We start from the raw sequence: 72,089 nt of genomic DNA, 5'->3' as shown, positions 1-72,089 counted from the left end.
TCATAATTTTTTTTAAAAAATTTAATATTAAAGATTATAAAATGCTTATTTTAAAATAATTAAAAAATGCTTATTTTGGAAATTATTGGGTTATGACAGTCAAATTTGTGTTTTTTTTAAATAGTATTCTTTTTTTATTTGTTCTTTTCTTTAACAGCTTAAAAAAAAAATTTATTTACACATACCATATTTTAAATGGATAAAAAAATTACATATATTACAACTATTTCTATCCGGAATCAACCTTCAGGCCCTCGCCAAGCCAAAGATCCGGGATGATGGAGAGGTCGTTAGGGGATGTCGCTTAACTTACTCCGGATGCCGGGTCATTCAGGGGTGAAGTAATGCTTAGGGCGGAAGGTTTGCTCAAAAAGAATATTCGTAGTTTAAGAAACATGGATAAGAGAGACATGCACAAACAAAGAAGTACTTCTTTATTGCATTATGTGAGGGGGGATGAGATACAAAGGATGAGGGGGATTTTTCTTATGGTGTGGGAAGTTGTTCCTCTCATCTTACAAACTAAGGAGCCTTATATATGGTCCAAGACTTAACCCTTAAGTCATGGTATTCATGACATGACATATACCAAACGACTATCATATATTAGATATGACACATACCAAACTTACCTATTCCTAACAAGACATTTACCAAACCCACTTATTACAAGCATGTCATTCAATAGTAAAACTATTGTTGCTACAGTTGCAAATATATTTTACATACTAAAAAAACAAAGACCTACTCCTTTACATAATAAAAACAAACAATACTGCTCTATTCCACCAAAAGATGAGCAATAGTTATATCTTCATTTGGATGGAATGTAGAGTCTTATGAGTCATTTGGTGAATGACCACGAGGAACATCCAAAGGAATATCTTTATCTTGATTTTCAATTATTGGGAGATAGCTTGAAGAATAGTCTCCCATGTGTTGGAGTGAGATGGTTGCATTTTTGTCCTTGAAGTGTTGCACTGCTGAAGGATTATTATATTTGAGGTTTGCAAATGGAATATCTATAGGAAGTACCTCTTTTCTGGAATAGACTTTCATGGTAAAATCCTCCATTGATAAGGGGATAATAATAAGATTGTCTGATGTTGATGAAGGTGAATGCTCGTCATAAGGAAAGTTGTTCGATAACTGGAGTAGTAAATAATTGCATTTCTTCTGTGAATACTTCAGTTGGAATGTGCAGTTGATAAGGAACGGACTTCATGAATAATTCCACAGTAATTTGGTGTCGTGCATCTTCCAAATATCCTTCTTCATAGCCTGGTGGAATTGATTTGATTGAGAGATTTATAACTGCAGGCAACTTTAGCTTCTTCAATATTTTTTATAATAGATATGAGAGTTTCCAATACTTATGTAGGAACTTGATCTGTTTTGGCCTTCTGAGTACTAGTCTGCTGATCATGCCATATTGTAGTAATCTTTCAACACTGAATGATATTCCTTTTATGTCTTGGTCAATCCAGAAAGATAGATCAAAGGATGCTTAGACAATGAAGAAGCTTTTTTTACATTGACAGTCTTGATGGCGATGTGCTGAGTCTTGATATAGATCAACGGAGAGTGTCATACCATGAGGATGTATGTTGTCTTTAGCCATTTCTCAGAGAAGCATTTGAGTCTGGACAAAATCTTCATATGTTGTTTTAAGGACTTTTTGTAGAATAATTTGTTGTACATCTTGGATAATTGGGGAAACCTTTCAAGAGTTTCTTCTTTTTGTTTTTGATTCTGGATCATGTGCTGGGACATTTCTTTGTAATCCTTAGTTATCTTTTGGAGTCTTTTGTGGAGTTCTTCTATTTCTTTTGATTGTACGGTCTTGGGCAATAAAATGTTTAACAGCTGGTGGAGAATAAACTTTTGTTTGAGATTGATGTGATGTAGGGCTATATGGGATAATATGGTTTATTTGTATTTTGGTCCTGAAAGTACTAAGAGTTTTCATGGTTTGGAGAAATTGGGTATTATTTCTGTTATTCCAAAGATTGTCGAGAAGAGTTTGTTATTGGTGGTTTAGAAGATCATACTTATTTTCCAGTTTTTTAATTGGTCTTTTTCTTCTTCTGATCTATTTTCTATAATTCTTAATTTTTCTACTTCATTAAACCATATATATTTTTGATTTTTGATTTTATCTTTTAAGTTATATTGATTTAATTCCTCTAAAGGATAATATCTTATTTTGATTAATTCAATTTTATAATATTCTGTTGTTTCAAGTAGATGTTTCATTTTTTGAGAATTTTAATCTATATTCTGGTAGCTTTAATAATTCTTCTTTAGTCCAGATTTTAAATGATGTTATCGGTTTTCTTACCTTTTGATTTTTTCCTAATTGAATATTTTTACTTGATTGCATAAGTGGTCTATTTCAATTTTATGATTTTCGTTTTCTCTTATGCTTTTTTTTACATAATCTAAATTGGATAATATAGTTTCTAATTTTAATAATTTTGTTTCCAGATTGTTTAATTTTTTAATAATTAAATCCATTTTTGCATCCATTTTGCTTTTATGATTCTGTTAAGATTAGACTTTCTATTATTTCTTCAATAATTTGTATTGTCACTTTTAATACTTTAGTTATTATTTTTATCTCTTGATAAATATTCTTTTTATTTTTCATTTTAAAATATTTAGATTTTTTAATATTATCATGATATTTATCAGGATGAATATTATTATAATACATATTACTTGTATTATAATTATTTTCTCTATTATTTTTTTAAGAATTTGGTTCATTAATGTCTTAATTTGATTTGATGATTTATGATTTCGTTATTTTTGATATTGATATTTTTTATTTGATATTTTGTTGTTGATTTAATTTTTTCTTGTTGATTGAATATTTTTATTCTGATGAAGATAAATTTTTGATTTAATTTGTTTTTATATTAAAACTGAAATAAGATTTGCAGAAAATATAATTTAGTTCTACTTTGCAGTAAAAAAAAATTTACTTTTACTTTGTAATAACTTGAAATAAGTATTCTTATGCAATAACAAGATCCACAACATGTAATGCGATAGAAGTTAAAACTCGATAAATACATCTATTTGATCCATAATTATTGAAAGTAAAAACTTGTTTTTGGTTTTTGTTGGTTTTTAATTTTTTTATGGGTTTTTTTAAAATTAAACTTCTTTTTCAGCATGACATGCTCCGTAAACATTGATCAACTTACTGTCTTAGAGTGTACTAACGTTTCTACGTACTGCAGATCTTAGGCCACCCTTGTAGAGTCTCCAGGTTCAAAGCTCGAGTGTTCCACTTTGCATAATTACTTAGAAGAGTAATTTTTAGCAAATCAAATAATTATCTTTTAATATGTGAGAATTCATCTTGTCCAACTTTAAGAGTTCAGACTTACCTCCACACTCTTTTTCCCTTAAACGGATCTCCTGTCCTTCAGACGGGTACTTCTTGGTGTTCTCCAGTTTGTCTTACTCATTTTTAAGCTTAAAATATTTTTCAAAGATCTGTACAAAACTCATTTTTTAGATAATGGTTCATGGATCAAATAAAATCTATACTACCAAAATAAAACCTACTATCTGCATGTTGGGGACCTTGTTAAGGGTTTTACCCCTGCATGGTAAACATTACCTTGAGGTTTTCAATGAAGGTTATTGTAACTCTGATACCACTAGATCACACGGCGCAGCTCACGCTTTGAGGGGCGTGGATGTGAATGTTAAGGATCTTGCTCGAAAACTAATCCGGGGTCATCCAGAGGGTGAAATGTGATTAGGACGAGCTTTTGCTCAGAGAGTCTAACATTTGATAAGAGAGGATGGATAGAGAGATGTATAAACAAAAGACTTTTTCATTACATTAGACTTCAATGTGTGGATGTTGAGTCTCTAAGTATGTTCTCTCCTTACAACCCAAAAGGGCCTTATATAGGCTCCAAGTTCTATATATTTGTTACAAGACATATACCAAACTCACCTATAGCTAAGAAGACACTTAACAAACTTAGCTATAGCTAACAAAACATATACCTAATTGTCGTGTGGTTGAGACGATTAGATATATGTCTTGTTAGTATAGTTAAGTTTGACTGAGAATGTCTTCGATGGTACGATTAAGTTTGGTATATGTCTTATAACATATAGTTAGGACTTGAAGCTTATATAAAACCCCCTTGGGTTGTAAAGAGAAAATACATTTAGAGACTCAACATACAAACATTCTTAAAGTCTCATCCCTTACCTTGTATCCACCATCCAAGTCTAATGCAATAAAGAAGTCTTTCTTTATTTATATATCTCTTTCTATCCATCCTTCTCTCTTATCAAATGTTACTTTAAACTCTCTTGAGCAGAAAGCATGCTAGCATTACTTCCCTCGGATGACTCTGAGAAATCGAGCGACATCCCTAACGTCGCATCCCACTCCCCAGAGACTGGCGCACCATGTGATCTAGCCTCTTGATAAAAGGAGGATCAAAAAGTACGCTAGACCACCTTGACAAACGATTGTAAAAAAATTTCAAAGTTTCATCATGCAATTGTTTTGATTAATACATTCCTAAATGAAAAAAAATGCAAAAATTATACCAACGCATAAACAGAAACAGACTAGCTATCAAAATTGGCATAGTGTTTGCATTTCTCCACATTTTCAAATGTATTAATCAAGTTTTCACTTTCAAATTACTCCCAAAGAAGATCTAGCTTATTCTTTGAGAACTATATATATGGAATTATGGTAGCAGAGAAAATGACAAAAAGGACTAGGATTTGTAACCAAAGAAAATTACCAATACACTCAAAATTCATATGAAAACGGTAACTCTTAACAATTTCCCTTTCACAAATCTCCTCACTACTTCCTTCATTTTCAAGCTTTTAAACTATTAACTTTTTATAGTTAACAAAATTATAAATATTGCATATATCCTATATCTAATTTCTACTTTTAAAAAAAAATGTTTATTAAATATATTTTTTTATTAAAATAAAAAACAGTTTCCAAATTTGAAACAACACAATACATTTGTTTATTAGATATATACATTTGCTGGAAATTAAATAACTTAACAAGAACACAAATCATTAAAAAAACCGCAAATGTTAAATAAGGGGAAATTATAAGGAATATAAACAAAAGGCATATATATGATCCAACCTCCCAACCCTTAAGATCATTGAAATTAAGGCTCACTTCAGGACGAGTAAGGTTAGATCTAGAATGAATTCTATCACTATTGCAAACCAAGAAATTGCCTCAAAACATCAAACATGGTTTTGGGACAGAGTGAGTTTGCTTTCTAAATTCAATCAATCAATACATCAGATGAAATCCAATTGCTGTAAAAATAGTAATCAATAGGATGATGTACCAGTTGAAAAGGGCCTGGAAAATCATAGAAAAAATCAGATCCAGGCGAGTTGAGACCGGATTTCCTATTGCAAGATTCAATAGATGAGATTGATTGGATCTATGCATTCCCAGATCCAAACAAGAAGCTGATCTTGCCTTCCCTTGAGGCTTGATAGAAAAAAATCTAAGTAAACAAAAATACAAAGAGAAAAAGAAAAAAACGGAGGAAAAACTAACCAAAAGAAACAAGAAAAGGAATGAAAGAACAGTATCAGAAGAGGAGTATTTATAAAGGAATGCGTTGGGTTTAGGGTTTCAATACTCCGGATGAGATTACGAAAAACACCCTGACTGTTAACCGTCAGATCAACAAAATCCAACGGCTCATACCTCTTCCACTTAAATTTACTGAGGTTTGTCTTGTACTATGACTTAAAAATTTATTTATTCCTTGGTCTAATTGTTTCAAAATGCAACTCGTTTTCTAAAACTGACCCAAAAGCTTAGAATTAGCAAAAACACCACAAAAGTGTTTTGAAAAATTATATAAAGTTAAAAGTTTTACTCTTTAATAATTTTTTAAATAGTACATGTATTTCGTTTGGTTAATGAAAGGGGGTATTGAAATAAATTTCTTAAATTTCATGGGAATAATACAGAAAAATAATAATAATATACAATCTATAATAATTTTTTGCTAATTCTAAGCTTGTGGGTCAATAATTCTTATTAGATAAATGACAACTCATTCAGAAGGAAATCCATTTGGGAACTAAACAATTCAAACTAATCAAAGGCTAAATCAGGATTCCAAATCATAACTACAATTGAAAACTAAACACAATGTTTAGCATAGACAAGCCCATGAAGTCACATTCCTAGTGGCGCCATCTTTTTCAATGTGATTTTGCCCAGAACCCCAACTTTGAATCATATATATATATATATATAGATGGAATAATGGTAGCAAAGGAAATGCCAAAAAGGCCTAGGATTTCTAAGGAAAGAAAATTTCAGTCAATTGGTAATTTCAAACAAATTGTACAACAATTGAAAAATGGAGACGGGAAAGGTGGTGGAGCTCTGCTCCCACGGTGACGGCGCTTCGCTATCGTCTCATTGGCGTGAGACAACGCAAAGATCCGATGGTTGCATGGCTTCTTCTGGGCGGAAAGTTGACGTTGGTCCGAGGTTTGGTGGCCCGAGACAACGTGTTGCCGAACGGTGGTTGGCTTGTCCTGAGTTGGAGTAGGATTTGGGGACTGATGTGGCGGAAGGCTATGGCAGAGGTTAACGGTGGTTGGCTTGTGATAAGGTTTCAATGGGGCATCAGCTTTCGAGCTCCTTTTATTCAAAAAAAAGGTTTCAATGGGGAGAGAGAAAAGTGAGAATCATGTGACTTTCATTTGAAGCCGGGACAAAAGGTGGGGTGGGTGTAGTGGACTCATATGGGCCTGGCCCATGGGAGTTGGGGGATGGTTTAAATGTCCCCCTCTTATTATGTAAAGCGGGCCAACTGTCGGGCCATCACCATGTGAGCAGAGACATTAGGGTTGGCCCGGCCTCTGAACCATAGAGAAGGGCAGCAATGAAGGGTTGTTCCATTTACCGTTGGCTGGGCTGGATTCTGGGCCGATTTCTGATAATGGGCTTTCGAAGGTTTCTACTTTCAACATAAATTTTGGTGATGAGAGCATTCTGCCAACTTTGTCTCCACCGGTGGGCTTTCTGTGGAAGTTCTTGTCAGGAGTTTGGGCTCTAATCCTAAAAAGTGCACAAGAGAATTAGGAAAATGCTTGTAGGTCCTTGGAAAGGACGGAGGAGGAGAGGGTGGACAACTAGGCGGTTGATCTTGACTCGCATGATGACGAGTTGGATTTTGACGACTCGGTCTTTGAGTTTGAATGGAACCTCAAGGAACTTATGCCGGGGTTACAGGAGGATAACGCTTCAGTGCACTTGGGAAAATTGGAGCAGCATAAGGTGACAAGGCGTAGTGAAAGGCAGAAGAAGCCGTCCTCAAAGTGAAATGAAGATGCTTGTTTTTTGGCGGAACCTCCGAGGTCGACCAAAAAGAATTAGCAAGAGGGGGTACTACAAAAGCTATGGCAGAAGGTCCCCGGTGAAGTTTGCAGACTCTATTTCCACCATCAGGCGCAGTTTGGACTTTTTAAGTCAGCTCTTTTAGGAGATTGGTGGTGCTACGATGCCCGAGGAGGAGCATGACCAGATCACGGGCTAGTTTCTTATTGTGTGTTGGGTTTTGAGGAGACCCGTTGTTCCTAGTTTGTTCTTTTGTTGTTTTTCATGTTCCCACTTGGTTTTATTTTTGTTTGTTGTCTTTTTTAATTGAAGTGGTTTATCCATCTTTTTTAGTCCCGATACTTTCAATGCACCCACAACAAGAGTTAAAGCACAAGGATCAAATATTTAATTCTCAATCCCCACACAATGTCACCAAAAGTCTCACCCATGAAAGAGAAGAAATAATAATAATAATAATAATAATAATAATAATAATAATAATAATAAACATGACTAATTTTCTTTGGGTGGATTCATCCTTTTCAATGAATATACCATTCTTGTAAATCTAATCAGATTTTCTAACTCATAGTTACATCAGTAATAGAAAAATGGCGACAGTACTGGTGATATTTGTAATACAACCACAACAATCATTTTAAACACAATCCTAATATATAATAATCTCACCGTGTGTCCAGCAACAAGAGTCAAGCACAAGTATCATATATTTAATTTCAATCACCACACAACATCACCATAATTCTCACAGAAGAAAGAGAAGAAAAAATTATAATAAACAAGACTAAATTTCTTTGTGTGTGGATTCATCCTTTTCAATGAATATATCTAGTCAGTTCTCTTGTAAATTTTCTAATAAGTTCAATCCAATTCTAACCAAAAATTGCAATATCATAACTTGTCTTCATATGAAGTCACAACATTCTCGCTAAACATATAGCCAATATCGAAAGTTTCGACAAGCATTATGTAACAAAACACTACAAGAAGATGTTGAATTACAAACCGTAATTTAGAAACAGACTTATTTTATTACTAATTTGCAATAGATTAGTAACGTGATTATCAATCCGTTTTAATTTTACAAAATGTAATTTACATCCATTTCAACATTTGAAAACGTAAATGTCATCCGTTGGTAATCCGCTTTATATTTTTACAAACGCTCATAATTTCGCTTTGTAACTTTACCAATGGATTTGTAATAGGTTTATAAGTTAGTAACGGATTACAAAATCTATTTCTAATATTATCAACGGAAGATAATTCCATTTGAAAATTAGAAACGGAAACAAAACTTCCATTGCTAAATTGAAAAATATTTGTTAAAAAAATTAATATGGAGATACTTATTTATAAGATTAGGATTTAATGAATTTTAGTTCAAAATTTTAAAAATTTGATTATTTTTTGAAAAAAAATAATTGCTTGGAAATAATTTAATCAATTATAAATTTTCTTAACCATGCAACATTTCAAATATATAAATTTTAAAAATATAATAATTATTTGAATATATAATTTTGTAAGATTATTAACTTCTTTTTATATATATATATATATATATATATATATATATATATATATATATATATATATATATATATATATATCTGTTTAGGATAAAAATTATTTTGGAAATTTTTTAAATGGCTTATATACATAAACAACAATAATTTTCTTTAAAGAATTAATACATATATATAGTTAAAATATATATAATAAATTAAATATATAAACATTCAAAAGAAGTTTTTCAAAAAACTTAAGATATTTACATTTTTCGAATATATTGACTATTTCAAGATAAAAATGAATTTTTTAAAAAAATAAAAATATTTATAAGTAATTAGAAAGCGGATACAAGGATCCATTTCTAATTTTACAAATCGATCTTGTTTGTAATATTACAAACCAATATGGAGATATGTTTGTCCGTTTGCAATTTTACAAATGGCTTTGGATAAATATTTTGATTTTTTATTATATTATTTTTGGAAAAAAATATTTCTTAATAAATTTGTAATTTATAATAATAAATTAAAAAATAGATAAAATTTATACAATATATTAACTCCTTTTTAATATAATGAATTTTGGAAACAAAATATTTATATAAAAAGTACTTAGAAAATTCTTTAAAGAACTTTAAATTATATTTGGTGTTGTATGTTATGATTTTATAAATATATCTTTTTATTTGACAATTATTTGGAATTTTTTAAATGGCTTACATATATAAATATAGTGTAATAATTTTTCGTTAAAAGTGAATATATTTATAAAAATTAAGATAGATATAATAATAAATTAAACACATAAAGCGGTATACTAATTATTTTTTTAATAATTATAATATATAGAATTAATAAATATATTCACTATTGTAGATTGACTAAATTTTAAAAAAAATAAAAAAAATATTAATTTTAATAAAATTAGATCGCAAACGGATCTTGGATCTATTTATAAAAATTGCAAACATATCCAAGATCTGTTTGTAAAAATTGCAAACGGATTTTGAATCCGTTTGTGAAATTGCAAATGAAATTTAAATCTGTTTCAAATTTTGAAACGTAAATGTGATTAGTTGCTAATCTGTTTTTATATTTAGATATGTACATTACCTATGTAATCCATTTGTAAGTTAGTAATGGATTACAAATTTGTTTCTAATATTAGCAACGGAACATAATTTTGTTTGTAAATTAGAAATGAAACAAACTTCGGTTGCTAATTTTCATTTAATAATTTATTCAAATAAGATGTCTTGGACAAATGATAAATAGCTATGTATATGTATATGTATAATATTTGTTTAAAAAATATATTATGGAGATACTTATTTATAGGATTAGAATTTAATGAATATTAGATATAATTTTTATAGATTATTAACTCCTTTTATAAGTATATCTTTTTAGGATAAAATTATTTTGAAATTTTTTAAATGACTTAGATATATAAGCAAAATATTTATATGAAAAATACTTAGAAAATTTATTAAAGAAATTAAAATTATAATTGGTGGTGTATGTTATGATTTTAGAAATATATTTTTTATTTAAAAATTATTTGAAATTTTTTAAATGACTTATATATATATAAATATGTGTAATAATTTTTTTAAAAAAAATGTTAATATATTTATAAAATTAAGATTGATATAATAATAACTTAAATATATATGTTTTCAAATGTTAATATTTTTAAAATGTTAACATATTTATAAATATGTGTACTAATTGTTTCTCAATAAAAATGTAATATATAGAATTAATAAATATATTCACTATTGTAGATTGTGTAAATTTAAAAAATAAAAAATATTATATTAATTTAAAAAATAAAATAAAATTGCAAATGGATCTTGGATCCGTTTTTAAAAATTGCGAACGGGACCAAGATCCGTTTGTGAAAATTGCAAACAAATCTCCGTTTGCAACTTGCAAATGGATCCAAAGTCCGTTTGTTTTGAAGTGGGCCCATATCCGTTTGTCAAACGGATCCGGACTCATTAAGAAGTTTTAAAATATCCAAAAAAATCAAATTGGCTCTTCTCTCTCTCTCTCTCTCTCTCTCTCTCTCTCTCTCTCTCTTTGTGTGGAACCCTAGCAGTTACCTCACCTCCCGATCAGCCTCTGTAGCCACCGTCGAAACCGAGCGAAGAGCTTCTCCGTTGCTTCTCATCCACACCAGGTCGAGAGCCGTCTTCGTTGTTTCTCATGCACACCAGGCCGAGAGCCATTATAGAAGGTAGAAAGCGATGGATTGATGACTATGGTTTCTTGTTTGCTACTAATTAATTCTCAAGCTTAAAGCCATTGTTACAGTGAAATTTTTTAATTCAGTGGTGTTGTGGACGTTCTTTTTCTTTAGTAAACATCATGTTGTTGATGGATTGGTTGTTATAGGTTTTCTTGGTTTCCATTAAAATTCATGTTTGAAGCTTTTTGTTACAGTGATTTTCTGAAACTGGTGGTGTTAAGGAAGATATTTTTCTTTAATATACATGTTGTTGTTGATGGATTCAATGGCCCATAGCTTTTGGGTGGTTTCTTTTAGATATCAAGATTGAATCTATCGTTAGAATGAAATCCATAAAAGTAGTGGATTTATGGAAGTTATTTGTTTGGTATATGTGTTTCACTCTACTTTGGTTTATGTTTGTTGAGGTTTAAGAGTGATCAGAGGGTGCTGAAGACATAGGGATGCTGTGCAGAACTTGGAGAGCTATGAGACTAAACGATGGTGCGCAAATTGTGAAGCTGGTCAATGAAACAGTAACAAACTCGGGAATTACATTTAATAAGTGTCTGTCTTGGTGTGAATGTTTGTATTACTTTCTATTACGCTTTTACTGTAAGATTGATGTATGTTTCTATTAAGTGTCTGGATGTTCTGGTTGTATGAACTGTGATGCCTTACTGGCATGCACATCATGTGTTTGTTTAAATTCCCAGTTTATCAATGAATGAAGTATGGTCTTTTACCAGTTGATTACTTCATCTGTTCTTTTTCTATCTTGTGAGTATCTGAGGTTCAGTGAGGCTGAGTGATTGTCTTGTGATTGAAACTATTTTCATTCGATCTTATCAATGTTCATATAGGGATTCAAACGCCATTTCTACTATAAATAATAATAAAATATAGAAGTTCATGCATACTAGCACTATTTCTTCTTTAAAATTAAGAACAAAACCCTGTAAATGAATCTCAATCTTTTACTAATTAAGATTATCAAATTGGTAAAAGAACTCGTCTCCTTGCTGGCTTATTTTTCAAAGATTGAAGAGATGGATTAATATTTTTTATTATAGAAGATCTCCATTAAGATCTAACAATTCCATCGAGTTGAGTATGATTGTATGTGTGATAGTACCTAGCTATTATATATACCAAGAATATCAATAAACTCAATTCTTGCAATTTCTCTAAAATAGAATTAAGAGATAATCATTGATCCTTTTTATTATAATATATCACAAGAGAGACCTATCTTCTCTAAACTTAAAACAAGAATATAATTAATCAAGTTCTTTTCTCTTCAACCATTATTTATTTCATAAGATAGATATTAAAATATAACCAACATGGCTAATTTAATTAAAATATATACATAATTGGATATCAATAAATCCAATAGTTCTTCTATTCTCTATGACATTGATACTTGCCATGAATGAACTATACGGTTGTAAGTGAAAAAGGAAAGAGATTTCTGATTGAATGTTTTGTCCTTTTCCTTTGTTTGTAATGTTGGCTAATTTCTTTTATGTAGTAGAATAAGAATTTGGAGAGCTATTTGAGTTGTATTCTTGAATTTTTAGCATATCTACTAATGATTTTTTGGATTTAATCTTATCCCCAGTTAGTGATTCTTTATTAAGTGCATGTAGTACACAATGATATGCATCCTTTTTCCTTAATCTAATCATGTTTGTTGACTTTTAATTATTTGTTGGTTAGCAACTACTCCCACATGCAACTAAAAGAGAATATTTACGTACAAATATCTTTTTCAGCACATTTGTTTTCAGCATAATATATTCGAATGTATATATATATATATATTATGTTTGAATACTCAAACATAATATTTATTATATTTATTTTCTACCAAAGTAAGTAATTTCAAAATGTGCATATATTTTTTTAATGATAAAACTATGATTAAATCTTTCAAGCTAATTTAATTATGATTTTAATCATAAAAGTATCTATCTCATTCTTTCACATTGTATTGCAGCATATCGATTAGTTAAATTTTATTTGCTACCACTTGACATATTTGGTTAGTCTTATTCGGAATATTGGCAATTTGGCATTTATTCAAGTGAAACTCATTGCAAAGGTAAGTGCTACGTATTTTTTTATTTATATGAATTCAAAAAGAGAAATAGATTTTTATGAACTATGATAGGGTCACATATACATTATATTTCATGCCACTAAATATAGAACACTTAACCATTTCGGTGCTTTAAACCATGACTAGAAATTGTAATGTTGAATGTGAGCAATGATTTGATATTCATGCATTTTTCTTTTTGACACAATATTTTAATTGTTAGAGGTCCAACAAACATTAATATGATCACTGATTCCATCATTTTATAACACAGTGCTTATTAAAATGAATTCAGAAAAGGGTTGGATGTATGTTAGACTTAAAGATGGAAAATATGGAATGAAGCATGGAATTCTCCAGAGTTTAAAGCTTGAAGTCTAAATTTTTTTGCAAATCGTCTTACTGAGGCTAAAAGACCTAGATCTGGTATATCCCGGCACTCAGGAGGCTCTATTTCCCACATATGTCATGCAGAGAAATTGATAATACATTTTTATTTGTATAAATATAACTTTATTCTCCACATATTATTTCTAACATTAATTTCAAATTAGTATAAGTTGTTATATTATTGTAGCGATCAAGGCTTGGTCGTGAGCCTCTTCCATATGAGCTTTTCGAAGCCACACATATAAAGAAGGGTACCTCTGACCTTATTGATGTAAGAGCTCAAACCATCAAGGTAAATAGATCAAATAACTCTATATGTGTATTTGAGTTATAGATGAGTAATTTATTTATATATATTTAAGTTGTAGACTTTGTATACATTCCATAAGTTTTTATACGATTGTGTTAATCACAATATTTGACTTCTCAAATTTATTATGGCATGATCATTATTTGAAACTTGTGGATCAAGCATAGTAAACGCAAGAAGAGGGTAATAAGCCTTCTATAGTGAACAAAGCAAATATATTCTTTCAAGCTATGGGAGGGTAAAAGAAATGTCGGGTTTATGGAGTGGACTCCCAAGCATCTATTTTCTATCCACAGTTATTGCAGAGCTCATCTATAGGTACATCATTTAAGAACATATAAGCTAATACTAGACAAGCATGCGATATTGTTGAATTGCTTCATTTTTACATGTACATCTTCCAAGGAGCTACAGTTAAGATTACACAGCTGAATGAGACTGTTGATCAGCTACAAGATAAAAACAAAGAGCTTCAAGAGAGTTTGCACGAGATAAAGGATGATAACAAGGGGCTTCAGCAGAGTCTACACTAGAAAAGGGAGGAGAGAGATCAGTATCGTGAACAAATGATGCGTCAGATACAAGATATGATGATAGACTTAGAGACTAGGATCCTTCAGCGTTCACAGTTCACTCTGGACTCACAATCAGCTAGTGATGATCATGATATTGACCATCTAGATAAGATGTAGTTTACTTGTTATTTTTTAGCATGTTTCCGTTGTTAAACTTTGTTTTTGGACATTTGTTTTCTATATGCATTAATGAAATCATTATTTGTTAGCTTTATTATAGTTGAAAATTTTAATTTGTTTATATATCAATTATATAAATAAATATATTATTTTATTATTTTGTTCATTAGAGTTTTAGCAACGGATTAGAAACAGATTAATATGTTTAACAATATAATTATATATATATATATATCATTTGTTTAACAATATGTTTAACAATATAATTATATATATATATATATAATATTTTTTAGTTTCTAATTTAAAAACAAATTTAAAACACCCCAAGATCCATTTCAAATCAGTTTCTACATTCTGTAACAGAAATTATTTTGTTGCAAATCCGTTGTTAAATTCAAAAACAGGTTAGCAACGGAATAAATTCTGTTGCAGAATTCAGCAACGATTTTGAAACCGAATAATTTCCATTGTAATTTTCAAAATTTAGAAACGGAATTTATTCCATTACAAATCCGTTGCAAATGTCTGAAACGGAATCCTATTTCGTTTGTAAAAAATTAGCAATGTCTTTTTAGAAACTGACAAATTTCATTTCTAATCCGTTGCTAATTCAGTTTAGCAACGGATTGGAAACGGAAAATGATGTTTGTAAAATGCAATTTTCTTGTAGTGAAACCCTTACAAGGATCATATATCCAATTCTCAATCCACAAACACCATCAACATAATCCCTAGTTCCCTACCAAGAAAGTAAAAAAGAAAGTTTTTTTTTTTTGGTTTAATCAATAAACCTAACTTTCTTTGATGGATTCCACCTCCTTGATGAATAAATCACTAATGTCTCTTTCAAATCCTCTAATTCCTAGACAACTCTGACCAAAAACTGCAATCTTCTAACCCCACTCCACATCAAGCGACAACAATCTCCCTAATCCTAAACAAAGTCCTAATTTCTGAAATCATTCTGCAACAAGAGTCATTCACATGGATCATAAAAAAAATTTCAGTCTCCAAACAAGCAAACAAAAATAGTGAAAATTTTGGGGGATTCAATCATGCTGATGAATAAAACAATAAAAAACCATAGAAAACAACATGAAGATCATTGCACAACAACTACCATAAGCATTGAAAAGGGAAACAACTAATTTCAATACAAGCAAAACCACTAGCAAAATCACAACTTTTCCCTTTCTTAGCAAAAGTATATATATTTATATATAATCAGATTTGTTCTGAAAATTTATCTATGAATCTAACATAAAGGTGAGATGAAACCTAAGGTGTATCCTATGGCTTGGGAGGTCATGCGAGAGCACGACCTGGCACCCACGCTTTGCGAGCTTGTTAAGAATTTGGTTCCTCGAGCTTCTCGTCAACACGTACTTCTTGTCATATGGCGGCGGTGGGAGCTTGGCGAGCCACTCCTACGCAATGTACTTAGTGTAGAGTGGGGTTAGTGGGATTTATTTGTTTATAGTTTATTAAGGAAGAGGGGGTGTGAATCACCTTGGATGGCAAGGATTCACCTGCCAGTATTTAGATGTTTGATTGAACGGTTGTAGTCCAATTAGTGTAAAAGATAGTGTATGTCACAGCCCGACCACGGGACCTGCAGGCGACAACCGCTATAACAACCCGAGCAGGGATACACACACCATAGCGGGAAGTAACATCATAAAAAATGAGACAATAAAGTTCAAAGAGGTGTAATAGCACCAAAACAACCAAATGTTTCCAAGTAATGCTAAGAGAGTCAAGCACACTAGTGGATCCATATTCTTTATACAATGTGTTCATACGCAAAGGATAGCATACATAATACTGGAAATGAAGAGAGAAAGAAAGAGAATGCCCAGTACTTTGCCTCATCGCAACACTACTAGCCGTTAGAGCCAAGAAGGAAGGGAGAATGTGAGTAACCATAGTCACTCATTGAATGGTTAGTACAATTCTAAAAGAATACACAAAAATAAACCAATGAATATCCATAAATAGACTCTTGCATTAAAACATCAAGTCTTTGACAATCAACATAAGTATATATAAACATAATATACTTGTATGAAATCATAAATTCATAAAAGACCCACTTTGCTCAAGTGAGAGTTTCAACAATTTAAAATCCAAGGATTTGCATAAAATGAGTTTTAACAACTCTAACATGTAAAACTCGTCATCAAAACAATATTCCAAAAGATATACAAGAGATCACATCTAAAAAGTTCATTTGTATGAAAACATTAAGTTTCTCAAAATATAAAATTTAACATTTTGATCGTCAAGTTGTGGTCTAAAAAACTATCTAAACTCTAGTCCGTGGCAGCGGCTAAGTTTAGAGCCATCAAAGTCCTCATGCCCTTAAAGCTGATCCACCAAGAATTCGTGTGGTGACTCCAGATTCCTTATGTACATCCAACTAGGGCTCTACATGACACCTGAAGTGAACAATAAATCCGAGTCTTCACGCCACCTCTATAGGCTAGCTGTGAAGACCGCCCACTACAACAGAGAAGAGCTCCGCTCGGTCACCATCAAAACCTGTAGAAGCTCAATAATACAAAATATGAATATCACGCCTAAAGTCTAGATCCATGACAAGATCCCTATACCGAGAATGAAAACCGTTTCCACAAGGGTCAATGGCAAAAACACATTAATATATAAACACGGTTTCATAAATTATTTCAATCTCAAAATACAAGTATAGTCATTGATATTTTCACTCAAATGTCAAGAATTTCATAAATACATCAATAACATGGAAAATCGTTGCAAATCGATCAAAATCTCAGTTCAATACGATAAAACCATGAATCATTTTCATTCATACTATTAAGATACTTAAACAATACATTCTAGTAGAATTATGCAATCACATAACCCACTCACAACTCAGGGGAGAAAAAATACAAGCAAACTACTCCTCCGCTGGCTCCATGCCTCACGACGAGCCTTCACCACCTAACTAACCAAACACACACACACACACACAAGCAACAAAGTAAGCAAATGAAATACCAAGAAACCCTGAATTTAAACATGTAATGCAACATCAAACGAGGCCTAGGGTTGTCTCAAAATTGGGTTATAGAGTTTCCAATGAATTCCTAAAAGTATGGCTTCACTCTAAACCAAAGAAGCAAAAGAAACAATTACCGGTGCAATCTAGTAAGAAGGAGATTAAACTACAAGCCTTCAAGCCACCCAACACAACCCTAATCCATAATTCCTATCCAAATAAACAAGGAGAAGAACAAGGCTTAGAAGTGCTTACCTCTAGTACCCAAGCAAGAAGAATGAATGATGGATCTAGGAGTTTTCAAGCTAACAAGAACAAAGGATCATCTATAAGCTTTTCTCTCCAAAGGAACAGCAAGGGAGATAAGGAATGTTTAAAAGCTTACCTCTAAAGCAAGAAGAACGATGACTGATCCATGGCCTTAACTTAGCAACAAAAAGGAAGATCATCCAAAGATCTTCTTCTTCTTCTTCAAGAGGATACCAAGGATGAGAGGAAGAAGAGATTATGAAAAACTAAGGGAAAAAAAGGTTGAATCTCTCTACAATACCACATAAAAACTACAGCATTGTGCAAAAAGTGTTACAATAACGGGTTTGGAAAGCTGGGTTATAACACTGTAACACTATCCAACCCATGTGAAAACACTGTTCATACTATTTAATCTTTTATTTTGATCCAACGATTAATTTACACATGTCCGTAGATTTATAATCTTCTAATGTGTATAGATGACTGCCCCCCTCTCTCTCTCTCTCTCTCTATATATATATATATATATATTTATTTGGTTTTATTTTAACTAAGGATTAAGTTGTAAATGATTTATCCTAGTTCATTATACTTCGATGGGTTTTGGGTTTACAATATAATGATTTTGTTTAATTGTTGTCAATAATTTTGATATTATCATAGTTGTGGTTCTAATCCATGATTATAAGGTTACTTTTCTAATAATCATTGGGGAAAATAACAACTTATAGTTGTTTATTATAAGCTTGCCTAGTTGTTTCTGCAATTAGTAGAAGCACCATAATCATCAAAGTGGCCTCTATTGTGAAAACATTTTGTTCGTGAATAACTAAGGTATTTGATGCACTCTCCGCAAGTATACGGGTCTCACACAAGTAATACAATGGTACCCCGTGAGGGGTAGAGTTGTCGAACCATAGGGACTGGACTTAAAGTACTCACTCTTCTTTCAATGTCTAGTGAAACAAGAATTGGATTGGTTTAAAGAATAAAAACAAGCAAACAAAGGAGAGAACAGGTGAAGATAAAGGATGGATTAGGAATAAGGTTTTCAGCAACAAGAGAGCAATGCCCTAGGATGATCCCTATGAGCTATAGCATGCTAACTTGCTTTTAAAGCCTACCAAGTACATTCTAAAGTTCAAGTGTGTGCTCATAAGCAATGTTGCATCTATGGTTCTCAAGTACACCAAGTTTTTCCAAGATAATTATGCATTTCAAACACATCAAGTTTTGCAATCACACAAGCAATCACAACTATGGTAATCCATACATCGAGTTTTACCAAGGCAACTGTGCATAATTCAAACACATCAAGTTATGCAACACAAGATTAAACACATGAATCTAAAAGAACTCTGTAGACATTAAAAACAAGTATTCAAAGCATACAAAGCATCATAGTTTATGTCCTGGGGCACCGTGGACAGTTAGCCCCTCATGGACGAGTACAACAAGGAAGAGAAAGATAAAAAACTAAAGGAAGAAAACATGACTCCCTCCTTCTTAAGATACTCTTCCTAATTGAGCTCCGATATTCTAACCCCACTTCCCTAGTACCTCCAACTCGTCCTTGATCCCCTTAGGAGGTGTGGTGAAGCCTGATCTTCGCTCTCATCAAAGTCCTCTCGGTGGAGAGAATAGTTCCCGAACAAAGATGAGATGAAACTCTAAAATCTAGAGTTAAAAAGGATGATCTCGGGCTCGGCACAGGCTAAACACGGTCGAGCTTAGACCATGTTTCCTCGGTTAGAATTTTGAGTGAATTGGCTAAGTGCTTGTCTGGATTTTCTAATGGGAGGGAACGCGTTCTTGTTTCTCCCGTGCTTCACTTGAGCGCGATCGTGCTAGGAGCAAGCAAAACTTGCTTCTCTAGTTGTATAGAAAATACCTCGAGCCAGGATTTTTCAGGTGGAGGAGCATGTTCGTGCTCCGACTGTGTTCAGCCTGGAAGCACCCTCTTACTTGAATTTTCACTGAGCGATCCCTCAGCATAGATAATCAGTGGGACAGAGCACGATTGTGCTCTGCCCATGCTGAGATTGAACACTTACCCACATTTTCCATTCTTCACTTGTTTGGTTACAAAATTCACTCCTAATTGCTTCGAGCCCTGAATTCCTGCATCAACAACATATATACCTAGAATAGCATCGAATATAGACAAAGTTGTGCTAAAAGACAAGAAAATGAATGAATTTAGGGTAAGTAGACATGATATGAAATGCACTCATCAGTATTGATGCAAACTTATTCTCATACAGGAAATACATCGGCCTGAAGGAAGGCAGTTGTATGACAGAGATTTGTTTTGCATGTGTGGTAATGAATGTTGATAACTATAAGGTGTCTATTGTTAGGACTTAGTCAGCCCAAAAGAAGGCTATGTGCTTGACTAGATCTTGCTATGAAACTTGATTACTACAACAAATTAATCATGAGTAAGTTAATCTCTGTCTAACAAATAGGTTTGATGTCGCATCTGTTAGCTTAAAGATGTGTTGTTGTTATATGTATATTTGATTATTAGAGTTTTAGTTATTTGGTTGTGAGCTAATTATTGTTTATTGCTATTTGTATAGTTGACATCATGAAAGTTGCTAATATTTCTTTTGCACTCAATGGCATTTCTGTGCTTAACAGCATAAACTTCAAGACTTGGAAAAATAAGGTGACACTTGTGTTGAGGTGTATGGATCTAGACGGGAATTGTGCCCTACATCTCTGACAAATCAAAGTTCCTTTAAGAACACGAGAATCTTTGAGAGGTAGGAGCGGTCTAACGGTATACGTCTTATGATCATGAAGAATATAGTCCCAAAGGCTTTTCTGAACACTATGTTGAGTAAAAAAAATGCTAAGCAGCTCCTCAAAACCCTGGAAGAACGTTTCATAAGAAGTGATAAGATGAAGACTAGTGGTATCGTAAGGGTATTAATCTTAATGAGGTATAAGGGTGACGGGAACATATGGGAGTGTGTTCTCAATATATTTCATCTAGTTGGGAAATTAAAGGCTTTAAAAATTGAGCTGTCAAAAAATGTTTTAGTGCATCTGGTGTTGATTTCCCTCCCTCCTCAATTTAATCAGTTTGAAGTGAGCTAAAACTGTCAAAAGAAAAAATGAACATTGAATGAACTCATCTCACATCTAGTACAAAGAGGAAGATAGAACGAAACAACATAAGGTTGAGAGTGCTAATTTGGCATCTTCTTTCTTAAGTTCTCATAAAAAGAGAGAGTTTATCGTATTTTTGTGAGTAATGAGCTTATACAGACAAAGTCCATCGTTGTGGATCCGCTCACATAGGTATTGACGCCTACAATTTTTCATGAGCATACTTCTAGTATCGCCGTCGTTAGTGGAGATGCTTTTGATTAGTAGGAGTTTATATTTAATTTTTACATAGCTTGATACTTGTATTGATATTATAGCATATTCAAATAAATTTTATGCATTTTCCAGTTTATATATTATTTTACTCTGAATATGATCACATAAAGTTTTTAAAGTTAGATGCGTTAGAAATAACAAGGGGTAGATCACATTAGCTTGTAATTTTCAGGCTACACTTATACATTTGATTTATGTCATTTGTTAAGTTGGTACATGTGATCATTGTGTGTTTAATTAGTTGTACTGTACTGGTGACGACGGCTTCTTTGTTCCATGTAGTGACAAGGGTGATAGACGAAATTGATTTAGATGATTTTTCAGGTGTGCGCACATTTTGGTTGTTGATAGTTCTTATACACAGTTTTGAATTCCCCAAGGTGCGTGATTAAGTAGTTCAAGTGGGAGATTGTTGGGTTGTAAACTTTACATTATGCAAGGATCTAATAATAAATATGCATTAAGTTGTGTCGACGCACACGAATCGTATTAATAATTGCGTATATATCACCATATTTGATTTAAAAATATAATTATAGTGATCTAAATAAATTTTGAATTGAGTCTTAATTATCTAAATTAGATGTCTGGATTTATATAATAATGTATTGAATTCTTTGGGGTAAAATTATCAAATCTATAATGGACAGATTTTTAATTAGCCCCATAAATAGGGTATAATTCCTTACTTATGCATGCTAATTATTGAGATTTAGAATTTGGGTTTTCTGTGAATAAGGGTTCTCGTCTCTCTTTGTGTGTGATCAGTTAAAAGAGTCACAAGATCTGATCATTCGGATCAATGGATTTAAGTACAAGTATGGTTCTGTTATTTTTATTATTTTCTAAGTATTTAAAAAAAAGATCAGAGTCTTTACAGGGATTATTCCCATCAAATTTTGTCAACTACTACTTGGACCAATTCTTGTTAGCAGTGTACATTTTTTTTAGTTCACGGTGGAACTCAAATAATAATAATTAATTGTTTTTTATATTTTTTATATAGTTTATATGATTGTGTTGAATATTATTCTATTTGTTTTTTCCCCAAATATAAATTATCTGTAAAGTAATCTTCATGCGGTTGATTGTTGTAATAACTCTTGCGTGCAATGTTATCAAAACCGGCCCGGACATCGACCCGGTCTAGGCTTCGGGTCTCGGGTCAATTGGATTTCAACTCGCCGGGTCGATTCGGTCAATCTCAGGGGTTAATAAAATTATTTTTAAATATTATTTTTTTAAAATTATAAATTAGTTTTTAATTCTATAATAATATATAACATTTATTTATTATTTGTTATCAAATAAATAATTTGAAGGGACAAAAATAAATTGTAAAAATACATGACAAGCATAAAAGTTAAAACCGATACATAATAAAATTTTCAAAATTCAAGCTCTACAGTGACATAAGCGACTCAACCTAATATCAAACTCATTCAAATATTCCATACATAACAAAAACACAAATCACAATATCATATGAATCCATAAAGTAAATTTTCAAATTTAATCAAACTAACTCAATCCAATACATAACAAAAGTTACAAAAAATTAAAGGATGAAAATGTCGTTTTTATAAACAAACGATTAATCGCCTGGGTCATTGAAACCCTAGCCGGTCACACAGGTCACACCGGGTTGATTACATGTCCGGTCTAATAGAGATCCGGACCGGTTTAATCACCGGGTCACTGGAGTCGACGGTCGAATCGCGGGCCGGTCCGGGTTTGATAACACTGCTTGCGTGTTTCTTGGGCCATTATTATTCTTCATTTTATAAATTATATTTAGTGTTTATTTCAAATAACCTATATGTTGTATTATAAAGTCAGTGGAGCTTCATGATTAAAATATTAGACACAAAGAGAGCATAAAACGATGAACATTCAACTAGTATTATCTCATGTAAAAAGAAAAAAAAAAAGTCAAAAAAGCATAGAATCTAGCTTATGTTAGAGCATTGATGATATATCTAAATTTGGATAGGATGCTAAGCTGATAATGGTATGACCCATTGATTCCTTTGGTATGATTTCTTGAAAGAATGATGCTTTTCAGTGTATTTGTTGAAAGTGGTAGTTAAAACAGTAAAATCTTGAACTCAAGCTCTTGGTTTATTTACATTTGATTTTTTTATGTTAAATATTTTTATCTGAAGTTAAACATTAGCTCACACAAATGACACACAAATGATAGCACAAATGAATTGAAATATTAATATAATTTATTAATTTTATTAAAAAATAATTAAAAATAATAATAATAAAAAAAGCACAATTGGATGTTCAAAATTAAGAGAATGAATGAATGATTGAATTTTGTCAGCGTCGCAATCTATTTCAAAGTGCTTGGCTAAGCCACATTAATGTTAAAGGGACCATTCAAGACTCTCAACTACTTCTGCTACATGAGAGTGTGAACGCCAAACCCTATGTTCAAGAAGCATTATTTAAAAATCCTGTTTTCCTATTGATTTTTTTTTATATGTTACAAAAGATTTCAAATTACATGTGACTTATGTTGCAGAAATAACAAATTTCATATAATTTATTTGAACATACATTTGCTATGATATTGGATGTTTGTTACTAAAGTTCATTTTTGTCACTAAATTATATTTTTTATATTTAATTATTTTTAAGTCAAATACTGATGATGATGATATCATCACGGTTCCAGACGAGTTATAGTGTCATTGACTCTAATACATAATGTTGAGAATTTGGTTTTTTTCTAACATGATAGAACTTTAAAAATAATTTATAGAACTATAAAAATAATTTATTTAGTCTTTATTTATTTATTTATTTATTTGTTCATGATTAAAATTGTATTTACATATTCTTAACATCAATTTAAATTTTTTAGTAAAAATTTATATAACACAACATTGTGACCAACAATCATATCTTAATGTATATATTTTGCATTTCCCCTCCTATTAACTTGCCTCAATCTATTTTAACTTCAATAGTGCAACTTTGAAAAGATGAACTAAAAACAATACCAAACCAAATATTAAAAAAATAATATATATAGGTTTATATGTATAAATATATGATATAAAACTAATAAATATATTTATATATATGAAAGATGATACCCCACAGAATAATATCATCTTTTCTGAATCCACACATTCACACATTAGCTTGAAATTTGTCAATTTCAAGAAAAAAGTGGTCCTCAAATGTCAAGCACTTCTGTAATTACTTGACATAGTGGGTTGCATGTGAACAGATCCTTCTCTTTTATGATTCTTTGTGACCACCACCTGTCTATATATATATATATATATATATTATTTTTATATATAATAAACATTAATAGACATTCACAATATCTGGTTATTTATCAATATTTTATAAAGACATCAAGTTTCTTTTTTTGTTTAATTTAATATTATTATTATTTTTTTGGCTACCAACTTATTCCTATTAATTGTTATTCTCTCATCTAGACAAAGAAGATCTGAATCTGTTAAGAACATAACATTAAGGGTGGAATTCAAAGAAACAGACCAGTCCAGAAGCATGTCCTTGGTAAAATGCTGATATCATTGTTTTTTTTATTAAATTCTATATTTATATATTGAAATTTATAGAATTTGTTTGCATTTGGTCTCTCTTTTATTTTCGTAACATTGATTAATTGTATATTTAATAGTTTAAAATTTTATAAATATTTTATGTATAAAATATTATTAGAATCTAAAAAAAATTCGTATTTCTATATTTAAAAAAATAGTTAAAATTGATGTTTATATATTAAGGATGTGTTTGGTTTGAATGTTGACTATCGAACTGATAGAAAATGAAAAATGCCATTTTAGTGGAAGGGTAAGTTTCATCTGAAAATTTGTAAGGTTTATTTATTTATTTATTAATACGAAGGCAAGAAGTGCTAACCCCATAAGGGAGTGTCAAAGAGATAAATAGGTATGTTGGTTCAGTGATTCTGATGGTTTAATAAGCTCTACAGAGATTTCCAGTATAGGACGTTTAGGGCATCGCGTCACGCTTTAAGATAGCGTTCAATGGCCCAGCATCTCTAATAATAAATCCTCTGTCTTGTAATTTTGGAGGGGTGAAAAATATGACTTTTTCACATGAGACCTTGTGAGCAGTGGGTGAACAAATACAATATATTCGACTTTACACCGCTCACTCATTTACTTAATATCTTTGATTTGTGGAAATTTTTTTAAAAAAAAACGACTTCATTACTTTATATTCGACTTCAATCAACCAATTACATTAACTGGAGGAGAGTCTCCATTTCAATCTCTTTAGCCCAAGATAAAGTGAAACAAAACCCTTCTAATAGAATATATTAAATAATATATTTATTTTAAAATATTAATTTATTCTACAGATTTAGTCAATTATTGCACTTAAGATGAAAAATATATATAATATAATATTTGGATTTTACAAAATATAACTCTTTTGACCTATGGCCCCATCTATTACATAAATGGCATTATGAAGATGAAAACAAAATAGGGAGTTTTAATTTCTTGAAGTTTGTGATTTCTTGGCAGATCAACAAGGGCATCCATTTATTAGTGTATGTTAGAAATATGTTTGTTTTACAAATAATAATTAAATGAAGATTAAAACTAACATTTTAATATATTTAAATATAAGCATTATCTATACATAAGTAGATGTATAATATGTTCCCAAAATGATTCAAAGAACAACTTAAGTTTTTTTATTACATTTAAATTTTTATTTATATTATTTATGATATTAATAATTAAAAATTTTAATAACACATATTTATTTGTATAATAAATATCCATAAGGTCTTTGAAATTCAAAATATATAATAATTTTCAATGTGGGAGTTGTTTAATTATATTATTCTTTATATATGATATTACCTCAAAACCACTCACAATTTTAAAAACTCCAATGCGAAGCAGGGAAAAATACCTAGTTATTATTATTATTATTATTAACTCACTTGTTTTTTTAAGAAGGATGAAGTATCACAAGCTCTTTTTAAAAAATAAAATTTTTATATATGGTTTTTTTATGCATAGATTCAAACTTAAATTTAATTTCGGTCTTAAGAAAAAAAAAAATATGGGACTCTATATAAGATTATAGTAATTTTAAAAAAATATTCAAAAGTTTTTCAGTTTTGTGAAACCGAGATAGAAGTTTTTTTTTTTTTAAAACTAATTTCTCTTGTAACAAAAAAAAATTTGTGTTAATTTTATTTAGCAAGAGTAAAATTATCATTTTATCCGAAAGCTTATCCGTATGGCATAAAAATATTTTTCTTTCTATTAATCCCAATCAGTAATTTCAAAAAAAAAACAAAAACATGGCAAATTTTTAACTGAATTGATGATTTTATCTCTACGAAATAAGAAAAGAGTTAATATTGTTAACCATCCCTGTTTCATAAAACCAGGAAACCACGAGTTTTTTTTTTAAAAATTTCCCTAATTTTTAGAATTATTTTTATTAAATAATGCATTTCACAATTAAAAAAAAAAAATCAAACCTTAGTGATCTAAGACAAGCCTTAGCCTTGGTGGTTTATGTCTAAGACCTGCACTGTTCAAAACCATTACTTATAACACTACTTGGACTAACACTGTTAGTAAATATAAAAATTATCACTACTTGTGAATGTAAGGATATTTACAGACTAAAACTCTCTTATTATTGGGATATATATATATATATATGAAATTTCCTTTTTCTCCATCAAATGTGAATGTCATCCATTGGTCAATCTATGGATTGCCATTCTTTATCACAATCACAAGTGTGCAGCATGCTCAACTTATAATGAATACTTTATATGCCCATGCCCAAAGACAACAACAATCTAATTCACTAAGTATTATTATAATAATATAGCATGCAAAAAATCAATGAAATAAAGTTCAGCAACACAGCTTAATATAAATAATATTATATAATGCTATGGTCGGAGGATTTACAATTTTAGTTGTACATAAATTTTTTTAAAAAGGCTTACTTGTTTTCAAAAACTTATTTTTTTATTATTATTAAAACACAATCATTTTTGCATGTGTTTTTTATCTGTAGATTGTTTTTAAACGAGATGTTCAAAATATTACAAAAGTAATTGCCATTTTAATAATATTATTTTAAATATATATATATAGAGGAAAAGAAGCATGCGGACCCCTAAACATTTGTCCACTGGGAAAACAGTGTCTCATTGTAGATGAGAAACAGAAAAATAACGGATAAATTATCCCTGTGTTACAATCACAGTTCAGACTAAAAAACTTTGTACATCTCAATTTTTATTATACTATTATTTATTAATATAGTAATAATATTCACCTAAAATATATAAACCATTGCTTGTATCAATTTTTATAAATTTATAATCTATAAACCTCCGTACGATGCATAGCCTCATACATAAATATATGCATATATAATCAGCAGTATTTTTTTAAAAAAAGGGCTAAAATATGCCCAAAACTTGAAAAGAAGCTTTTCTGCTGAAATATTTCATAAAATGGTTCCAGAATCATTAAAAAGAATCTAAAAAGAAAAAAACAAGAAGATACAAAAACAACTTTGTCAAATTTTTACCGTGTTGCAATCAGTCAAACACCGTACACTTTACTGGCAGTGACTTTTGAGGTTTAAGCAGTAAAATATAAACAGAAAAACTCATGAGTGGACTTTGGGAAAAGTTCCCTCATTTTTTTAGTAACTTGTAGCTATTAAACAAATAATAAGGAACAAGCCCAGACAAAAAGCTTTATACTTTTTGAATAACAATGGAAAAGTGTGCTTGTATTTGTTTTTACGCAGAAAAAAATAAACAGGAAAGAAAACATACACAAAGATCATTATTCATTTGGCATCAAATACATAAAATTTCATTTTGCAAAGAAACAAGAAATCAAACAAATGCCAAAAAGGAAAGAGGAGAAATAAGGAGGAGGAGGAGGAAGAAGAGAAGAAATACACAAGTTGCAATAGAATTTGAATTGATGCACAAATGTGCAGAGATCCAGGCAATAAAACATAAAGCATTCAATACTCCCATTTACAGTCCCACCTACACACATGTCCACACAGCCAGGAACCTACAATTTATTGCCCCATTGAATGCACCCACCCTTCCTCACCTCTCCCTAGTCCCTTGTCTTCTCCCCCATTCCACCCAACCTATTGGTCCTCAAAATGCATTTCCATCATATTGTTCTCTTCTGAAGAATCTGCTTCTTCTTCTTTTGTTGTTCTTGAACATTGAAAGGTGAGTTCTTTTCTTCATGTTGAAGGAAAAAAAGCTGTGATTTTGTTTGCTGAAACTTTTTTGTGGGTCATTCTTTTCATTGATAGTAGTACATTTCAAGATGAGCAGCAGAAAAAACAGGATTTTGATCCAAGTAGTGATTTTTGTGTTGGTAGTGTCTACTTCAACAAGACTAGAGGTTTCAGGTCTTGGTTCCATGTCCAGTATTGCAGTGTCTTATGGTCCAGATGGTCCTGTGTTTTGTGGTTTGAAAGCAGATGGTTCACATTCAGTGAGTTGCTATGGCTCAGATGCATCTGTTGTTTATGGAGCTCCTTCAAGAGTTCCACTTCTTGGTCTCACTGCTGGTAGTGGCTTTGTTTGTGGCCTTCTCTTAGATTCAAACCAGCCTTACTGCTGGGGAAGCAATCCTTATGTGAAGATGGGAGTGCCACAGCCCATGATTGAAGGTGCTGCTTATTCAGAGATCAGTGCAGGAGATCACCACCTCTGTGCTCTGAGAAAAACACAGGTTTTGATTGACTGTTGGGGATACAACATGACTGCATCTTACCAGCATAATGCAGCCATTGCTATGATCACTGCTGGTTCTGTCTTCAGTTGTGGCCTCTTCTTAAGGAACAAAACCACATTCTGCTGGGGAGATGAGACTGGGAGTGGAGTCATTGGATTAATCCCAAGGAACATGAGATTCCACTCAATTTCAGCTGGTGGTTTCCATGTCTGTGGGATCCTTGAGAATTTTCAAGTGTTCTGTTGGGGGAGAAGCTCTGGTTTGCAACAGTCTGTGAATCTAGCTCCAATGGATCCAATGGTTGCAGTGTCTGGTGGGAGATTCCATGCCTGTGGTATCAAAAGCCTCAACCATGAAGTGCTCTGCTGGGGATTCACTGCAGGGGATAGTGTTCCTCCTCCTAGACAAGCAAAATTCTATGAGATCACTGCAGGGGATTACTTCACTTGCGGAGTACTCGCCGAAAGATCTCTCCGGGCAGTCTGTTGGGGCTCGGCCGGGCCTTGGTCTGCGCCGTTGGCCGTGTCTCCTGGTGTTTGCAGCACTAATCCTTGTGGCCCAGGCTACTATGAGTACTCAATCTTGAGCAATTCGAACTCGGTTTCTAAGCTCTGTAAATCAATAGACTCTAGAGTTTGCTTGCCATGCAGTGTTTCATGTCCTCAAGGAACACTAGAGTCATCACCCTGCAATTCATCCTCTGATCTCAAATGTGAATTCAATTGCTCTGCTTGCAACTCCACTCAATGTTCATCCTTTTGCTCATCGAAAACCAAACACAAAAGCTTGTTATCCATCCAACTGCCGATATTCCTAGCCGAGCTAGTCTTCGCCGTGATTCTCCTCCTTTCAGTAACACTAACAGCTCTGTTTCTATGTCCGGTACAGACTAAGGAACTGCACCTGCAACGCAACAACATCAACAACCAACATGAGATCAAAAGTAAAAAGAACAACTACAACAACAAGCTCATGTCCATCCTCCAACAAAGACTCGGTGAAAATCATGCCAGACTTGAGAAGAGCCCAAGTGTTCACCTACGAAGAGCTAGAGAAAGCCACAGGGAAATTCAAAGAGGAATCAGTAGTAGGAAAAGGGAGCTTCTCCTGCGTCTTCAAAGGAGTTCTCAAAGACGGCACAGTGGTGGCAGTGAAACGAGCAATAATGGCGGCTTCTCCATCCCCAGAACAACCAAAGAGAAATTCCAAAGAATTCAAAACAGAGCTAGACCTGCTCTCAAGACTAAACCACGCACACCTCCTCAACCTCCTCGGCTACTGCGAAGAAGAAGGAGAAAGACTACTAGTTTACGAATTCATGGCGCATGGATCACTATACCAGCACCTCCACGGAAAAGATCCACTACTAAAAAAGAAGTTAGATTGGGTGCGGAGAGTGACAATAGCAGTGCAAGCAGCAAGAGGAATAGAATACTTGCATGGCTACGCATGCCCGCCAGTGATTCACAGAGACATCAAATCATCCAACATTCTCATTGACGAAGAGCACAACGCGAGAGTATCCGATTTCGGTTTATCATTGCTCGGGCCGACAGACAGCAGCGCGGCATTGTCAGAGCTACCGGCAGGGACACTGGGGTACTTAGATCCGGAGTATTACAGATTGCATTACCTAACAACAAAGTCAGATGTGTATAGTTTTGGAGTGTTGTTGCTGGAGATACTGAGTGGGAGAAAAGCAATAGATATGAGGTATGAAGAAGGAAACATAGTGGAATGGGCAGTGCCATTGATAAAATGTGGGGAGATAGAGAAGGTGTTGGATCCAGTGTTGAAGAAGCCAGGAGAGATGGAAGGGTTGAGAAGGATAGCAAGAGTGGCGTGTAAGTGTGTGAGGATGAGAGGGAAGGAGAGGCCGGCAATGGAGAAGGTGACTACGGAGTTGGAGAGAGGGTTGGCGATGTTGATGGGGAGTCCGAGAGAGGAAGAGGCAGTGTTGGCAACGGAGGTGGTGTTGGGAAGTAGTAGGATGAATAATAATAATAATAATAATAATAATAATAATAATAATAATAATAGTGGGAGTAGTGGGGGAAGTAATAATAGGAAGAGTGGGAGGATGATGGAAGAGATGATGGAAGGGATGAGAGCGCCGTCGTGGATAACATTTCCGAGTGTGACGTCGTCGCAGAGAAGGCCGTCGGGGTCGGAGGTGGAGGTGGAGGTGGAGATGGAAGGGAGGAGGAGGGTGTTGGTAGAGGAGGAGGAGGAGGAGGAGGAGGAAGAGGAAGAGGAGATTGGGCCGGCTTCACCGCAGGAGGAGCTCTTCTTGCAGCATAACTTTTGATTTTTTTATTTTTTTATTTTTTTATTTTTTTTTTTTTGGATTAATTAGTTTGCGGGGTAATTGTAATTATGGGATTATATTTAAGGATGTTGTTTTTGTCTTTATTATTATTATTATTATTATTATTATTTTTAATTTAATGGCACGAGCATGTTTTAATGGTTGATTTTTGTATGTGAATTATGTAAAATTATTTATTTTAGCTTTTACTTAAAGCGTATTTTAGTGAATTATTGTGTTAATTTTTGTTAATGTTTTTTAAGTTAAATTAAGGGCTAGGTGATGTTGTTTTTGTTGGAGTTTAAGAAATGCTACATTTCTCTGTTTTTATTGTTTGAGCAATGCTATTCAACACTAATGGCTCTGGGTCTAAAGTTGCTAAGCCCGAAACTAAGAATCTTAACCCCAAAGTTAGTATTCGTATTAAATTTCATAGTGAATAACATTTCCTTTTATTCTTTAGGTAATAAAAATGTTGCTATATATCTTGCTGATATTTTTTTTAAAAAATTTGGATTTGACCCTCTTCTTCTACAATAATGATAAATATTTAAAGAGATGAAGATATGTTGACTTTTTTAATCGAAATTCTTTAAAAATTCTATTTTAGAAAACCAATTTAACTTCACAAATAAATTAAAAAAAAGCCTAACAATTAGACCATTATATATTATAATTAAACTGAATTATATGAAACAATCCAAATAACGTTTTTATTTTTTTTAAAATTTTATTTTGAATTACCAAGGTCAATTTTTACTGGACTAATATTTAAATTGGAACGTTCAGAAAAACCAATAAAACCTTACTAGTCACTAGTCCATATTTACAAAAAATACAAAAAAATATACTATATGCAACATAACTTTTATTATTTGTAAAGGCATTTCAAATTGGGTGTTTGATTTGATGCATGGTGCAAGAACACTCCAACTGGACGCTGCGCCAAATCAAAATTCTGCTACAGTAGTTGAATACCAAGTACCACTGTAGAAGCGTTATTTTAATTTTAATTTTTATTTATATTTTCAATTTCAGTTTTGATTTTCTGTTTTTAAATTCTTTTTAAATTCTGTTTTTTAATTTTGTTTTTATTTTTTTAATTTATATTTTTTTTTCTGTTTTGATTTTCTGTTTTTTATTTTTAATTTTTATTTTAAATTTTTTAAAATTTATATTTATAACTTTATATTTTAATTAAATTAATAACTTATAATTCAAGTTTATATTTTTTAATTAATAAAAAATATTAAATTAAAAAATAATTTAAGAAATATAAATTCATTAAATTAAAGAAAATTACAGAAATGATAAAATAAAAAAAATAATCTTAAAACATACACTATCATCGATATTAAAAAAGAAAAAAAAACCACAACACCTAATTTTTTTAATAGTATGAATATATAAATTATGAAAAAAGAAAAATATTCTTAAAATATTTTATTTTAGAGTTAAAAATATTCTATTTTAGAGTTAAAAATAGAGATTGTGGTTGGAGAAACATATATATCTTAATTATCACCCTGCAACCCAACATACCCCTCTGCTTCCATAGGCTTTTGCACTCGCGGCAGCCATTTGAGATTCCACAATCTCCACTCAAATAAATATATAGAAACGTAAATATCTTAATTATCAGCATGAACCTCACTTGCCATATTAAGATGGGGAAATCACCACTATATTTGAAGCCATCGGGGAAAGAAACCCACCCTGCTTTCAAATACAAATGCAAAAAAATCAGCACAATAATCAGGAAAGAAAGACAACTCAAACAGGCATACACATGATTTTGCAAGAAACAAAAACATGATTTTGCAGCTGTACAGGGAGCAAATTAAATGATAATTTATAGACTTAGCATCAGCTTCAGAAGATGCATTGTTGTTACCTCACATCTTCAGGTGTTCTTTATAAATGCTACACGTCTTCAAATGCAGTGTGACTTAACATATATTATGGAGATTTTAAGGCTACCAGAATGTATCTAATGACCAACGATGTGGTAAACTGAAATGGATCAACAAATTACTGCCCTCATTCCTCCAAATAACTTTTCAAATCCAAGTTCATGTGAACTTTAAGATTAAAGTCAATATCCAATCCTAAATTGGGACTCAATTGCACATTGCAGATGATAATTATTTCTGGGCCTGTGAGTGCCTGTTAGCTGTATTTATACCCAATCTGTTGTGTTGAGACTAATTGATTTCGCATATTAGTGGATCTTGCTTGCTTTTGAAACACAGAAACATGTCCACAAGGTAAGAATTCTACTCAAATAGTTGAGCGGGCGCAACAAATATAAACTCTTTTCATGCTACTATAGGCTCTATAGGCTCTATAGCCAAAAATATTCGAGCTATTTATAACTAAGAGGAGTTGTCGTCTGCTCACCCAGAACATTGCTAAGGTGCCTTGTTGGTGGTGTGAGAATCATGATAATCAAACTAATTTCAAACAGGAAGGAATGAAAATTTCAAGTTTTTAACCAAGTGGATGAAATTTTACTGTCATTCCATAAAGCATCTGACATAGTGGTAATGCTGATGGATTTACTTTGAAGGGGAAAAAGTGTGAAAAATCTCACAAAACTTAAGTTATGTTAAGAGCGAGAGCCCCGGCAAAGATCCAAAAGAAAAAAAGAAATCTTTTTTTACTGATTCTCTAGGGTTCCAAAAATTGAATATAAATAACAAAAGCATCCAACATTAAAATTTTAAAAAATAATGACTAAATATTCTGAAACCTATAGAAAAGAAAATAAAACAAAGTTTTTGAACCTAAAATCTGCGTAGATCAGCCGCGTGGAAGCATCAATCAAACTTTGATGTATGCCCTACATCACTTATTTGACAACAGTATAAAGTGACTATGGAAGAAGGTCGGCCATATAGGCATTATCAATTTTCTTCAAAAAACAAGCAGCGTCCAACTTCATTTTATTTTAGTTGGTGGTTAGTTCCTACTAAAAAAAACACTCCTTTTCTGAGATGAACCATCACAAAATCACCCACATTAAAAGTTTTCACATGCCTATGAGCATCTACATTGCTTTTGTATTTAAGCATAAACAAATTCAGCAAGTGACAGACATTGATCTACTGAAGAGGCATATCACCTTATAGAAGCTAAAGATCTGTAAACCACTTATGTTTGCCAATCAGTTTGTGGATGAACTACTATATTGTAATTCAATTTTCCTCCAAAAGTAGCTTATAAATTTTGTGTTGAAAGAGATGGTCTTTGGAAAAATGATGATAACAGAGCATAAAGTGAGCCATTTTGGTAAAACTCTCCACAACATTAAAGATAAAATACATACTATGTTGTGCATGGGGTAATCCAAGCACAAAATCCATAGTTACATCTTCTCAAGGTCCTTTTGGGATTGGAAAAGGTGTCTACAAACCAATATTCTGAGCCTATTCTCTTGCAGTTGGCAAATATAGCACCTCTGAATAATTCAATTCCACAAACAACCCTTTTCGGCTGTGGACAATAAAAATTTTGTTCAAACAAGTCAATGCTTTTATCTTTTCCACATACCCTCTAAAGGACCGACATTTAATTTCAAGATTCTCTCAAAGAAAACCACATCAAGTACACAATTTGGTAGCACAAAACAAATACTTATCATGAAGAATAAAGTTACTGTCAGATGGACTAGCAGCGCATTTCAACCAAATACTCCAGGGGCTACATCATTTGCATAAAGTTAACTTCAAATACTCAAATCCAACCACAACAGTATGCATAGGCATAAGAATATCGACATGCCTACTCAATCCATCTGCACCCTTATTCATGTGGCAAGAATTACATCTTATAACAAAATTAAACTAATTATAAGCGCTTCTGACTCCTGATAAATTAAAAGCCTGATGATCAATATTTAATATAAACTCATGCGGAAATAAATATTATAGCAAACGCTTTAATGTTTGAATAATTGCATAAAATTCCTCAGCACAAGTAGATCATTGCTGCCGAGCATCACAAATTTTTTACCAAAATAAGCACTTGGTTGGCCATATTGAGAAAGTACTCCAATTCCTATTCTAGAAGCATCACTATCAAATTCAACACCTTTCGAGAAATCAGGTAAAGCATAATTTGGAACAGAGGACAAGTTCTCTTTAATCAATTTAAAATCACCAATGAAACTTCCCTTGTTTAAGACAATAAGTGATGGGCAACGATATGGAACTGAAATTCCAAATAGCAGTGTAGCCTAGAAACTACAGACTTCTCCCGTTGTTTTAGTATATGGCTAGGAGATTGTGCGTGTTAATGCCGTCCAAATAAGCAAACAAGCTATGAAGATGCAATATTTGAATTAAAAGAATAGTCTTTCTCACTAACATACAATTGAGGCACAATTCTCTTTAAATAAGAGTAGGATTAGGTTTTCCTAAACTTAACCCAAAGAACATTAATACCCTTGTACTTTAAATGTATATTATTATTGTTCCAACATCCTCCAAAAGGTTGATGGAGTAGAAATAAACATCAAGAGTTTGCTTAAAAGATACTGAAAATGGGCTAATGTGTGTCTGTGTGAACATATCAGCAATATGCATAGAAGATTGAACATGTAAAAGAATAATAATGCCATGCAAATAACGTTAGCAAACAAAATAACAATTAATTTCTATATGCTTTCTTTGCTCATGCAAAACTAAATTATGAGTAATTGATATAGCGTTTTTATTATCACAATGAAAAGGTGTTAGCTGTGGAAATCCCAAAGCATCTAAAAGCTAACAAAGATAAATTACCTCTGCTGCGGTAGACACCATAGATCGATACACAGCTTCGGTGGATGATCTAGTAACAACTATATGTTTTTTTGACAGACTAAAGAATCTCCCAAATAAACACACCATCAAGTAGTGAAATGACGATAGTGATATCTTCAGGTTTATCTGCATCACTAAAGGCACACGAAATAAATAATAATAACAAAAAAAACACACATATGTGACTTACCAAATAGCTTTGTGCATTCATAAGTAGGTAACAAAAAAAGCAAGTACACCCAAAAACACATGAAGAAAAATAACTAAATGAAAAGCCATTAAGGTATGAAAAAGAGAAAGACCAGGAGTGTAGAAGGAAATATGATTAAGTAACATGACATTTAAAATAGCTTCACCATAGAAGATAGATGGAACAGTGGCAGAAAGTAACAATAATCTGGCAGTAACTTAAAAATGATGATGCTTACGTTTTGCAATTCCATTTTGTTCGGGGTTGGATGGACAAGTAAGATGAAATGTTCTGTCATAGCCCAAATTGAGTTAATTGATTAAACAGATACTCTCCCCCATAATCAAAACGAAAATATTTAGTCCATTTTCCAAAGTGGGTGTGCATACCGTTGTAGCAAAAGAGACAGATATTTTAAAAGTCAGATCGCTTATGCATCAAGTAAAATTAATGTTTAACATGTGTAATCATGAATGAATGACACATAATAACATGCACATCCTTTAGTACACATAGGTGTAGATCCCCAAATGTCTGAATAAAATAAATCAAAAGTGGATGAGAAAATAGTATGACTGTTTTTAAATTGCAAAGTAGAGAGTTTGGACAATTTACGCCCATGACAATTTGACATATCACTAAAATATACTTTTCCTAACGTTCCTATTGAAACCAAATAGTCCAACCTATTCTTGAAAACATGCCCTAAACGAGATTGCCATAAATAAAATGATGTAAATCAAAAGAAGATAAAAGTGAAGATGTTAAAAGTAGCAACCAAATGTGGGATTTGAAGATTACCCAACTCATACAAGCTAGCAACTCTATGGCCTATCACGATATTTAAGCCTGCCTGCTAATCATGCACAACACAAGAAGTCGAAGTGAAGTTTAAATGACACCCTAAATCAGCCAATTGACTAACAAATAAGAAACCAGTGATAAGTTTGGGAACATATAGAATATAATCAAGAGTGACGTCAGATAAATTACGACTACCAATCCCATGAAGGGGATAATAGGGCCATCAACAATATAAACTAGTTTAGGATTATCAATTGCAAAAGTAAATGGACAAAGGTAGATCTAAGGGAGGCACATGATTCGTAGAACGAGAATCAATCAACATAGTAGAAAGATTATATGAACAGGGAATTTGTGTTTAGTGGGAAGAATGCATATCTTCTCTTAATCCTATCAACAATTGAGTCAAACTTGATTTTCTTCCATATTGAGAAAAACAGGATTTGCTTGCTATTTAGTAACTCCATGAGTGCTAATTAATCCCACAACAAACTTAATTTAGTATAAAAATCTTGAATAGAAGAGCCACCTTGGCGAACAGATTATATTTGTCTTTGTAATTGATATTCTTTTAGCATTATTGTCATGCATATATAAATTTGCCAGAAAATCCCATGCAACTTTAGCACCAGAAAATTTTAATAATTGAAAAACAATATCATGGATAACCACATTGTTAATCAATGTGATTATTTTTGTATTAGCAATATACCCCTCTCATAGGCATTGTTTGTGATTAGCAAAACTTCTACAGAATCATCATGCTTTATATCAAGAATAGGCATAACTAAAGATCCATCAACATACTTCAATATATCTTTTTCTTCAAAAAAAAATTTATCATTACATAAAACTAATATCTATAGTTGGAACTATCTAAATGAGCATTAATTTCATTAATTTCACCTTGAGACTTTATGGAAAAACTAATCATTCCCAAAAATTGCTGCAGGGCCAAATAGTGCAAAACAATATAGAATAGCAGCAACTGTCGTGCCTACAGTGTGATCCCTCTTTTCTTTCCCCTCCACAATGTCGTTCTTGATATCATGTTAATGCAATCCAAACAAGCAAACAAACTATGAAAAAAAAAAGACGCAATATTTGAAACTTGAAAGGAAACAATAGTTTTTCTTACTAAAATACAATTGAGGCACAACCCTCTTTAAATAAGAGTAAGATTAGGGCCTACTAAACTTAACTTAAAAGACATTAGCACCCTTATATTTTAAACATATATATTATTACTCTTAACAGAATGCATGGAATCATCCACATGCTATCCTTCAAAACCAAACAAATGTCCCAAAAAAACGAAATGATCAGTTGAGTAATTACATTTTTTGGTTTATTCCAACTGAAAGCTGTCAGCACATCTCTCAAGTGACCAAAATGTTCTTATTCACTGGTGTTGTAAAAAAGAATGTCATAAAAATACACTACCACATACCTCCCTTGAAGTGGTTTTAGAAGCTGATGCATCAATCTCAAAAAAGTACATGGGCCATTGGACAATCCAAATGAATGACTAGCCATCCGTACAAACCATCCTTGGGTTTTTTCCATCCATCACTTTGTTTAATATGAATCTAGTGTTAGCCCATTGTGTAAATTCAACGTGAAGAATATTTTTGAGCTTGGTAAATGGTCTAACATATTGTCAGGACAAAAAGGGAACCAATATCATATTGTTATTTTGTTGATAGCGCGGCAGTCCCATATACACCACCTAACATCTTCCTTGGGAACTAAAAGGGCTGGAACTATGCAAAGACTCTTACTTTCTCTATAACATCAATCTGATGTTCAATCTCTCTCATGGATGATAGGGTCTCAAGAAGATCATTACCCACAATGCCAACAAAGGTCTTTAAAATGGATGCTTCTTTACCTCCTTGTTCAACAATAATACATACTCCATCATTGCATTTAGCAAGGAACAAAACTCCAGATTTATTAGACTTACCAAAAGCCTTAATGAAGGAATATGTGTTCTCTGTCCCCTAATGTGTGCATCATATTGAAAAGGCCTGCCTAATAGTATATGACAAGCATCTATATCTACAACATCACAAGCAATTGCACCTTTATGATTTTCACAAATGAAGATATTCGCATACAAAAATTAGTCACATTTACTTTCTCACAACAAATAGCCTGTTTTAGGGACTGACTTAGGTGGTAAGGGTTCTTGAGTTGAGGAATCAACATACAGCTCTCTCTGCTGAGAGTTATTGCGATTGGCGCCAGATCCTGACCTAGTCTAGGGCTCAAATTGTACCTCTACCTTTCTTGCTATACTATGAGCATCCTCAACAAAATAAATATTATGCAAAGAAACAATCATTAATGGAAATATCAAGGCGATTGATGTATCTCTGAACCCTCCGGGATTCTTTCTCAGCCAAGTCAATGCATGCTGCAAAAAGACTGAAAAAAATTCTTCTGTAGTCCACTACAATCATTTTCTACAATTTTGGTATTGCTGCAACAAGATTGGTCATCCATCCATTATCAACTGTTTCATTTGGCGCAAAATTTGCATTATAGCTAGTCCTCGCCTGCGCTTGGTGTTCTGTACTTGATCCCACCCCTCCCAGGTAAGCATTGTACAGTGGGTTGCAGTGTCAACGTTGTGATGTTCTAGGGTGTGCAGGGGCATCATTTCATTGGTATGTGATTGTGATGTCTTGGGATATGACTTATCCATTTTATTGCTATCATCATTTTTATGTGAAAAGATAAAGATTTTTTAAAAAAGATAAAAATAAATTTCTGGCATAGCAAACTGATCATAATATCTCCTAATCATGAATATATTGAAGGTTATGTCTCAGTTTCTCTTCACAGGTTGCAAGCCATGAAAAAGAATTATGAAATTTAAAATGCTAGGAGTAAATCCACTCCATGGAGAATATGTTGTCATCAAAGGAATATTGTAGTTGCAATTCCAAACTATGATGCATCGCAGAGCAAGACTATACACAAGCTCTTAACTAATCCAAATAACAAATAGAATTCAGGTCCATACCTAAGAAATATGGATCTCCTCAATTCCAATTTGGAAGATTCCGGAACTGTATAGATATTGCTTCTGTCAAAAATTTGACAAGCTGGTTCCTATCAACCTCCCATTCCTTCTTCAGCTCAAGATGACGAACCTGCACATGATAACTTGTGGATTGTTCACAGAGTACCTCAAACACAGATATTAATGTAGCTGCAAACTGGAAATAAAATAAATAAGCTTCTAAATAGTTCAAATAACATGATAATAAATTACAACTTCATTAAGAATGCCACTACAATCTCTGATTTTATCCTTCTTTGTAAATATGCCAGAAAAGCTATCCACATGATTTAAATCAATTAAATGCAGGCCCACAAAGTATATAGAAACCAAATGAGACAAACACCTCACAATCTCCGGAAACTGTGAATTATATAATTTGTTGGAAGACAATACATCTAGCAGTAGGGAAAAAAATAACATAAATCATTTCTAAAGGAAGATAGAAATTATTACCTTTACTAGACCTGTTTGAGATAGACCAGCTTCAGTTATGACAATAAGGCATTTGAGATCATGTTCACTTGCATATTCATATTGTTCAGTTAAACTTGGGTCTAACAGAGGAACAAGTTCTGCCTGTAATTAAGTTATTTTTAAGTTATAAGGAAAAGGTCAAAATATCAAAATGGTCCCTCAATTTTGCGTTTTCCGCCCTTTTAATCCCTCTAATATAAAATCCACCTTTTTTGTCCTCGTATTTGTACTTTTTTGTCCTTTTGGTGCCTCTAATTTACGGATTTGCCTTTTTGGTCCTTCCAGATGATGAACTGGAGGGACCAAAAAGAATGAAAATGTGCAAATACGAGGACCAAAAGGGCGAATTTTATATTAGAGGAACTAAAAGGGCGGAAAACGCAAGATAGAGGGACCATTTTGATATTTATACCAAAGGAAAATAAACCATAATAACTTTCATTGGGAAACAATTGTTTGATATGTTTCACGTGAATGATTCAGCAGACCTTCAAATTTGCTTGCCATAACTCCGCAACAATTTCCATGCGTTCTTGCAGCAGCCCACCTCCACCTTTTGAACAGACAAGAATACCAATATGGTTTTCACATCTGTATCAGCATTGTGGCAGGTTGTAAAAATTCTTCAGAAAGTTGTGAGTAAACTTCAGAGGAAACCAATTGAATGACGAAAGAGAGATCAAACCTGAAATTTCTGATATCAACTGAAGAATGAGGAAATATCTTTTCCAATGCAAGGCTGACTCCAACTGCATTCGGAGAGTAAGATTTCTGCAAAAGAAATTGAAAAATGTGAGAGTACATCTAGTTTGTTTTAGACTTCTTGCAGACCTAAAATAGGGAGCATTCTTTGAAAACAAAAATAGGGTTATATATTAACTGTGTTTGTTTAATTTTATTTTGGTCCTTATTTAAGCAAGTGTGACTGGACATACCCATTTTATGTTAAATTAGGCCAACGATATAACTTACCAGTGATTATCTGTGTAAATTTTCCATGGAGACAGGTGAGTTGTATTTTGTGGCTATTTAATCACCAAATTCCTAATTAAAATATCTGCAATTTGGGGTCATGGCTGCAAACTTATAAGGGCTATGACCATATGAATAGGTACCTCACAAATTTTATTCGTTCATAGGAACATGGCTAATTAGGACTTATCAGATCTTTCAGGATAAACAAATATAGAATAAAAGAGAAAGCAAAGCGAAGAAAGAACAAAATATGAGAAAAAGAAAATTATAGAAATAAAAAAAAAATGGAACATGATACTAAAGATGTAAAGAACCCAAAAATTCTGAAGAACACACCTTTACTCTCTCTACATTGAGTAATGAACTCTTTGACCCAAGATCAGTGAATTTTCAAGTTAAGATGTTATTAGAAAACACAATTAAAACTTCTGATCAATAATCAATATATAATGCTAAAATCTAGAAATTTTCAAATTTTGTTATGCCCAATGCCTATGTTTCAGTTGAACAGAGAGAATGGTCTATCATAGGCACAAATAAAGACGTGCAAATAGATGGCATACAGCACAATAAATGGCATTCAAGACTTAACATATGACTAGACCAATATACAAGGTATAAAAAGTACTTATCTCCATCTAATCAAGGACAACTCCTGGATCATTTGTCAATATACATGCTTATTTATCCTCTTTGATTTCATGATCAAGATACACATTACATTAACATTATTTGTCAATATTAATGTGACATAGCAGAATAGAAGTTTTGGTTAGTTACTGTATATGCCTTCAAGATTATTGGACAAAAGACATGAGGATAACAAGGTTAGATATGATTAACCTACATGCTGATGATCCCACTTTTGACGTAGTAGATGATTATAGCAGCCTCCTAGAGCAAACAAAATTCTCTCATAAGCTGCTCCAGGACTATTCTCCTTGAAATGTATCTGTGCAATGATGTATCCAGACTGTTAGACAACCACAGGAATGCACACTAAGCCACTGACGTTCCCAAGATCATACTATTAAAGAATTCTTTTAAGTTGAGTGAGAGTGGTTTTATACTGGCTAACAAAGATGCTATCAATACCACATACACACACACACACTATTCATCCATAATGCAGTCAGAAACAACCAACAAGTAGTTACATAGACAATATTAACCAATAATGGAGTCAGAAACTAAACCAGCACAACATTCACTATTTACACACTTTTATGAACTCAAATTTTGTTTGGAGGCACTCATAGCTTATAGCATTATGGTAAAATTAAATGATAATACAAAAGATAATGGCCCAACAATATCATCATTATCCTGTTTTTATAAAAAAACAAAGTATACTATTCATCTTGCAGATTCAAACTGCATAATCATGCTAAAAGGAAAAAGGAGAAGGAAAGGCAAGTCTATATTCCCAATAGCAAGTTACCAAACCTTTAAAAAGGTGGATTTTCTAACAAAGTAATACTAAGCAAAATCAATTAGGACTGAAACTTAGGGAAAATTTGAGATGAAATTGTCACACTCATGCTGACACAAACACAAGCTAACTTCAGGTTGACATTAACACAACAAACATTCTCCTGCTTGGGAATACAAAAAGATGACCACATGCCCTGCTATACATCATTTGGATTTATATAAGAATATGTCAAGGACATGGTACTTGATTGTAAAATGAAGATTGCTGTCCAAACTTCTAAAATAAAAATTTCAAGGAATAATGCACCATAAAGGAAAAGGAGCAGACATGGCATAGTCTCTCACCTGAAAATAGAGGTCCTTATAATAATCTTCTGGAGGGGGTAGGAGGACATCTGCAGAAATATTTTTCTCAATCCCCCAGATTCTTAAATAACTTAAAAGGGCTGACATCTCTTCAAAGGCCTTGTGGGTAAATTTATCTGCAATCATTTTGAGTTATCATACATAATTTTTCTCAATCAACAATAGAAAGAAACAAATAAAGACATGACAAAACCTGGAGAAAGAGCCCCTCTCAATCTAGCAAGGGTTTGTTCTGCAGATCCACAAAACCTTAAGTCCGCTGTTTGTAATCGGTCAACTGTTGCCGCAGAAATATTACGATCCTGTATAAAGAACAATTCAAGCATGTGTCTGAATGTTCTCGATCGAGATGTTACTTTAATGCAGTTGTGCAAGCATTAAATTATACAGCACTAACTGAATCCACTACAGACAATGTAGAACAGATAATGGCTTAAAAATGAATAATTAACTAAAACTTTGTCTGGTATCATTGAATTAAAATTGGTGGGATCCCAAGGTTGAAGTTTCTAGATATAAAACTTTCTCCTAGATTTACAAAGTCAGATGAAAGTTCCACTGAAGCCTCCATGTTAGGTTTTTATGTTCTTGAACCATTCCTTCAGATTCCCACAGAAGTTATTTCCATCCTACATACATTTTTTCTGGTAAATAGCGAAGGAAAACAGGAAGAACATTTGGTCAAAGGAGATTGATATAATTCTTATTGTTTTTAATTTTGTTCATTCTCATTAATAAATTTTTTAGGCTTATATAGAGCCTTACACTTCACTCTTATAAAAACAACCCTGGACTATTTCATAGTTACCTATTTTCCCATAGGCCCCTGAAAAACATGAAAATATATAAACATACAATAAATCTCCACACTCCCCCTCAAGATGGGCGAAAGATATCCACTAAGCCCATCTTATCACATCCTCTAGCTAAGTCTGACGAATTGAGCCCTTTCGTTAGACAATCTGCTGCCTGGTCTTTGGTTGAAACATGGCCTAGCTTTAGTAGTCCACTATTCAACTTCTCTTTGATGAAGAACCTATCGATCTCGATATGCTTGGTCCTATCATGTTGCACTGGGTTGTTGGCAATGCTTATGGCTGACTTGTTGTCACACCATAACTTCATTCTGACTCTTTGATCCAGCTTCAACTCCACCAACATACCTTTTAGCCATAACTCTGCAACTCCCAAAGCCATAGCTCTGTACTCTGATTTCGCTGTCAATCTTGCCACCAAAGACTGCTTCTTACTCTTCCAAGAGACCAAGTTACCTCCTACAAAGATGGAGTAACCCGAGATGGATCTCCTATCATCGGAACAGCTAGCCCAATCAGAGTTACAATACCCCTCAATGCTCACATGACCATTTTTCCTGAATATCAGTCCCTTTCCAGGAGCATTTTTCAAGTACCTCAGGATCTGGTACACTGCATCCATATGACCCTTCCTCGGGTCATGCATGTAGCGACTCACCACGCTCACTGCAAAAGAAATATCAGGACGCGTGTGACTCAGATAGATCAACTTGCTTGCCAATCTCTGGTATCTCTCATGATCAACTGGTTCTCCGGCCTTTGTGCTCATCTTGAATCCTTGGTCGATCGGTGTAACTGCAAGTTTACACCCCAACATACATGTCTCCGTGAGAAGATCAATTGCATACTGCCTTTGAGAGAGAACCATTCCCTCCGCTCCTCGAGCTATCTCAATCCCAAGGAAATATCGAAGCAAACCAAGATCCTTCACTTCAAATTCTTTGCCAAGTCTCACCTTGAGTTGGGCAATCTCCTTCTCATCATCCCCTGTGATGATCATGTCATCCACATATACTGCAAGTATAGTAACGCAACCCCCATTTCGTCGAAAGAACACAATGTGGTCAGCGTTGATTTGCTGGTATCTCATACCTACCATAGCTCTCCTGAACCTATCGAACCAAGCTCGAGGGGATTACTTTAGCCCATAAAGAGATTTCTTCAACCTGCAGACCTTGCCCATTGTTTGGTCTGTGCCAAATCCTGGTGGTATATCCATGTACACCTCAACTAAATCCCCATGAAGAAATGCATTCTTCACATCTAGCTGGTGTAGCTTCCACCCACCATTCACTGCTAGCGAAACCAACGTCCGGGCGGTGCTCATCTTCGCTATAGGTGCAAAGGTTTCATCATAGTTGATGTCATAGGTCTGGCTGTACCCTTTTGCTACCAAGCGTGCCTTGTAGCGCTTAACCTGCCCTTCTGGATTCTGCTTCACAGTGAAGACCCACTTGCATCCAACTGCCCTTTTCCCGGATGGTAGTGATACTAACTCCCATGTGCAATTTTTGTCAAGAGCCTTTAGTTCTTCCTGCATGGCTGCCTTCCACTTTGGCCAACACTTGGGCATAGAGACAATGTCCAAAGATGCAATGAATGCTCCATATGTGGATGATAGATTAGAGTATTGAACAAACTGGTCAATATTATATAGAAACCCAAAACGATCAGGAGGATTTCCCGCATTGCCGCGAGAAGTCCTCCTTAATGTCACGGGAGAAGAAAAGAAGAATCATATCATCTAGGTATGTGGTAGATGATGTAGGTGTCTCAGGAGTTGGAGAAGGCCGAGATAAGGAACTTGGCACAAGTGATACTATAGGCATTGGTACATTCACCTTTTCCCTCCTCTTGTACACTCTCAGCTCCCCATGAGCATGTTTTTCTCTTCTTTCTTCTCCTGCCACCTCTATTTCAGCCTCTTCTTCCAGCTCATCCTCAGTCGATTCTTCCCTCAAAACAGGACCTGATCCCATGTCTAATTGAATCACCTTTTCTTCCTCACTTTTCTCCCCCTCTCACCCTATTTCTCCACTATCTGGCGAGTCACCAAAGGGTGAGGTTACTCCCAAGAGGTAGTATGGCTCAGACTCGCGAAAAGTCACATCCATACTTGCAAACAATCGCCTTTCTCCTGGGCTCCAACACACATACCCTTTTTGAGTGGCTGAGTAGCCTACGAAAACACATTTGATTGCTCTAGGATCTAGCTTCCCCACCGTTGGTCTGTTGTCTCTCACAAAGCACACACATCCAAACACTTTCAAGGGAAGAACTCCTCCATTATCACCCTTCAGCATCTCACAAGGAGACTTCCAATCCAATATTCTCGAGAGCATCCTGTTGATCAGCTGAGCAGCTATCAAGACCGCTTGCCCCCATAGATGATTTGGGACATTCATCGATATCATCATACACCGGGCTACCTCTAAAAGATGTCTGTTCTTCCGTTCTGCTACCCCATTTTGTGCCGGTGTATATGGGCAATTAGTTTGATGATGTATCCCCTGTGTGGACAAGTACTCCCCAAATGCCTTGTTAGTGTACTGTCCCATTATCGGATCCCAATACCTTAACCACGGCACCATATTGAGTTTGTATTGCCTTGTGAAAGTCTTTGAAACAAGCAAGTACATCATTCTTATTTTTCATCAAATACAACCAAGTAAAACGAGAAAAACAATCAATAAAAGTCACAAAATATCTATAACCATTGATTGTATTTGCCGGACAAGGCCCCCACACATCATTGTGAATAAGATAAAAAACACCAGAACTCTTATTCCCAGAGGTATGATAAGAGCTTCTGGTATGTTTTCCTAACTCACAAGCATCACAAACTAACTTTTCTTTATTTGCCCTTTCATACAATGAAGGGTACAACCGACTCAAAACAGGCAATGAAATGTGTCCCATACGCCGATGATGCAGTAGAAACACCTCCTCTACAGTCATCCCAGACACTCCTACTCCTGTCCCCTCTACCAAGAATCCATCCCTTCTCTATCCATGTACCACAATCCTCTATGCCACGTGCCAGTCCTAAGTCTTCGACCTGTCCCCTTCTCTGTGAAGTTCACCTTGGGAATATCAAAAGAAACAACACATTTAGTTGGAGGATAATAGCACTGATAGACAATAGATTTACTGGAAATGAGGGAGCATACAATACATTGGACAAGGTCACTAAATCGGTACATTTAATCGTATCCTTACCAACCACAGGCTGGAATGTGCCATCCGCTGTTTGGATGCTTTCTGGATGGGTCAAGTGAGTGAAAGAAGTTAACTCACTAGACGACCCTGTTACATATCGAGATGCAGCAGAATCTATGATCCATTCTAGTAATCTAGAGGGAGGTATAAGGCAAAAGCATGTGCAGTACCTGTGGCAGAATGAGCAAAAATAGAAAGATTACCCCTGGAGTCAGATATGGATATCTCATTTGTCATGCTCTTCTTTCCCCCATGTCCTGCCATTCTCTGCTTCCTCTTTAGCATCTCGAAGAGCTCATGCTCCTCCTCAGTAAGAACTGACTTCTCCTCTATTTGTGGATCTATCATCAGATCAGATGTGCTCGGTAACCTCCACCTCTGCCTCCTCTATGGCCCCCACATCCACGACCACGATCTCCAGATTGTCCTCGCCCACCTGTCTCTCTCTCATTAGGTGGCTTTGGACAAGCTTTACTCAGGTGGCCCACTTCTCCACAGTTGTAGCACTTGCGGGTCTCCCCCTACGTACCTGTCATACATGAGCTCAAGGTAGCCAAAGTTGATCGAACACCTGGAAGTCCACTCGACTCAGAATGTAGCCTCATGCGACTTTCTTCCTGTATCATAGCAGAGACAGCCTCATCCAATAAAGGGATCTTTGTTTGGGCTAGAAGGACTGATCTCCTCTTATCAAAAGCCGGGTTTAAATGAGCCAAGAACTACATAGTCCTCATTTGTGCATTGAACTCTTTACTCTTGGACCCTGGATCACTGTAGCTCGATATAGGTGAAAAATGATCAAGATCTTGCCACAGCTGTTCCGGCTCCATGGAGTACTCCTGAATAGATCTATCACCCTACACCACCGCCTCTATGTCGCGCTGGTCTGGAACACCCTCATATGGTTCTCAGCCCCAGCATAGGTCCTCTTCAGCTTCACCCAAATATCCTCTACCTTTCGAATACCATCCACTGTTGAAGCAACCTTTGGAACCAGAGTTCAATAGCCAGGTGTAAAGCAAAGCGTGCGTGGTCCTCCACTCATCCTCCTCAGCTCTTCCACTTGTTGGCTCAGCCTTGACTCCTGTCAGGTATCCATCTAGCCTCTTCCCCACTAGACCAGCCTCAATCCGACGCGACCAACTCAGATACGTGGTTGGTCCATCAAGCTTCAAATCTACAGAAGGAAAATCTAGCCTCATAGGTTGTGGATATACCGGTGTCGATCTCTCCCCTTGCCGACCCAACACCAAAAGCAAGGTTTTGAGCTCCGTTTCATTCAATATTTTCATAATATCCTCCATCGATCAATCTCAAGTATCAAAGTCTAGATCACACAGATCACACAGATCTCACGTGACTTCCTTCCTCTTCTTAACTTGACCCAGTCTCGATCTTCTTTACCCACAAGATCAAGATCCCTTTCATTCAACCTTTCTTTCGTTTCTTAACACAATCTTGGTCCTTCAAGTCATCAAGATCTAGATCAAACCCATCTCAACCCTTTCTTCGGGATCGGTGGGGTATCAGGCCCCCACCTGGGCAAACTTCAATTGACGGAAAAGGAGAAAGGTGGTGGCCTAGTAGAGAAGAGATGGGCGGCGGCGGAACTTCGTTAGGGTTTTGCTAGATTTCTCTCTGATACCATATTGTTTTAATTTTGTTCATTCTCATTGATAAATTTTTTAGGTTATATAGAGCCTTACACCACTCTTATAAAAACAACCCTGGACTATTTCATAGTTACCTATTTGCCCATAGGCCCCTGAAAAACCTGAAAATATATAAACATACAATAAATCTCCACAATTCTTATGTAAAATTTACAAAAATAACTAGACAAAGTGAACAATTGACTTCTTAAATTTTATTGGTCTCTTTCTGTTTCCAGCTATCTCTATCCTGAATCAAATATAAGGAAACTAGTAATGACACCAAATAAACATTGTTGAAAAGGTCATGATTTCAATATCAGCAATATCACTTGCCTAATTAAGTATATATTTCCTCGTTCACCAAAAAAAGGAAAAGCATTTAGCTTTTTGAAGAAATTACAAGTTATGGATGATGTGAAACGATAGATTCACTAACATGAATCAAGAATTGATAGTTGTCTTTCACATTTCCCTAGGTGTTAACTTTAAGAGATTGACGCCTGATTGAACAGCTATAGGTATAATTTGAAGTCACAAAGATTAAATATATTAAGTTATTGAAGGACACTTCAATAACTAGAAGAACAACCTTTGATTTCCTTCCAAAGATCCATTGTTCATCATTAAGTTGTTGAAAAGTTCAATTGAAATTTTAAGAAGTCAACTAACTAGGACAACTGTTTGCTCGTCACATCAAATCATTCTTACTATGAGCTCTCTAAAGATACTCCCTTCCAAATGATCTTTGAATGGTCACAGATGCTGATCAATTTGCAAATTTAGTGGACTCCTTGTGTAAAAGTTCAATCCATGTTATCATGCAGGAATCTAGCCTCCAAATCACATGCATTACAATAATAAAACAACGAAGTCACCTTTCTCCAAGAACTAAAGCAATTTGTAAGTCATTTGATTTTATTTGCAAATTTAACTATTCTGAGCATATGACATGGTATTAAACCTCCCATTTCCAACAATCTATATACACACATCCTCAGGTTGAACATTCATATCACACTTGGGAGTCTTCATCACAATATCATGAAATGCCAAGAAGAAAAAAGAATGGCGAGAGAACACATAATGAAAAGGAAAATAAGGATAATATATTCACACTAATTCACATTAAATATTTGCAAGTACAGAAAATTAATACATATTTACTAATGTATGTTGGGGTGAGTCACCATATCCTATTGTTTCCTTCTAACTGTGCCAAAAACTATTGCATGCTTCTCAACCAAACTCTCATTTCAGTCCATGAACTATACTTCCTTGAATGCTCTAAAAAGTTAAGACAGGAAAATCATGTACTTTTCTCAAGTACCAAGCTTCCTCCTTACCAGTAAATAAATGAATAACTAAACAATAATAATGAAGATAATAAAATTAATAAGAACAATGTTGGGCAAGTTGTTTGCAAGTATGCTGCTGCAGCTGCAATTCGGAAATGTCAGCATTGTTCTTTTACACAATAGATCAAATCATTTACTAATAAGAAGTCCTCCCAAACCATTCATAGTAGAAATAAACTTTCATTATTTAGAACAGGCACTTCACAGGAAAGATTCAACTAACCATCAGACAGAAGGTGGCCAAATCAATTTCAGCCAATCATGATCAGTCAAGTTACGCAGCATAAATCCACCAGATAAAAAAGAATCACACCCTTTGAATTTCTCCCCAATCCCTCATACAGGACGTGCATAACCACATTCAGTCAAATAACATACATATATCCCTGAATTAAATCATCCAAGGGGGTAGACAGGGGGACCTATCTTTTCTTACCTCTTCATCCTAGTCTCCCAGAACCTTTCCTTAATGCTTAATTTTGCTCTTTGTCAAAACATGATTCAAGGTTTTAATTGTGGCCTTCATTATAATTTTAATCAATTGATGTATGCTGATGACTTGGTCCTCATTTCTCGTGCTTCTAAACAGACTGCCAGAAATATCAATCTATGTCTATTTATAGTCGTCTCACAGGTCAAATTCCTAACTTATCCAAATCGGCGATCTATTTTCCCTCCTGGTTCAATTCTCGGGTTGCTAACAGAAGCTGCTCTATTCTTAGGTTCAGAACTGCTTCCATTTCGTTGACCTATCTTGGGGTTCTTATTACCCCTAAATGGCTAGCAGTAATGTCCTTTGATCCTATGATGGACAAAATCCAGTATAACCTATGCTAGATGGAAACATTCTAAACTTTCTCCTGCTGCCAAACTGTTTTGATTAACTCATCTCTCCTCTCCATTCCTACTTATTATCTTTCTGTCTATCCCATTCCTGACTCTGTTTTGCATGAGATTTCCAAAGTTGTTAAGGATTTCTTATGGCATAAGGGTGGCAATCGAAAGGGCGTCCATGCTATTGCTTGGAGTAATGTTATGTTAGACAAAACTGAGGGGGGTCTTGGTATTAGGAACTTTCTAATTGCTAAGCACTCTCTTATGGCAAAGAATGTTTTCCAATTTCTTTGGGGTGAACATCCTTCATTCCAAATATGGTGAGTTCAATGTCTGGCGAGATTCAATTCCCTCTAATTGTTAGTGGTTTTTCCAGGGGCTTTGTCTTTTTGCGAATCAGCTTAAACCGTTTTGCAGGATTAAGACTGTCAATCCTAGCCACACATCTTTCCTATTTGATCATTGGTTTTCTGAAATTCCCCTAGCCCTCAATCCTACTTTTGTCAATATGGATTTGAGTTTGGCGGAAAGTAATGTCGCTGATATGATTGAAGGGGATAATTGGAATATTCATCATTTGATCATTTTATCTTTCCTAATGCTACTCATCTTATCTCCAATCTAGGGCAAATTGATCATTCTGATTCCAATTTTTGGGTCTGGGGTCCTAGATCTCAAAACTGCAAAATTTCTGCTTCCACTTACCATATTTTAAATTGCAGACCAGTTCCCACTGATGTTTGGGTTGGCTGGAAAATTATTTGGTCCCTTAAGGTCGCCCCCTGAGTAAAGCATTTCATCTGGCTGGTCTTTCATGGGAGGGTAAATACCAGTGAATACCTCTACCCCCTTAATCTTGGCCTTAGAAACATATGCATCCTTTGTGGTGATGATTATGAAACTCTTGAGCACCTGATCATCTATTGCAGGAAATCTCAGTTAATTCGGAATGAGTTGAGTTAAAGAACCAATCATAACTTCCTCTTCCCTGATGGATTATTGGTTTAAATCATTCTATTTTTTATAAGTCTGTCATTGCAGCTGCAGCTTGGTATATTTGGAAATCTCGTTGTGATGCTCTCTTTAATCATGTGCATCCAAATTGCCCAGCCATTGTTAGCAGATCCCTTGCTCATGCAAGAGATTTTTCTCAAGGCCACTCGAATCAAATGAGCAGGAACATCATTCTAAACAACTTCTCAAATTCAGATGATCTTTTTCTCTTCTCCTCCTCTGTCTAGAATGATGCAGCATAGGTAGGTAAATCAGGGTTTTTCATTTCAAATGCTAATCATTTGGTTGTTCTTGCAAGTTGTAGTTGTTTTCATAGTCAAAATACTTTGGAAGCTGATCTTCATGCTTGCAAAATGGCCCTCCAAGACGCTTGTAATTATTGTCCAAATATCCAGCATATGTTCATTACCAATCCTCAGATCATTAATCTCCTCAATACTGACTTTCATCTGTGCTCCTCGCATCTTCTTGATTGGATCCACAGCATCAAACACCTCCTCAGCTCTCTTCGAAGCCCTGCAATTCATGTAATCCTGAACAATTGGACAGCCCCTGCTACCAGTCTTGCCAATCATGCCATCAATCTTCACACGACTTCTCTATTTCACCAAGGCAGAGATCTCCCTCGTTGGATCATGAAAAGTTTTAATGCTTTTGGTTTTAGTTTTGAATAGCTGCTGTTGTTCCTTCTGTTTCTGGACTTATTTATTTTGACTCTCCTTAGCTTCCTTTCTGTTTTAGAAATTCAACCTTTGGCGCTTTAAAAAAAAATAAAAAAATAAAAAGCTATACATATCACAAAAATAATCAGTTTTGGGAATCAGATTTATTTCATGCCAAAATCTCTACACTAGGCTAGAAGCCATGTGGCATTGTTGTCTTGACTTACATTACGGTAATTGACAAGCCAATTTACTATAAAACTAAAATTGACAAGTCAATTTACTAACCTGAAGGAGCTGTCTCCGAATCAATGCCCAGTTGGTTTTACGAATGGCAGACTGAGGACAAGATGACGTAATTGAAGATAGAAGCTTCATTCAAGCAGAAATGTCAGTTTTTTTTTAAAAAAAAAAAATTATCGTTTCATTTATGGAAAAAGCCTGAGTAGCATACCTCAGCAACACATTGTCTATGCTCGCCAGGGATCCCTGCCCAGGTCCAAATTGCTTCTAACAGGGCACCATGATTAAGTTGAATACTTATGGCATCAGGATTCAGAAAACGGGTCGCAATATCCACTACCACCTGGGTATTATATGAAAAACTTCAGACAGATTGAAAATGTAGCCCCTAGTAGATGTAAAATGTATGTCATCCCTCTCATGACACAACAGTTCTAAGGTTTGACATAGTCAATAATCCCCACCATAGCTACTAGCAGAAGTGCAATATCTTTTATCATGCTTCCACACAATTCATGACTCAGACGAACCAAACCCACACAGAGTTGCATAAAACAGGTTCCACTATCTTGAGGATCCTATATTCTCAACTAACAAGGATATTACACCAAAATAGAATTCACCTCATTTATGCAAAGAGTGGATTGGTTCACAAAGAAGTATCATTTGCAGTCCCTTTTAATCTTGATGAACAACTAGCTAATGTAAGGCAAATGTAATTGGCTTCATTTAAGCTGTAATTAGATTGGGCCCATTAAGATCACTTTTATTTTCAGTTTAACTCATTCCACTTTACATTTTAATATTAAAAAAAAAAATCGATGAAGACGGGCACATTAAGGTTGGGAGATCCATAAAACAGTAGTCCATTTTACAAGTCTCAACATAAGGGCTACGAAAGGTTGAATATCAGCATTGCTACCCTTGGATGTCTAAGTCGTTTCTCAAGTTAAAACCCGTGATGGTCAGCCATCAACAAGCAACCTTTTATGGGTGTGGCAAGTCAAGGTCAAAGATTTAAGATATATATAAATATGTGAAAATTAAAAGCTAATTTGATTGATGGAATCTATTAGGTACAATTCTGGAATGAACATCAAAAACTTCCTTTGTGTAATCTTTGAGAACGAAACTTTGTAAATTTATATACATACATATGATGGAGAAGAAATTTAATTGTTAACTTACAAAGACAGACAATCTGAAGCATTTTGAAGGTCAACCGAGATTTCAAGTGTGTGCCCTATTAGTAATACCAGATATATAAGATGACTCATGTGAAACACATGCACAACTTGTTCATCAAATTCAACAAAAAAATCTAACTATACAATTAGATATGGAAGCCATCAAAGATATGAAGCAGAAGAAACTGTTGATTAGCAGAACCCCTTAACCTTCAAGTTGTGTAAAATAGCAACACAAAGAAATCCCTTAATTCAACACAAAAATAAACAGATTCAACTGCTGACCATTATTGGAACATATGGAACTTAGCAATCCAAAAGTTGTTTTTGTCACACATTACATAGTTGAGATCAATATGAGTACTCATCAGACATGCATAGAAAAAACCAAGACAGCACAATTTTACTCGATAATTAAGAAATTCATAGCAAAAAGAAAAATAGATATGCATAATTCTGGCACAACAAAAATGTCATTTGTCACCAACTTCCTTGAATGAGTTCAGTGATGATACCTTGATTACTTCTGCCTCTGTCAGTGATGGGGCACCTCCAATAATGTCAAAATCCCCCTGAAGAAATCTTCATTTGTAGAAACTCACAGTTGACTTTGAGGTAAGTATAAATTAAAAAATCTGCAACTTAAGCAGAATGAAATTAAAAAATAATAATAATAATAACAGTGCAACGCAAAGACCTGAAGAAAGCGAAGTGGGGTTGAATGGCCAATTGCCCTCCTGTAAACCCAGGAGATCTCATAGCGCTTGAAAGTTGAGATCTGCAGGTAGTTGAGTTTATGACAAATAGGATATGGTTTAGGGAAGCAACAAAAATTTTTAATCAGAAAAAAGTTAAAAACATACAGAACTTATATAAATTTTACTCCCATGACAAAAATTAAATCATGGCATAACATGAAGTTATCAAATAGGTCATGAGTTACCTAGTGCATATTGAATGCGCATAGCTAGAAGAGCATTCATATTGTTCTTTCATTTAAAAGCTATTTTGTCACATGAATTTAAGAAGCAGGATGTTTTTGCAGCAAGCAGGAACATCGTCCACATGTGTGAAAATGAAACAGAAAGGAAAGGGAACAATTGATCAAGAATCACAAAGATAACTTTAAAATGAGATTCTGAAAATTCTAAAAACAAACTGCTTTTTACCAAGAGTCAAATAAAGGATGAATATGGACAGCTTTGACAGAGTGTAGTTAACATATTTAAATGAATTGCAGAATAGTTCCAGGATTTCATTATCAATATCTTCAGGAGCAAGTACCTGTTGTGAAGAAATCCAAGTAACAAATGGTGACCGCAATTCATTACAAAGCTGAAGCATATTTCCACCACGATTTAGAAGCTTGACACTTTTCCTGCAAGACATGGGTAAAGGACTCCACAATTATGACTACACCACTATACAAAAATAATAAAAAAATAATAACATACTTGATCCAAAATTAGATGATAACCTGTCAATGGGATGGCAACCATCTAAAACACTCATAGGTGAAATCTCCAATCTCTTCGCACCATGCTGTCTGAATACTTCCTTGGTAACATCAAAAATTTTATCTTGGAGCTCAGTATCATATTCATTGCATTGCCCAAAAGAAGATTCATCTCTGGACATCTTTCCGCTGCCAACATGTTGTTGATGGTCTTTTATAAGCAACCTTTCCTCATCAAAAATAGTAGATACCACACGATCATAGACATATGTATCTTCTGATGTCCAGATTGTCCTAAGTATATCTGCATCAAAATTCAGAATGCGTGGCTAAAGATGTGCCATTATTCTTGAGGGAAAAAAGCACCTAGGATATGTCAACAAAATTTTTGACCATATTAACTCAGAATCACACCATTCAGCCATTCATCTTCCATTCTTGGAGGTAAGGCATTCTGTAGAAGTTCACTAGCAGACGGACGATCAGATGGACTTGGAGACATCAACCGCTGCAACAAGGCTGCTTGATCTGGAAACTTGATTGCCCAAGAAGGAGGGGGCAATCCTTTCAGTTTCAGATCTGAAAGGACAATGTGTCTTTCCATTGCTGTTGCAAAAGGGTGCCACAGCTCAAAAAATACAACTCCTAGGCTATACATGTCAACCTGTAAATAGTGCCCCAAAAAAAAAAACAAAGAGAACAATTATGCTTACAATATCTAAAATAAAAGATAACGATGGAAAGACGTTGGTGATGAAATTCTCAATACAGAGGTTATTGTGATCATAATATCACGAGAAATTATAGATAGTGCAAATTAGATCAGCAACTAATAGTACACAAAATTGCAGAACATGACACATCAAGAATATGATACCAGACCTTTTCATTAATCTGTGGCCACCTCTGCTCTATTTCAGGTGCTGTGTAGAAGTAAGTTCCAACTTGACCAGTTCCATCCACAGAAACTCCAGTAGTCTCAGTAAGTAAATGCTGATCATGATCTAGCTCCTCTAATTTTAAGAATTTGGCTAAAGAAGTTCCGATGGTTTTAGCAAAAATTATCTTAATATAGGAAAGCAGCCTTAATTTACATTGTAAAGTGCAACTAAGAATCAAAATAGTAACAAAGATAAAAATTGAATTTATTCCAGACAACAAGAGCATACATCACCAAATTGATTTCATAATAAAAAAATGGATATCAGATACCAAAAAAAAAGATGAACTAATATAGAAATTTCTTTTCTATGCCAACAGCATGAAGTGGTTTTAAAGATTTTACTTGTAGTATGAAAAGAAAATAACAAGAGAACCTTTTGTTCCTTATTTGATGAAGTCTTGAATATACTATAATTAATTTTTTTTATTCTTCAAGAACTGTTTTCCCCAAAAAATAATACCTTTATAAGAGCAATATCTACCTAAATAGAAAACCACTATTTTAGGAGCCTAAAGCTTCGACCATTCCACATCCACATGACATTCATCATTAAATTGAAGCATCCTAATATACGAATTACTTGCTCATAACATTACAAGATGGAAACCAAATCAAACTCAGCAAGCATATGACCAAAGATTTGTGGTGTTCCAACTTCCAAGCAAAAGTTAGGCAACCATATTAAATAATCATTTGAATTTATCAGGTCCTACTTAGATTGGGTTCAAGTTCCAATAGAACATGTTAGATACAGTTGGATATAAACATAAAACTTACCAATCAGAACTAAATAGCAAATGATAAAATTTGCACCAAATAAAATACTTTAAACAAAGGAGGCCAAACACCAACTCAAAAAGCAATCCTCCATCAGTTGATGAGATAGCCTAGATACTAGTGATTAAACAATTAGACTTACCAAGACCAAAGTCTCCAATTTTAATGTCATTGCGAACATCAAAGAAAATATTATTAGGTGTTAGATCACGATGGATGATTCCTTGACCATGTATATGCACCAGTCCTTCAACAATTTGACGAAATAAATGCCAAGTATAGTCCTTGTCAAGAGCATCATTGCATGCCTCAAAATCCTGACGAAGAGTCCTTCAAACAGAGAAGATCACGATGAAGCATCTAAGTTATCTGATTGCGTTAGAATGGAAACCAAGTTTGCAAGAGCACAATGACATGGAGAAACCTATCTGATTGTGAAAATGATACAAGCAAATCCTAAAACATAAAAGCTGTAAAGATATGGTAAACAGTAATTCCAGATATATTTTAGGCCTTATGGCGTAACATATATTAATTAATGGAATAGTATCATTGTAAACAAAGCTTCGAAATGCCCATCCATGAAGAGCCCAAATCATTATCAAATGTCCAACCTATCAGTTACAAAATTTACATCTACACAATTCAAGTTCATAACTCCATGTACAGATAAGGGTTTTCAAGAAACTTGTGCACATTGAAGCAAGATAAAGTTCATCAAATTTTGATTTGACTGAACTAATATTAGGCATTTTAAGCAATTATCATTGTTAAGATGGATGTGTATAAATCCTATTTGTAAAACATGTGCTGTAGTTGGAAATTTTAATTACAACTTGGAGTTAAAATGGATGGTCTGCAATAGTGTAATCGATAACATATACAAGTAGTATCTAGAACCAATATTCTTTTCATAGTGGTGTAAAAGAAAATCTTATATCTCCAAAAACTAGAGAATGATGTAATGAAGTTTAACGAAGAAAGAATTAAATCTCTACACATGCCTTTTGATGATACAGAAAATCATAGGAACTAGATTGCTAAGGTTCCTCATGCAAATTACTCTATGTATTTAAGGTCGGGAATTACAGCGTAAAGCTCAAAGTACAACAAATATTTTATTTTTAAAACAAGACACAACAACATGTAGAATATAAATGGTATCCTCTTTCTGTGCTCAGTTGACCAATTGAGCAGTTCATAATGACAGGGAATAGATTCTCCTTTCACCTTTGACTAGGATAGATGTCCCCAGTGGAATAGTGAGATCATCAAATGCTAAGGCAAAGGGCATCATTCAATGTTATTAGATCATAGAATTTGATGATATCCACATGCTCTGAATTACAATACAAACACATCCATAAAATTTACCATCATCCATGAAATATTTTTATTGGCTTTTGCACACAACAAGCTTGTATAAACACAATATCCATGGACTGAATAGCATGTTGGCAGCTGGCATGGATACTCCAAATATTGAAATGGCTTAGATCTCAAGTTTTTAATATGAGCACATCAAGATTTATGACTATAACAATATGCACAAAGATCTTTAGTAACATAGATGGAGCTGAATTGGAGAGTAAAATATTTACCTTGGACAGTACTCCATTTGAATGTACAAGTATGCTGACTCATTATTGTCACTGAGCCCTGTAGCATTTGGCAGGCTATTGCTCGATTGGGTACAACTAAGGCTCTCCATGGTCCTTGAACCATAGATGTCCCCATGATGGGTATCAGGTCCAGTTTCATACCATGCCTTTTTGTTTATAATCCAAATACATCAAACCATTAGACTACACACACCAAATAAAGAAACAGGAATTGCAAACTTTTGCAATTACATGAAATGAACATGACAGACAATAAGGCTTGAAATTGAACATCATAGAGATAAAACCCAAAGAAAGCTGGAAGACAATTTCAGTAGGGGTTGTGAAATTCTTTGAGACTATCACAGAAGATGACAGCAAGAAAGGAGAACCAAAGAATAATTGGATCAGTTACCTGATAATAACGAACAACATGTTGATGCTGTAGACGTGACAGCGTAGCTACCTCCCTGCAAACCTTACCATAATAGTACACGTCAATGAATTCAATGGAGCTATGACATTTAAATTCAGACTTCAAAATTCAAAATGTATAAAAGTTAGGAAAGAATATCAGGAGCGTGTAAAAACAAAAAATGCAGTAAACCAAATTATGATTATATAAAATGAATATGCATTATAGTGAATCTCTGAATATAAACCAAAAAATATATATACATATATATATACTATGTCCAGCAATATTTGTGTTCCACAAACATGTCATTTGGCATCTTATTTTTGGGCGGAATTTCGCAACATAGATCCTGAACCATGGTATGAATGTCCCATAAGGCGAGAAAAAGAACAAATAAGAACGACAGCAGAATGCCCCCTGATTACAAGAGGCACATTCCAACTTTAAAAGAATTGATCCGCATTACAGAAGGAAACAGGCACGTGGTAAAAAAATCAATTAATAGACAGATATAAATGAGTAAATGAGTATATATAACAGTATGATAGCAGTAATTGATAAACCTAGGGAAAAGTAGCATAACACTGAAACTAAGCAATCATGTAGCACAAGGGGATTCACAGGTTTGGACATTTAGGTCATTTTTACAGTAGACTGGGTTAAGACTACAAGTTAAAAGCTAAAATACAGACCAAAAGAATATGGTTTCACCAACTTCAATGTACAATACACCAAGTGATGTCGAGGGTTAAGTGTGGGTGGATGTGGGTGTGTGTGTGTGTGTGTGTGTCGAGGGTTAAGGGTGGGTGGGTGTGTGGGCAGAGTTTTTAATAAGGGAAAGACCAAGACCAATGGCAAAGCTTGTGTGTGTGTTGGGGGTTGGGCAGAATTGGGGTTTAGGTTTCCTAAATTGAACATCTCATGAACCAAACCTATACTATATATGATCAATAGCACAACATGGTTTCCCTATTAAAAGTGCATCATGCAGATCATCATTAACTCTATTTCAAGGCATAACAGAACTTATTTGCTCATGTGTTTTATTGAAGCAAGCAATGAAGACAAAATTAAAAAAAAAAAAAGCTCACTCATGGCATAGATGGGAAGAATAGCTTCCCAGAATTTAAAACACCTGAATTATAGATATTCATTAAGGAGGCCTGAAAGGCCAGCAGAGTAACAGAATTCAAATCCAACAATTCAGCAACTTTCATATTTAAGTATCAAGAGATATTCTTCGCATGAAAGAAAGGAACAACATCATGACTATCACACAAGCAATGAGTGGAATACCTCAAAATCTTGTCATTGACATGAGGACTTTTATCCTTTAGGCGAATCTTTTTTACAGCATAGAGGCGTCCATCCAGCTTATTTTTGCATAGTACAACATGACCAAAGCCTCCATGGCCTGTCAAAATAAAGACCAAGTACCTTTGCAAGTTTAGAAAGCTTTATAAGTACAAAGCATATAAAAAGGGAACATGTGCTGAAAAGACATCATAAACATCAAATTTTCTAAGGTTACCAATCAAGTCTCACGACTCTCACTAGCTAAAGCAACTTAACTGTATGCTGAAGTGATGGGTCAAATCAGCAATTAACAAATCCCACATCATTACTTGAGCTTTTGATATCAATTCATGCTTAGTTTTAGAATGAAGATCCTTTCCATGCTTTTTTTACCATTCAAAATTCTACATTATAAATCACCACGGAAACTAGCAATTTAAATTTCATAATTTCATATCAAGTGGCATCTTAAAAGAACTCATCCATATCTTCACCAATAGTAATTCATTAACTTGATAATCATCAATCAGTGTTATTAGGGTCACAAACAGTGCTGCAGAGTTTGCGTCATAAAAGTTAAGTCCTGGAGATGCTTCTAGGCTTATATCTATTATAACTAAAGGCAGTCCTCCTTGTCCAGAAGCACCTTTAGCAGTTATCTTGCTTTGTTAAGTCAACACAATTATTTTCTAGAACTAGTCTTCAATGAAGAAAAGGAAACTTGTTATTGATTCACCCATGAGGAATAAGTTCTGAAAGAAGAAAGAAATGCAAGTTAAAATCAAAAATCAGTTTACACAAGACTGCCATTAGCATGGGAGCTTATCTGTGTGCAAAAAAAAACACAGTCCTCACCACATACCTCTGACACCCAATTGGACATGACCAATCTTATAGGTGTGCCAAGGCCCTTGTCATAAGAAAATGATAGATGCAAGAAAGAAATTCAAGGCCAATAAAACAAAGTGTAAGCTGTAAACAATTATGGGGAGGACGCTCACCAAGGGAATTGACTTCCTCGAAATCACTCAAATAGCGAGAATTTGGAAGTGATGAAGAACTATCTTGACTAAGATCCAAATCAGTCTTCCAAAACTCAGAGATTTGAGAACCAATCTAGTCAATGCATTAAAAGCCCGGAAATAAAGGATTAATCATAACAACTCTAAAGTTCAAATTAAAAATAAAAAAGAACTGATAGATATGCAAACCATATGTTGACCAAAAGTGTGTTTGAATGCTTCAGAGAAAGTTTTGGGTGGTTTGGTGGTCAAAAGTTTGCCCCATTCTGAAAGTATCTGAACAAATAAAAAGTAAATTCCCATTACGCAAAATAGTCCAGGGTGAAGAAGTTTTAATTAATTATACAAGAAGGAAAAAAAAGGTATACAACACATACCCCTAAACTGTTAAGTTCTGAAGATAATTCTGGCAAAGCATGTGCAAGTGATTTTTTAGAAGAGCAAACCAAGTGAAGGAGATGCACCTAACGAAGGCAATCAAATACAAATACAAGCTCATTATATGTCACATATTCATGGCAGAACATAAGCAAGAAAAGCACCATAAGTAGATCAGATGCACCTAACATTGAAGTTAATCAAATACAAGTATGTCACATATTCATGGCAGAACATAACCAAATACCATAAGTAGATCTTTTTTCTTGCTCTGAAACTTTTTGCTAGATTTTTCTGATACGGAACGTGATGAGGTTGAAGATTTGCCTTCTGAACTATAACCATCAGCAATTGTGTGCTCTTCAACATTGAAATCCTGCAAAGAAAGGTAAAAATAAAATGTCCCATAGTACAAATGTACAATATCAAATTATCAATCTCATTTGGTTGAAGTTAAAACACAAGCAGTTTGTAGATGTGATTCAACTTCAGTCACATTTGCAAACAAGGATGGCGCTATGACAGACATGCTCACTAACAAGTACCTACTTAATCTGTAGATCAAAGAGTCTTCTCAATCACAGCTCACCAGATGATAGCAACAGCAATATTCAACAGCGCATGAGAACCAATGGTTAATGTTATAGGAATCAATATTTCATACTGTTCATCTATTTAATTAATGAGATCTGATGCTCACATGCTGCCCACAAAAACCCTGATTTGGTTGTTCTTTTTCTTTACATAGTCAAGATTGACCGGTGGAATTCTAAAGATGAGTACAACCAAACTAAGCTAAGATAGCAAGAGAAAATTTATTAAAATACATTGAAAGAAATTATGAACCCATGTGCATGAAGGTCGCATGTAGTGTAACAATAATCATCTAGATGATATGAACAAGTTCAGGAGCATGCTATGCATCTTATGAGAACATGCAACCAAATATAGAACATGGAGGACATGTTTCTTGAATGACAAAACATGAATACATTGCAGAAATGCTCCTGTAAATCATGTGCAAAGTAGGAGGAATATGTGTATGAATTAAACTTATATATCTTTTAATTCATGAACTTTAGAACTGATAATTAAAATATCTACCAATCCCAAAACAATATCTGCCTTGACCCTGACCATTCTACATCCAACAGAACTGAAAACACAACAAAAGAGCTTGTTGGAACAACGGTGGCAGCAGTAGTACCATACCTAAAAATACAAATTGAAATTCATACATCATATAGTTCTTTGCCCATATATATTGTGTTGCCGCTCTGCCAATTGGAGCTATCTCTTATCCCCAAGCACTGTCTTGCAGCATTTCTGCCACATTCGTAGGGCAACTCATTATGTTTCCAACAAATATCATAACATGTGTTTCTCATAAATAGTGCTGACATGGACATCTCTGGTAGCAGACTGATCCTGTAATTCCTATTAATGGTTACAATTTCTATTTCGTAACTTGAGTGCCTTACTATAAGTTTGTAACAACTAACATATTATAGATAACAATTTATAAATTGATGGTCATTTTTTGGATTATAAAATCCAACTTTTGCACGGCATTGTTTCTTATATCTATATGCCAAATCAAACTAGAAACAAAACCAGCAACATCCAACCCATGTATTGGTCATCACCCAGCCCATTATGTTTCCAACAATATCAAAACATGTGTTTGTCATCAATAGTGTTGACATGGGCCATCTCTGGCAGCAGACTTATCCTCTTGATGGTTACGATTTCTATTTCAAAACCTCAGTACCTTATTCTAACCTCTAGCATATTATCGATAAACAAATTATAAAAATATGGCCAAATTTTGGATTATAAAATCCAACTTTTTCATAATATTGTTTCTTATATCTATGCCAAGTCAAAATAGAAACAAAACCAGTAACACCCACCTTAACAAAAAGGCAGCACATATATAGACATGATAATGGAAGAGGAACTATTCATCTGATCTTTAAATGAGTGTTTTCTGTATGATCATTACGGAGTATTATATTATGGATTATTTCTTATTTGACTGGGAAGGAAAAAGAGAACCAACAAGATCATACTTTGTAGCCAAGTAAAACTAATGAATCAGCGGAATAAAAATTAATTGAATTCGCATTTACCTCAAACAGAGTAATGTCAGACCCATTTCCTAATGGTTCCCCTACCAAAGGGGTGTTATGATCACTTGAAGATTCACTTTTGGTGTCACACTCTGTGTCTTCTACAAGAACATCAAGTTTTGAAATGGCATGCTGCATTGCACCATGTTTAACATCATGCAATGTTTTAGGATGTATGCTTTTAACAAAATGATCATCCTCAACAACATTCTTGGCCTTGTTTAAAGTTTGAGTGTGCGTCAAGAAAGCATTTCTTCTATTTTTATCAGCAAATGAGCTTTGCTTCCCAGAAAGCTGATAAGAATTATCATTAGCCACTTTTGAACCATGACCACCCCATGATGTTTGTTCACCACATAAATCACCAAAAAGATCGATTGAGCCATAAGTGAAAGATCCACCAAACCTACTATTGCTATCACCAACCAAAGAACCTGAAGAGGGAACCTACCAAGAATAATGTGCATCACAATTAGCTACCTGACTAAAACATAAAAATTATAAGCACAAGAAAATATCGTTGATAAATTTTAGGACAATAAAGTCATGTGCAAAGCAGCCAAAGTTAATTCAAAAGAAAAAAAAAAGGAGTATTGAACAAACATAAGCACAAGACAAAAACTCCACAAGAGAAAATAAGCACACCAAATAATAACTACGGATAAAAGAGAAGAATTATGAAAGACGCTATTCTACATTTCTTCCAAAAGAAAATATAGTTGATAAATTTTCTCCAAGACTTTCAATTGTGCTGTTTTATTGGATAACTATGTGATACAGAATATGAAAATGCAAAATGATTAGAACTCTGTTTAAAGACAGGATCGTCTAAAGCATTAATGAGCATGTCCTGTTAGAGAAGCTAACATACAGAAATAAGCGGCGGTTTCAATGGAGCAATTTCTGATAAGAACTCACGAGCAGCCTCCACCAAATTGAAAATCATTACACGTCCATCACGGGCATTAACATTGGCCTGAGAAAAAAAATCAAAAATAAAAGAAAAGGAAACAAGAAAATGAGACTCAAATGCTTACAAGTGGCAAATTGAAAACCCGCAATAATTGAATTTGGAATTTTAAGCATTCACTAGCAACAACCGAGTTGGTGCCTAAATCTAATGGAAACACATGAGTTGCATAAGCTAAATCAAAGTGATCAAGGGGCGAATTTAAGTTCTCCCAAAGAAGTTATAAAAATATAAGGTAACTTTGAAATGGCAACAAGAAAGCCATGAAACAGATATCCTAATCAACAATGTAGTTGTCAGGTCAAATAAACGAGAAATATCATGCTTTTAAACCATTATGTATAAGCAGAGGTGAATCCAACCTGATCAACGAGCAGAGAATGTAGCCTATCTGCATCTTCTTTTAACAATCCTTTCTCTGATATTATTTGCAACTTTGGGCACCTATGAGGATACCCAGGCATACATCTGTAACAACCATCAAAAAAACAAGAACTTAGCAATGTTAAAGCGTGTATCTAACAAGCAAGAAAACATTTTTTTTTCTTTGACAGTGACCTGACAACAAGAAGGACTGAAAAATCAAGAACTTCAAATCCAGTTTCATCAGAGAAAGGCCTGCCCAAAACACAAGTCAAAAACCTCATTCTGGAACAAAAGCACCAAAAGCAGTAAAAATTCATATTTCAACAATAAGAGATCACCTGATATTTACGCTTATCTTAGTATGATTTGCTTCCGAGACAATCTTGACATCTTCTTGAAAAATTGAAGTCCTACCAAAAACAATTAAATGTAAATATTCAATAGTTTCAATCAGTAAATGATGTAAGCTCATTGAAAGATACAGTGAGGTCAGCTCCTCCGAGAAAAGTTCATCTTGATCCTCCCACGCCAAGGATGAGCCATCACCAGAAGAGGTTCTCCCCTTGCTCTTCCGTCCGCTTCCACTCCGCTTCTTCTTCTTCCTCGAGCTATGTCCCATAAATCCCAAGCTTCAACTCCACTGGTCCAAATCTCATCCTGTATTTCAATTGAATCAAAACAGAAAATTCAATAACCAGAAGCGATCTTCAGCTCTAATCACTCCAAGAAATCCAATTGTGAAGACGAATGGAACCTCATGGATCAAATCGAAAAGGAAAGAAGAGATTCCAAGGATCTCTTTAGGGTTTCGATCAAGGAGAGAGGGGTTTCTCTGTGGAAACGAAGGCGCGCGTTTGCATAGAAAGATCACAGTGGTGAAACTAGTGGGCGGCGTAAGAGATGGTTTTCGAGTTTCTATTTCTAGTTTTTAATTAAATTAAAACAATAAAGCCAGCTCGGTTGACCGTTGCGGAGGCTTCTTGAAGGATTTGATCAGATTTTCTAATTACAGAGATTCTAGTGATTAATGATTATTATCTCTGTGAACGCCTCAAATCCCTTTGGAAAATTTTTTTATACACATTTGTTCCTCCCAAATTTGGATATTTTTAAAAAAATATTTTTTTTTTAACAATTTACGTTTCAATACTTTGACATAAAAATAATTGATATTGACAGAAATGACGATCAGTTTTTTAAATGGAAATACATAATATTAAATCATGTCAAAGATTAAATGAAAAAAATAAATATTAAACGAAAAACTAACCTATTAAGTAAAAATTATGTAATTACATGTAAACACGCAATATTAAACGCAAACTATAATTATTAAGCGGGATATAAATATTGTAAAATAAAATAAATTAACGAAGTGAACCGCATTGACAGAAAAATAAATGTACTGAACAATGAGTGGATTTCTGGAAAATTCAAATTTCAAAGGAGTTGTTTGGGAAGTTTGGAAATTTTTAAGGGGCTAAAAGTAATTTTCCCTTAAAATAAAGTTTTATTATATTATTATTATTTATTATATATTGCTTATTGTTTAAAGGATAAACTTTTTCATATGGAAATAAATTTTTTTTTTTGGGAAAAATGATTTTGGCAGTATTGATTATGTAAAAATTATTTTAAAAAAAAATTCTTCTAACTCAGTATTTGAAAACTCTTGCTCTTTTCCCAAACTTTAATTTCCTAACAAAATCTTTGAAAATATGGATTTAATTGGTTTAATATATGATCAGACTCCATTTTAATTTTTATTAGTTAAATACTAAAATCGTCATTGTCATAAGTCTTTTTTTTTCTATAAGTAGTTCACTAATAGTTGGGCTCAAGCAATACCACGGATTGTAAAATTGATAATATTTTTAAGTGACGGATTATTGGAATGTTTGATTGTTTAAGACAGACCATAATAATTCATGTTAATATAAAAGAAAAACCATTCATCATCACCACAATAGATCAATGGTGGTGCTATAAACTCTCATATGGAAGTTGGAGGATTTAACTCTTTTTTAAAAGTATAATTGAGGATTTAGAGTTTCCATCGGGTGGCTTGTAAATATATATATATATATATATATATATATATATATTTATCAATCAAAACATATACCATTGTGTTTTATAAAGTAAGCCCACTCACAACTAAGCCAATTAAATTTCCTAGACGCGCTAATCATCTGTCGGCTCTTTGCTTCGAGATGAGATCTCACCGCCTAGTCAAAGCACAAACACAAACAACAAACAAGCATCAAATGAAGAAAACTAAACAAATAAAGCCCTAAGCCACACTAACGACAAGCAACCCTAAATCGGTCCTAGGTTTGGCTCAAAACTGGGTCTTCAGATTACCAATAAATTCCTAAAGGTCTGCGATGTTAGGATTATACCCTCGAATGCCAACGAAAATACTTGTATTAGGACATTTCATTTGTATTATACATTCTTATTATTAAATAGGCATTTATTTTGATGTTCATATAAGTCTTGTGATGGCATTATAATTAGTTTTGAATATTATAGTCTATGTGTATTAAGTTAAACATTCTACTCTTTGTGAGATAAAGAGAAAAACACTAGAAGGGTTTAGTACTTATACACTTAAATAGTTCACAAATCGGAGAATCTTTAATTGAGCATTAAAGATTCGTAAAGATTTGTATGACATATACTTTGACGAAGAGTGCTAGTTGAACACTATGGAATAGTGGGACCATATGTCATAAATACATCACTGGGATTGGTGTATTTGAACATTACTAGTAACAATTCAATCACATGGATTTTACTCTTTGACAGTCAATGATTGGGATTATTGGTTATAATCATATGAGTGGACCTTAGACTTGAGATATCATTATTACAATTTGTCTATCACGTCTGGTCTGTTATTAGAGTCGTTAGGCTCAGTTTACCTTTTGGAAGGGCTGACCTCGAAATGCGACTATGTCGGGCAAGTAGCAGTTGTGAGTGATCACCAAGAAGGAATTCATTCTCTTGGAAGTAAACAAGTTAGTATTCTATGTGAGTATAAGTATGTAAGGTTAGAAGACCTTGGCCAAGGCAGTCAAACTAATCGTGTGGGATACAAAGGATAGCTTGCTAATCTTACTCTACTATAGTTATTAGCATACGATCGAGTTCAATGAGTTTGACAATTACCATAGCTCTCACTTGGTTAGGATATAAGAACGAAGGGTTAATACACATATGGTAATCATAATCGAAAAGGTTCATAATGATATACTCATTCGTGTTCACTTGGGTTATGACGTGGGGCCACAGGGCTAGCTAGGTGTCACCCACGTCCTTTGGTATCCTCTCATTACCAATCGGAATGAACCTAGGGAGTCACGCTTAAAGGGATAAAGAATCAATCTCGTTTTTTAGTGCAGGGGTAAAATTGTCAATTTACAATTTTACTTCATGGGATGAGTGAAATTGTAAATTAGTGTAGGTTTTGTCTTGAGTTTAAATTTTGATTTAAATATGATAGAGTCGAATAGACAATCAAAATTATAAAGACTCAAAGACAAAAGTGGTTTTAGTTACATTAGGACTTATATTTCTAATAAAACTTGTATGATAATGTTTATCATATTATGAAGATTCATATTTTGAATAGGACTCATAATTGAATAATGTTTATCATGTTTTATTAAGTTTCTATACATATAAATAACTCCTCTCTAACCCTAGAATCAATCAATTAATTCTCTAGTGAGGAAATCCTCAAGCTCCTTCTTTCTCTCTAACCTTTGGAGAAGAAGATGAGATTGTTTCTTAATTCTGGCATGTAATATAGAGACGTGAGACTTTCGTTCGTCTCTAAGAGATCTACAACAATCCAAGGGACAAATTCGGCACATCAAAGAAAAGACTTTCAAATATTAAGAGGTAATTTTTTAGGCTTTTTAATTAAATTACGGTGTTCATTAAAACAATTAGAATATATCGCAAATTTATTGTTGCTTCCGCATGTTTTTGATGATGTTATTTAATTTTGCAATATTTCCTAACAGTGGTACCAGAGTGAGGCTAATTATTGTTGTGAACATTAAATTTAAATCATATCATTGATGATTATAATTTAATAATTATATAAAATAATAATATACATGATAAAATTAAATTAAATTTTATACATGATTTTTTATTTTATGAATTATAGGTCCATAATTTATTTATTTTGGTAATAATAATAAGGAAATACACATTAAATAAATCAGAAAGTTGCGTTGCAGTGTGCTGCATGTCACTATACAAACTTGATTTATTTGATATATATATATATAACAATATATAAATAAATAATTAAATTAATTAGAATTTTCATGGGCCCCACGCAAATTTTAGCACAGTGTTGCGCTTGCCAAGCACTGAACAGCGCGTGGGCCCACGCGTTTGTTTATTAATTTTTTTTATTTGTGTTATTATTTTATTTATTATTATTTGTTTATTTATTTTATTTTAAATAAAATCTAACACACCAATGCAGAATAAATGGTTGTTTTATTTTTTGCTTTGATGTGTTGAGTGGATGGATGACATACGATGGGCTTTTCATATTTATTTTATTTTGTGTTTATGTATTTGGGACATGTTGTATCCAATGTAATTCTCTTTAATTTTTACAAAAGTAGATTTTATCTATGATACATATTTGTAAATTTTAGAGAAAATATAATCAATTAAACTATATGGGTTGAGGCTTGGTAAACTATGGGCCAAAATTGATTGGACTACTTATGAAATAGGTTGACCTGGGACGCCACTTTATTAACTCTAGTGGTGCAATTATACTGTATGAGTTGAGCTTCATTGGATTTAATAGAGAACCCAATCACTTATTACGAAATCCTATGAACGAGGACTTCCAATTTTTATAGTGGTAGTGTAGATTTGCGAAAAATGTAGTGGGAGCCAAGTTTTATTTAAAACCTAAATATAACTTGGGTATAATATAAGTGAACTAATAATCTAGTTTTTTATTTTTTTTTAGTTTATTTCTCGATATGACTGAAAACCCACTTAATATTTTGCTTGAGAAAAATGCCCTTACGGGACCCAATTATGTAGATTAGCTCAGGAATTTGAGAATAGTTCTCAATTTAGAGCAAATCAGGTACATTCTTGAATTCTTGAGGCCGATGTTCCTACCAAACCTCCACCCGAGGCAAGTAAGGAAGAACAAGACATTTATCTAAAATGGCTTGAGGACGACTTGAGAATGAGAAGATATATGTTAGCCTCCATGATCAGTGATCTTCAACGCTCTCATGAGAAGATGAGTGATGCGAGATCAGTACTATTGCACTTGTAGGAGCTCTATGGAGAGCATAGTCAGACTGTTCGGTATGAAATATCAACAAAGCTTTTTAAAGCAAAGATGAGTGAGGGTGGTGAAGTTGGAGAGCATGTCCTCAAGATGATCTCTATGATTGAGAAGTTGGAAGCTCTTGACTTTTCCATGGATTGCAACCTTTAGGTTGATCTCATCTTGCAGCCTCTTCATAATTCCTTCTCTCAATTTATTGTTAATTATAACATGAATGATATTGAGTGCACACTGGCGGGTCTTCTTAACAAGTTAGAATACTCAGTCTCAAATGAAAACTAAAGGGAAGGAACATCGGCCTCAAGAATGTACCCGATTTGCTCTAAATTGAGGACTATTCTCAAATTCCTGAGCTAATCTACATAATTGGGTCCGTAAGGGCATTTTTCTGAAGCAAAATATTAAGTGGGTTTTTAGTCATATCGAGAAATAAACTAAAAAAAAATAAAAAACTAGATTATTAGTTCACTTATATTCCTATTCCATAAGTAGTCCAATCAATTTTGGCTCATAGTTTACCAAGCCTCAACCCATATAGTTTAATTGACCCGTGAACTATCTAAGTCAAGCCCACCAACTTCTGTCAATCTAATAATTGAATTCCACCCCCTCAATCCATACAGTATAATTGGGGAAGAATTTATTTCGACTGACGGCATCCAATGCATTAAAGGTTCTTAAAGTTATAAGCAAATACAAGACTCCCTCATACAGAGAAGATATCATGCACCCTCATAACATTAATCACCCAAAGCTTGGTAGAGAGACAAGACATCCTGTGCTCTTCAACTTAGTGTTTTATTTTGGGAGAATTTATTTTGCATGTTATTAATTAGGTCTCACATTATAACAAACATAC

General features: G+C 33.8%; 2 protein-coding genes across 4 annotated transcripts; one reads left to right on the top strand and one right to left on the bottom strand.

Moving 5' to 3' along the window:
* The first annotated feature begins 28,294 nt into the window (after positions 1-28,294).
* LOC120262510 (serine/threonine-protein kinase-like protein CR4) lies at positions 28,295-31,416 on the top strand. Its single transcript, XM_039270647.1, is given in 2 exon segments — positions 28,295-29,975; positions 29,977-31,416. Coding segments are annotated over 2 exon segments (2,721 nt in total). The 5' UTR covers positions 28,295-28,694.
* A 1,646-nt stretch (positions 31,417-33,062) lies between these two features.
* On the bottom strand, positions 33,063-66,793 carry LOC120260743 (eIF-2-alpha kinase GCN2). 3 transcript variants are annotated; one of them, XM_039268302.1, is made up of 32 exons: positions 66,635-66,793; positions 66,363-66,537; positions 66,219-66,290; positions 66,073-66,132; positions 65,877-65,982; positions 65,416-65,520; positions 64,545-64,991; positions 62,660-62,788; positions 62,412-62,498; positions 62,224-62,310; positions 62,014-62,128; positions 61,013-61,130; positions 59,714-59,768; positions 59,299-59,465; positions 57,840-58,027; positions 56,860-57,008; positions 56,392-56,641; positions 55,999-56,281; positions 55,806-55,899; positions 55,219-55,299; positions 55,037-55,093; positions 53,546-53,677; positions 53,380-53,463; positions 43,731-43,839; positions 43,517-43,653; positions 42,585-42,689; positions 41,448-41,533; positions 41,251-41,353; positions 40,742-40,864; positions 40,247-40,376; positions 36,201-36,355; positions 33,063-33,132 (listed from the first exon to the last, which is right to left on the bottom strand). In XM_039268302.1, exons 2-30 carry the CDS (start codon positions 66,497-66,499, stop codon positions 40,266-40,268), a joined length of 3,777 nt encoding a protein of 1,258 aa, XP_039124236.1. In that variant the 5' UTR covers positions 66,500-66,537; positions 66,635-66,793; the 3' UTR covers positions 33,063-33,132; positions 36,201-36,355; positions 40,247-40,265. The 3 variants fall into 3 exon arrangements, with proteins under 3 accessions (XP_039124236.1, XP_039124234.1, XP_039124235.1); XM_039268300.1 differs by having other exon boundaries at positions 66,219-66,537; XM_039268301.1 differs by having other exon boundaries at positions 36,201-36,347; positions 66,219-66,537.
* Positions 66,794-72,089: the final 5,296 nt, after the last annotated feature.

Source organism: Dioscorea cayenensis, chromosome 5 (assembly GCF_009730915.1).
Source record: "Dioscorea cayenensis subsp. rotundata cultivar TDr96_F1 chromosome 5, TDr96_F1_v2_PseudoChromosome.rev07_lg8_w22 25.fasta, whole genome shotgun sequence".
NCBI lineage: Eukaryota > Viridiplantae > Streptophyta > Magnoliopsida > Dioscoreales > Dioscoreaceae > Dioscorea > Dioscorea cayenensis.
This window is presented reverse-complemented; position numbering and strand designations above follow the sequence as displayed.

What these genes read in the sequence shown, in the direction of transcription:
- LOC120260743 (XM_039268300.1), bottom strand. Translation starts at nt 66,499, where the DNA reads ATGGGACATAGCTCGAGGAAGAAGAAGAAGCGGAGTGGAAGCGGACGG. An exon ending in TCAGTCCTTCTTGTTGTCAG is followed by an intron (nt 65,983 to 66,072) that starts GTCACTGTCAAA and finishes TGGTTGTTACAG; the next exon opens with ATGTATGCCTGGGTATCCTC. An exon ending in ATGTTGTTCGTTATTATCAG is followed by an intron (nt 59,466 to 59,713) that starts GTAACTGATCCA and finishes ATAAACAAAAAG; the next exon opens with GCATGGTATGAAACTGGACC.